We start from the raw sequence: 70,694 nt of genomic DNA, 5'->3' as shown, positions 1-70,694 counted from the left end.
AAGGCATTGTTGGAAGGCAAAGACTTATCTTGGGAGAAGTTCACTGAGATGTTTCTGGAAAAGTATTTGCCAAGTTATATGCAAGATCAGTTGTCAAACCATGAGGCGCAAATAGAGTGTAAAAGTAAGAAAGTGAAGTTAAGAACCAAGGATGGTGAGGAAGTGATATTTAAAGGAAAAAGGCAAGAGAAGAAATTTCTAACGGTTATTGAGGCAAAAAGATTAATACGTCAAGGATGCGAAGTTTATTTGGCTAATGTCGTAGACGTGGAAAAAGAATCTGTAAAGATCGACGATATTTCAGTAGTAAGAGATTTTCCGGATGTGTTTCCTGATGAATTGCCCGGACTACCTCCAGACAGAGTGATCGAGTTTACGATTGACTTGGCTCCTGGTACGGAACCAGTGTCGAAAGCTCCCTATCGCATGGTGCCGGTCGAAATGAAGGAATTGGCAGCTCAGTTGCAAGAATTGTTGGACAAAGGAGTGATCCGACCGAGTGTATCCCCGTGGGGCGCACCGGTGTTGTTTGTAAAGAAAAAGGATGGAAGTATGCGATTGTGTATTGATTACCGTGAGCTGAATAAGTTGACGATCAAGAATAAGTACCCTCTACCGCGGATCGATGACTTGTTTGACCAATTGAAAGGAGCTTCGTGTTTTTCAAAGATTGATTTAAGGTCTGGGTATCATCAGTTAAAGATCAAAGCGGAAGATATACCCAAGACAGCGTTCCGAACAAGATACGGACACTATGAGTTTTTGGTGATGGCATTTGGCTTGACGAATGCGCCAGCTGCATTTATGGATCTTATGAACAGAGTGTTCAAGCAGTATTTGGGCAAGTTCGTAACTGTGTTTATCGATGATATACTAATTTACTCCAAGACGGAAGAAGATCATAAGGAGCATTTGAGGATTTTCTTGGAAATTCTGCGAAAAGAGAAGTTGTTTGCGAAGTTTTCAAAGTGTGAATTTTGGCTAAAGGAAGTGCAATTTATTGGTCATGTAGTTAATAAAGAAGGAATTAAAGTGGACCCAGCCAAGATAGAAGCTGTAATGAATTGGGAAAGACCCAAGACTTCGACGGAAGTCAGAAGTTTTCTGGGATTAGCCGGATACTATAGAAGATTTGTGCAAGATTTCTCAAAGGTTGTCGTTCCATTGACAAAGTTGACGAGAAAGAACGAGAAGTTTATTTGGACAGAAAAGTGTGAGGAAAGTTTTCAAGAGTTAAAGAAGAGATTGGTAACCGCCCCAGTGTTGGTATTACCTGATGATAAAGGAGAATTTGTAATATTCAGTGATGCTTCATATAAAGGACTTGGATGCGTGTTAATGCAACACGGGAAGGTAATATCATATGCGTCAAGGCAACTCAAGCCGCATGAGCAAAAGTATCCAACGCACGATTTAGAATTGGCAGCAATTGTATTTGCCCTTGAGATTTGGAGGCATTATTTATACGGGGAAAAGTGCGAGATTTATACGGATCATAAGAGCTTAAAGTATATCTTTATTCAGAAAGAACTGAATATGCGACAAAGACGGTGGTTGGAATTGATCAAAGATTATGATTGTGCGATAAACTATCATCCTCGAAAGGCAATTGTGGTAGCTGATGCTTTAAGTCGAAAGGAAAGGTTGAATATGTTAACGTCATCAGAAGAATTAATCAAGGACTTTGACAAAATGGAAATAGAGGTGCAGACTCCAGAATGTGGAGATGAAGCTATTTACGCAATGCTGTTTCAACCTGAAATTTTGGAAAAGATTCGATGCTGTCAAGAGCAAGTGATGAATCGCGAAAAGAATAAGTTGACGGGAGAAGAAATTAAAGCTCAAAAGGATGGAAAAGGGATATACCGTGTTAACTCACGTATTTGGATACCTAATGTCGTGGAACTAAAGCACGAGATTTTGTAAGAAGCGCATAACTCGAGATTTTCAATTCACCCTGGGAGTACGAAGATGTACCAGGATTTGAAAGAAAATTATTGGTGTCCAAACATGAAAAAGGAAATTGCGGAATGGATAAGTAAATGTTATACGTGCCAAAGAGTTAAAGCGAAACATCAAAGGCCAAGCGGATTGCTTCAGCCACTGGACATACCCGAATGGAAATGGGAACATATAGCGATGGATTTCGTGGTAGGATTACCTAAAACCAAGTCAAATCATGATGCGATTTGGGTGGTAATCGATCGGTTGACAAAGTCAGCACACTTCTTGCCGATAAACGAAAGGTTTTCATTGGAAAAGTTGGTCAAATTGTATCTGGATGAGATCGTGATGCGTCATGGAGTTCATGTATCTATCGTGTCTGATAGAGATCCAAGGTTTAATTCGAGATTTTGGCGACAATTCCATGGTCATTTGGGAACGAAATTGAAAATGAGTACGGCATATCATCCGCAGACAGACGGACAAAGTGAAAGGACAATTCAGACAATTGAAGACATGATGCGAACCTGCGGAATAGATTTCAAAGGAAATTGGGACGATCATTTGCCCTTAATTGAGTTTTCCTACAACAACAGTTATCACGCGAGTACTGGGATGCCGCCTTATGAAGCGTTGTATGGAAGAAAGTGTAGATCCCCTACTTATTGGGACGAAGTTAGTGAGCGCAAGTCAATTGGCCCAGAGCTAGTTCAGCAAACGAAGGAAAAGGTTGAAATGATTCAAAGAAGATTAATTGCAGCTCAAGATCGACAGGCAAAGTACGCAAATCAAGAACGGAAAGATGTGCAATTCGAAACTGGAGACAAAGTCTTGTTAAAGATATCTTCTTGGAAAGGTTTAACTCATTTCGGAAAGAAAGGAAAGCTGAGTCCAAGGTACATTGGACCATTTGAAGTATTGCGACAAGTTGGGAAAGTGGCGTATGAATTAGCGATGCCGCCGCAAATGCAACATCTGTACAATGTGTTTCATGTATCTCTCCTGAAGAAGTATAATACTGATGCGAGCCATGTTATCGAGTTGGAACCAGTGGAAATCCAACCAGATTTGTCCTGTATAGAACAACCAGTGCGAATTTTGGATCGAAAAGAAAGGACGCTTAGAAATAAAGTTATACCTCTAGTTAGAGTGTTGTGGAGAAATCCGCTAGTCAAATAATCGACTTGGGAATTAGAAAGTGAAATGAAAGAAAAGTATCCCCATCTATTTTCTTAAATTAGATTCTGGGGACAGAATCCTTTTAAGGAGGGTAGATTGTGACTACTGAGAATTTTGCGACGTAATTAAGTGAATAAAGTATGTGTTATGTGATGTGATTATAATTATGTGACTAAGTGATGATTATTTGTCTTATCTGTATACTAGAGTTAAGGAGCGTGGATAAAAAGAAAAACAAACGTTCTAATTTAAAGAGTCAGCTTAGAAGTTAAGCTGTGGTGTCGGGCCATCAGGTAGAACGGAACCCGTCCTAATATGGAAATAAATAATAAAATGAGAATTATATGTGAATGAGTAAATAAAGTATTTCGTCCTAAGTGACGTGTTGATTTGGTAAAGATAATGAGAAGCGTAATCGAAACGCTGAGCGTCGGGCCGTCAAGCTGAACGTGACCCGGTACGCGTAAAAGAGGATAAAGATTCAAGAGGGATAAGTTCTATGATCAGACCTGAGTCGTTTTGTGACTGTATATGTGTGATTGCTTGACTGTATGCATGACTATGTGTTCTGTGTCAATTTTGCGAATTTTAAAGGAATTACGTGATTTAAGTAAAGGTTTAATTAACCTTCGCGCATTTTTATAAAATCATCCGAGAAGGATAAAAACATGGAATTTGTTCTGTTATCTTCGTAAAGATCCTAGAGACTTTTTAAAAATAATAAGTGAATTTAATTGTTGATCTTTGCATTTTTAAATCGATTTTATGTGGAAAATATATTTATTAAAGCAAGTTTGCGAAATTCATATAAAATCAACCGTTCGCTCAAATTCTTATTATGAGTAATGGATAAAAAGCTAATTTCGAGACCTATGTGTTAAAATTGTCATTTTCAATAATTCTCGACATTTTGAGAGAGAAATATTTTATATTTGAATTTTGTTGCATTCGAGTAAAAAGAGAAAGAATGTGTGAGTCAAAAAGGAGTTATTAGATTACCATTTTGCCCTTATTTTGGTGGAGTATAAATCACTCCTTCCTCCCCCATTTTCTTCTTCTTTTCCGTGCACTCACTCTTTTCTCTCCTTTTTTTCTCTCACTCTCACTCTCTCTCTCTCTCGGCAACTCTCTCTCTTTGATTTCTCTCGGTATATTGTCTCTCCCTCTCTAATTCTTTGAAACCCTCCATGAATCATCAACCTTATTCCATACAAGAGCTTTAATTCATGTGCATGTGTGTGTTTATGCTTGCATGCAAAGTGTGTGTGTATTTTTGGGTTCGGTTTTGAGCCGAGAATCGAGGGCTTGCTTGATTAGTTCGTGTTCCGTGATTATTGTGCTGAAATCAGATTGCATGTGGTGTTGCTACATTTCTTTTGTTAAGAAATCAGGGGTTTCATGGTTGGACACCCTCGAATGAGGGCACCACCGTGATGCCACCGCCACCGGTGATGAACTTCGGTGAACCGGTGGTGAGAAATGATGTTAAAAAAACTGAGCTCTAGAACCTTAAGACCATATATTTGAGTTTGCATGTGATGTTTTGATTAAAAAGGCCGAATGGCCATTATTATTTTAAGGAAATCAAGTTGATTGTATTGAAATGCATGGGTTATTGATTTGATGTTGAAAAATAGGATGATTTATGATTCAAGGATTAAGGATATCAAGTTGCATGTTTTGTTTTTGAAAAACCCGAATGGTGTTAATCTTTAAAGTTGTTTGATTTGAGTTAACTTGTTTAAAATAATGACGGATTGCTATTAGAGTAAAAAGGAATGAAATTGTTGTTGCATGCTAAGTTTAGGTTCGAATTTTTGTGTTAATAAGAAAGGAAATTGAATTTTTTTAGATAATCTTGGTAAACACTAAGTTTGTATGGTTTAAAAGTGATTGCATGCTAGTTATAAAGAGGATCAAGATGTGCATGTCATTGATTTGTCTTTGAGGTGCAAGTTTGAGTTTTGCCGAATGAAATTGAGTTAAAAGGGATTAATGTGATGAATAAATGGATGCATGTTGTGATTTAGGTGAAAATCGATTGTGTTAAGGAACTTAGTTGGCTTACTTGATAAAGATAAAGTGTTTGATATCATGATAAGTTGAAATTGAATTGCATGCGCCCAAGTATGTATGATTTGGTTCGAATTTTTATGATTAAAATAAAGAAGGATGATACTTTAATAGTTTATTTAATAATATTTTAGGTTTGTTAGTTATATTATATGATTGGTAGTTGTAATCTTGTCTCATACTTTATCCTGTTGATCCTATTAGTAGTTAATCGGGGTTTATGCATATTTAATTATTAGACTAGAGGTGTGTGAGTCCTCATTTCCTAACCCCGAGATTGAGGGCATCACAATATTGTTCATCCGTCGAGTAGTGATTGTATCCCGACGGATAAGCTTAACAGCAGTCATCCGTCGGATAGCAAAACTGTAATATCCCATATTTTCAAATATTATTATTATAATTATTTGGAATTATTTATGTGATTTTAGGTGAATTTTGGTGAATTATCTGATAAGTGGAATTGATGTTTGGGTGTTTATATGTGATATTATTTGAGTATTTGAATTTTTATATGTCTAGAATAAAATATAGATAATTGTGATATTTTTCTGGTAATTTTTGGACTGTTAGATGATTTTATATTAATTTATGAATTATTAATTATTTTCTGAATAATTACCAAAATTATTTTATAAAGCCGGGAATCGTCCGAATTCAACCGTTTTTGCGTTTTTACAACCCGAAACTTTTCCGAAAACTCCTTCCTAACCTAATCTGGTAATTCCGGACATTTTCCGTGTTTTGACTTTTTCGATCCGGATTACGGTTTGACCCGTGCGCGGCCCGGCGCAAGATTTTCGATACGATAGTTATTTCGGTAATCAATAAAACCCGTATTTTCGAGAGACGGGATATTTTTATATTATTCTCGTATATAATATTTTATAAAAAGCTCGGTTTTGATAATTATCCAATTTTGGTATTAAATCGGATCGTTATTGCAGTTACTTAGCGGCTAAGCAACTAATTTAATGATCCAAAATGATCCAAAACGATCCAGAACGATCCAATATTCCATAAATATAAATAGCCTATTTCTTATTTCGTTTATTCCGTTTATTCATTTGCAACCAGTTAAAACACCGTAAATACAGAGAAAAACTCGAGAAAACCGATACGTTCCCGAGAATCAAACACACGAACGAAGGCGTTATCGAACTCCGATTCGGGCGTGCAGCATATCAAAACGAAGCTCTCGGAATCCTCTATCTGAATCAATCATCAGTTTCCTTCCAGAAATCACAGTAATTTTCTTATTTAATTATTTATATTCGAATTATTTGATAATTAAATTACGAATTTTTGTTCTTGATGTTGTTGATGTGATTTGATGATTCCATGTTGTAGAGCATGTTTTTCTGGTCAATTTGGTATATTATATGTCAAAAATAGAGTTCAATATCATATAGAAATTAAGGTTTGATTTTCTGAAAATTTCTTGAATATGTGTTCTTGGTGTTCTTGAGAAATTCTGAAAATCAAAGTCAATTTTGAAGGCGTTATTGAACACCAAATCACAAGTATTTGTAACCGTTGTGAAGCCCTTGATGAGAGATATATGTTCGTACCCATATCATCAACAGAGGATGATTATTGTGAAAATTTCATTTTTTTCAATTTAGACCCGATTTTGATTCTTGATTTCTGGGTTGTTTTGATCGTTTTAGATGTTAGTAATAGATTGCATATAGTCTCAGCATCATTTTTCTATACAGCACGTCGAAAATGGTTTAGAAATCATCGAAATCGGTGTTAGCCGGAGTTGAAGCTCAATCGTCGGCTTCAATGGAGGTTTTGGCCGGCGATGAGGTTTCCGTTTTGTGTCATCGAAGTTGAGGCTGAATCTGTGTTTCTGGGAGTTAGTCGAGTGAGTTTGGTAAAGAATCAGGGCTGTTGCGTGTTGTTTACGGGCAAAACGGAGTCTCGCCGGAACCGGTGAACTCGACGGAATCTGCAGATGATCCGGCGTGTTCTTCGTGTTCTTGGCGACCCGATAACCCGGTTGCCTGACCCGATTTCGACCCACATTTGATTCTATTTTCCCCAATTACAAATCCAGAAATCTGTTTGTGCAGATTTTCTTTTAATAATAATTCAAAATTCTTTTATTAATTACAAAAATTCATTTGTTTAATTTTGAAATTCATTATTTATTATTCTGAAAATTTATTTTAATTCAAAAATAAATCCAAATTATTTAGTTAATTAATTTTAGTTGATAATTAATTATTTAATTAGTCAATTAATTTAAATATTAATTGATTAATTAATTGAATTAGTTATTAATTAATTTTAATGGATTATTTAATTAGATTTAATTATTTATCTTTGATTTAAAAATTTCTGAAAAATAGTTTTGAGTTTTAAAATATTATTTTAAATTATTTTCCAAGCTCGATAATTCTTATAAAATTATTTTAGGGTGTTCGAACCCTATTATTTTATTATTAAATGATTCGGAGATCGTTTTTGTTCCAAAAATGTTCAAAAATTCATATTAAATAAACCGTTCGTCCGTTTAATACGAAACGAACGCGTACAGACTCAGAAAAATATTCCGCTTTCATTAAAAATACTTTCGAGACCAAAATCCTTTTTGTTTCGAAAGGTCGTTTGTTTTACAAGTTATTCTGAGTCGATTATTGATCGAAAAATCATATTTTTGACCTGATTTCAGTTTTAAACATATCGAGTCGACCCTTTTGACGAACTGAGTCATATGTGATGTGAATTAAGTGATACATGAGTTATGTGCTTATGTGCTATGTGAATTATGTGTGTGTGTGGATTAAGAGTCCTGTGTTTGTCTGTTATATTTATATGTGGGCTATCGTATGGGTAGACGATAGGGTTTTGACGCGCCGTTCGTCAAGTGATTATCATTTAGACAATTAAAGCTATATCTTTTAATTATAGATGTGGATCTCTCGAGTTGATCAAGACAAGACGTTGGATAAAGAATGAAATGGAATGGTATTGGATATCTGGCTTCTAGCAATTGCATGAGCAGTATATCAGTAAAGTGTTGAAAAGAAGGACGGTGATGTTTTGAGACAGAATGTCAGAATAGATGTGGTTTTGCGAGTGTGACTAACTACTAAATCCCAAAGGCAAGTACCCTGACTTCACTTATTGTTCAAGTGACGTTTATTTCGAATCATATTATGCAAGTATCCCTATCATCACTTATTGTTCAAGTGATATTTATTTTGAATCGTATCATGCTAGTATTGCTTTCCCTATTCTCAATTTAGAATCGATAGATGTTTTACATATCGCTGAATTAAATAATTCTGTTTATGCAAATACTCATCTGCTATTATGTTTAGAATAGTCAAGTGATTTTACTTATCCAATTATCGGATTTTTAAATGTTTTGGATTTTGAGAAAGTGATTTGGTTGCGAATATTCCTGCCCAAGAATTGGGAGAATAAAATTATTTCGGGTGTCGATTATTATGACCCCATTTCAATAAAAGGTTTTAAGATTGGATCATAATTGCGTAAGTGACCGGGACGGACGGTCCAGCGGAGGGCTATTCTCAAGTGCCATATGAAATATTATGACACCATTTTGCCACAGGCTAGTTATGCCTTTTTGTTTGAGTACTCGTGTTTTTGGGGTCACGTTTCTATGAATCATGTCCTTGTGCTATCACACGGGCTGATCAGCATGTGATAGTACGTCCGTCGGAGGATGATCCCAGTCTAAATTATGATATTGTTTTGATATTCATAGAATAAATGATTTATTAACTGATTCTGTTTTGGATTAAAAGTACTGATTCTGTTTTGGATTAAAAATACTGATTCTGTTTTGGATTAAAGTGAATTGTGGTTTTGATTCAGTTTCTTATTTTTGCTGATACTTACGTTGTTGTTAAATATCAAAGGTGGTATTAGTATAGATGATTGATGTTGACTTCAGTATGGAATGTTGTGAGCATCAAAGTTCGTATTTATATCTAATTTGATATAACAACAAAATAAGTATTAATTTCAAGAGTTCGGTTTTGAGTAAAGTTTATGATTCATTCCATGATCATTGCTTCTTGTTGTTGTTGTTTACGATATTTCCGTAAACACTGTTTTACGAGCTTTGCTCTCGTCAAGATTCAAAATATTGCTGAAGCCTTTCGCTGGAAAGTATCAAAAAGAGTTTTATGATTCAGCAATTATGATTTGATTTTAAAAATGTTATGCGCTTATGCAGATGTCCATTTTATATCAAAACGACCCTATATATATACTATAATTAACTTGCTGAGCATTTCTTCCGCTCATACTTGCCTGTTTTCAAATTTAACCTCCAGTGAGGATTAGCTTACGCTGTTTAGCTGCGTAATTCGAGGAAGCAAAGAAGAAGCTTTTGGAAGGTGGTTGATCCAGGGTTTGCGGGCTAGTGTAAGTTTTATTGTGTAAAGTTGTTTATATTATATTATATATAGTTGTATATTTTATTTGGGCCTAGTATACTTCATTTCGAAGTTATACTAGTGGGTTTAGTTTTGAGTTGGAATTTATTGAAAAGAGTTTTAAAAGAAAGTGAAAAATTTATTTGTGGAATTTGGATTTCTTGTTTCTAGAACTGTAACCTTAAAAGATCTTGGATTAGTTTGGGGTCATTTATGCTAAATATCTTCCGCTGGCATTTAATTTTGATTAAACAGGTTATTTTGGATTGAGGTTTCATAGTGACGACCAAATCTTCTGACCCCGGATTTGGGGGCGTTACAGGTTGGTATCAGAGCTGAGGTTATAGTAAACTAGAAACGAGAGTGTGTAGGAGTGTGTATAGCTATGTGAGGACGTTTGAGCTCATATCGAGTTCCTATTGGACTATTGGATATAGTACCAACGAATAAGTTAAGATAAGGCGTATTCGTTTGAGATGGTTGTGCTGAGCTGGATGGAACTCCTGGCAGTTGCAAAACTTCTATTGTGGAACCTTTCGAGGCTACTACGTTTTGATGACGATGAAGATTATCGATACCTTTGGAACGTGAAGAAGTGTCTAGAATCGGACGACAAGTCAACAGAAGAATTCAAATAGAAGATAAGTATTAAGACTTTGGCAATACCTTTTCTTGCTATAATTTCTTTTGACCTCTCTCAAAAGAGGTATTTGTTAGAGGATATATTCCCTAACACTCGTTTAATCATTTTATTACAGAATCTTGTTTTCTTGATTTCATTTTCTTCAGAAATATCAGCTTTGAAATCTTTTCATTTTTATTCATTTGATTTTGGATTCCTTTGATATTTTTATTCTGACTGAGATGAACAACCTTAACTATAAGGGACACAAGGTATCCCTGTCTGTGTGATAGGAGTTGGATGGGACGCCATCACTTGTGTGTATTGTGAATACATGAAGGTTAACAACCTTTAGTAGTGTCTTAATTTGGACACGCAATACCAAGTTCGTTTGATCATATTGATCTCTCAGTTATTCTCTTATTTCAACAATACTTTTTCTCCAATTCAGATTCTATCCTGTTATGATATGAAATTCTTTTCTTTTCTATGATTTATCATTCCAAATATTCGAAGGTATGCCAATCAAGTTAAGTTGAGTATCCTGATCAAGTCAAAGTAAGGCGGTGTGACGGAAAGTTGGATAGAAAACCCTTAGTGCTTTCTTCTGCTGATTCCGAGGACGGAATCCTTATAAGGTGGGTAGATTGTAATATCCCATATTTTCAAATATTATTATTATAATTATTTGGAATTATTTATGTGATTTTAGGTGAATTTTGGTGAATTATCTGATAAGTGGAATTGATGTTTGGGTGTTTATATGTGATATTATTTGAGTATTTGAATTTTTATATGTCTAGAATAAAATATAGATAATTGTGATATTTTTCTGGTAATTTTTGGACTGTTAGATGATTTTATATTAATTTATGAATTATTAATTATTTTCTGAATAATTACCAAAATTATTTTATAAAGCCGGGAATCGTCCGAATTCAACCGTTTTTGCGTTTTTACAACCCGAAACTTTTCCGAAAACTCCTTCCTAACCTAATCTGGTAATTCCGGACATTTTCCGTGTTTTGACTTTTTCGATCCGGATTACGGTTTGACCCGTGCGCGGCCCGGCGCAAGATTTTCGATACGATAGTTATTTCGGTAATCAATAAAACCCGTATTTTCGAGAGACGGGATATTTTTATATTATTCTCGTATATAATATTTTATAAAAAGCTCGGTTTTGATAATTATCCAATTTTGGTATTAAATCGGATCGTTATTGCAGTTACTTAGCGGCTAAGCAACTAATTTAATGATCCTTAGACTTGAGGTCATAGGAATTTAATGATCGTTACTTGCAGTTACTCACGTGTCAGCAGTTGTTCACATAGTGATAGTTGTACAAGTATCCTTAGACTTGAGGTCATCATAGTCATCTTGTGTACATTGAACTATGCTTTGGATTAGATTTTAGTCTCCAGGGACAATTATAAGGGCTCTACTGGGTATAGGAATTTGTACACGAAGATAGTGTATGATCAATAAAGGATTTACCCCTTCCAGTGAAGGAAGAGAATGTTCAATACTGATCCATTTATGCTAATTCAGGAATCTTTGGCCAGAGTGAATGAAATTAGAAAGGAGTTTCTAATTTACATTAAATAGAACTAAGCATAGTGAATGGGAAAGCAAGTGATTAAATAAGATAGGCTTGACACAAGTTCCATGCCTTGTATTTAATCGTGATATTGCAGGGTAGAAGGAATTGATTGTACGGTAACTACTCACTGAATAGGTTCTTGGTATTCTAAGCAGTGAATTCGTATTATCCGGATAGTCGCGATATGCTGAGAAGTATCCCTCACGATGTAGAATAAATATGATTAATTAATTAATCATATTTAATGAATTAGAGAATTTATATAACTAATGATAAAATAGTTTTATTATTATTTATTTCTACTACCGGCTTAATATTGAACCTACAAGGTCACACCATAAAAGAGAATGATTTAATGGTGGAGGAATTAATTAATAATGGCTGATAATTATTTATTTATGAAATAAATAATTAATTGGCAAATTTAATAATTGATTAAATGAGATTTAATTGATTATAAATTAATTAAGAAAAGGTTCTTAATATTATTAATTAAGAATTTAATTTTTGGAAATTAAATCAAGTGAGAGAATTATTTCTAAAGAGTTTAGAAAAAGGATTAATAATTAAAAGGTGTTTTAATTATTAGTGAGAATAATAAAGGGTTAATAATAATAATATTTTATGGGAAAATTTTCAGCTGAAAATTTTTCCTATAAATATACTATTATAGACCCTATTTTTGCCTCAACCAAAAAGATTTACAAAACCCTAATTCTCTCCATCTCCTCCTCTTTCATTACATCGTTTTCTTGGTGGATACCGGTGCAGTGCTTCACACTTGAGGAGCAGCTGCTAAGGATCTTCGTTCATCATTTTTGGATCGCCATTAAAGACCTCCATCTTTCCATTAACGTAAAGCTTCTTAAGGTAAACATACTGAACTATGAATTAAATATTATTTTTCGCATGGATCCTGCGGAGGGTTTCGGTTTTTTTTAAGATTTAAATTTACGTTTTCGCTGCGTTTATGTGCTAAAAACCCTTCACATACCAATTCCTGACTTCTATTTGTCAATCCTTAACAAGCCAAAGAGAACAAAGTCAAGAGCAGTCAAGAAAGTGAAGCTGTCACCTCTCAAATCCAAATCAGTAGTCAAAGCTCAATCTAAAGTCAATAAGGGAGATTACATATACTTGTGTGACATCAAAGAATTTTCTGATCTAAACCTCTATCTAGATGAACTAGATGAAGTGAGAGGAATTGATGCATACAGAAACCTACCTGAAAGGTTAGTGTTCAAGTATAAAGGAGGAAAGGAGATTCAGTGGCCACTTCACAGGATCATTCAAGAAAGTCAAGCTGTACTGATTAAAGTTTATTCATCCTTCAAGAAGAACTTTGGGTTCAATATTACTGTAAGAAGATTGGTACTGAAGAAGATTGAAGAGCTAAGGAGTGTTAGTGCTAAAGATGCACTCCCAAAGACTCTAATCATCCCTTACACAGGGAGAAGAGTGCATCTAAGGCCCTACTGGCTGATGGAGTTCATGTATGACAAAGGAGTGAGAAGATTTTTCAGATTAGAAGACCAATTGAGCATCTCCAGCAATGAGACTCTTTTGGAAATGCAAGGAAAGTTAAATCTCTCAGAATCTGATGAACTGGAATTCCACAGGCAGCTCCAAAATCAGATTGAGGAAAATAACAGAAAGCTTGGAAAGAGATCTAGACCTTCAAGGAACTAGATAAATCTGCTCAGGCTAGAGGAGCATCTTGAAAATGACTGTGAGCAAAACTTTGTACATTTTGTTAATTAAAGCACTTTTCAGTATTATCTATTGTTTTTTAAAAGTTATATTTTTAGAGTGTTTTGTTATCATCAAGTATCTCTTAATTTATGGCTACAATTCCAGTAGACATAAATTGGGGGAGATTGTTGTGTATATGTTGTGTACTTGATGATTTCATAAACAAAACACCTTGATAGATTTTACTTAGTGAAAATATATGTAGCACTCGACGGATAAGGTTTATAGTCCCGACGGATGACTCAATATAGTCCCGACGGATGATGACTTATTTATCCATCGAGTGAGTAGCTTATGTAACAATAAGTCTGTAGCACATTTCTGCATACACATTGTTTAGAATCTGTAGTAGTACTTAAGTCATATTGACTTTAGTTAGATATGCAGAATAGGTTGATTAATTGTACATAGATGATATTTTGTAATCCTGCATAAGTGAAATGAAGTCAAGTGCCTGATTGCTAACCGACGGATAAACAACAATGAATTCGACGGATGATCAACAACCCGACGGATTATCAATAACTCGGCGGATGATCATGAACCCGACGGATAAAGAATTCAAATATCTGTTGACAGTGACAACACAGTCACATGCGTCGAGTGGATGCAAATGGAATGTGGTAGCCTATTCAACTGGGTTTTCGAGAACAAAGAAGCATTGTCATTTCCATGCTATTATGAAGATATTCAAAGATGCTGGAATAGAGTAATGAAGTAGCATTGTAATAGACTAGATAGTTTTTGTTTTATTATCCTGTCTCATTACTTTGTAATCTTGGTGATATATAAACCAAGAAGTAGCAACTAAGGAACTATCTGAGAAACAAGTAGAGAAACATTTGTAAGCAGAATTCTTAGCATTTCTCTGCATTCTTAGTTGTACAATATTTGTAAGCAGTTGTGAGCTTTTTGCACACAGAGTTCTCTCAATATATATTATATATCTCTGGTGGAATCATTCAAATCCACCAGAAAGTTTTAAAAAACTCTTGTTTTTAATTACTTGTGTTTTGATTCATTTAAGTAACTATTCTGTATTGTGCTAATCAATTCACACTTATATATATATTCGAGTTAGAACTTTTTTATTTCAAGAAAAAGTTTCAAGAATTTCATTCAACCCCCCTTCTGTAATTTTTGTCATATTATTAAGGGACTAACAGTTGGCTATGGCACAAGAAGCTGTCCCATCTAAACTTCAAGACCATGAATGAGCTTGTCAAGAAAGAACTAGTTAGAGGTGTTCTTCACGGGGAGTTTACTAAGGATGGATTGTGTGATGCCTACCAGAAAGGAAAGCAGATCAAAGCATCATTCATAAAGAAGCTTGATTCAATAATTGAAGAACCTCTATAATTGTTACACATGGATTTATTTGGACCAGTCAATGTGTTGTCCATCTCAAGAAAAAGATTTTGCCTAGTAATTGTGGATGATTTCTCAAAGTTCTCTTGGACATATTTTCTAAAGTCTAAAGATGAAGCTAGTGAAATCATCATCAATCACATAAGGCAAGTCAACAATCATCCTGATTTTAAAGTAAGGAGGATCAAGAGTGACAATGGAACTGAGTTTAAAAATTATGTGATGAGATTATTTTGTGGAGAGAGTGGGACTATGCATGAGTTTTCTGCAGCAAGAACTCCGCAACAAAATAGAGTAGTGAAAAGAAAGAACGGATCTCTTATTGAAGTTGCAAGGACAATGCTTGAAGAATCAAAGTTACCAACATATTTTTGGGCTGAAGCTTGAATACTGCCTGCTACACTCAGAATATTTCTTTGGTTAATCAAGCAAAGTGTATGACACCCTACCAATTGTTCAAGAACAAGAAGCCAACTCTAAATTTTCTTCATGACTTTGGCTGCAAATGTTATATCTTGAGAAATCAAGCTGATCAACATGGGAAGTTTGATGCTAAAGCAGATGAAGGAATTTTTGTTGGATATGCTGTGGGAAAGGCATATAGAGTCTACAATCTAAGAACCAACATTGTTATGAAATCAATACATGTTGTGTTTGATGACAAAAAGATTGAAGGACCGCAAGATGGAGATTTCCATGAAAGCCTCAAGTTTGATAATATGAAGATGGTTAGTGATGACAGTGATGATGAAAGTGATCAAGAAATGGTGTATAAGGATAATGCAGAAAAATCTACAACTAATGAAGCACATAATTCAACATCTGTCGAGTTGCAAAATGCTTCATCCGTCGGGAGACAATCTGCCTTATCCGTTGGGAGATAATCAGCTTCATCTGTCGGGACACAAAGTGCATCATCCGTCGGGTCATTAAGAGAAGCTGAAAGTCAGAATAGATCACTTACAGAAAGTTCCCCTTTCTCAAATCAAAGATTCACAAACGCAGGGGGAGTTTCTAATAATCAAAACTCAGTCACACATCAAGACAACAATGAGGCCTCTTCATCTAGATCTAATCTACCTCAACAAAGGAAATGGACTAAAGATCACCATTTTGAGCTCATCATTGGTGATGCATCTTCTAGAGTTCAAACAAGGATCAAACTAAATTTAAGATGAATGGACCAATTTAAGCATCAAACTAAATTTGAGTATTAAGTTAAAAATGTCAGATTAAATGAATACATGTGGACATAGAGATGACCTGCAATCCGAGTGGCCTGGTTCTCTTCTGATATGTTAGGAATAATACTGTTTACATTTTGATTGCGAATTATGCGCTTCAAACCTAATAAATAATATATATATATATATGTGTGTGTGTATGTTATGAACAGATCGACTATAACAATTAAGAATATAATACTATTTCACCTGATAGTGAAATCCGGTTTCCTGGATTAGGTAAGGGTGGATCGATATCCATGGTTTCTTCGTTTATGAAATCAGAAAAATTGTAAGACCATCATATGTAAAGCTTTGAAAAACACATACTTTGAATTTGAATAAGGATATTAGTTGCAGGAAATCATGAATTAATGTTAACTGATTCCATAACTGATACACGTCAAGTTGATTAGTTATGGGTGGATGATATAGATTATCCATCGATCAAGAAAAAGTAGTAGGAAAATAGAAGAAAAAGTTATATGTGGGTCAAAAAGTTTACCCCGTGGGTAAATTTGTATATGGGTAATAGTGCTCTTTAAGAATATGTTGATAATTTTAATAATTCATAATTATTATAATATATAATTTATACATATAATTTAATCATTATATAATCAATTAAATTACGAATTATAATCAGTCCGTACATCGCACGGGTTATACGCCATTATATATTATGTTACAATATTGCTTGGGAATTATTATATTTTGGGATGAGAGTACCTCGAATCATAATAAATAAATATTATTTTTAGCTAACACGAGATTATGGTCGGAGATACTCTAGTCTACTTAATTTTATTAAACACCAAACCACCCTAAAATTAGCCAGTTCGCATAATTCAGGCCTGACTTTGATCTTTAGGTTCACCAGGTCCAAACAGTGTGTTTGTTCACTTAGATAGTTTTGTCTTGAGGGGGGCTTTTGTCAAAGTGTGCTTAACCCAAGACAGACCACACCCTGTATCCCTGCCCTTCTCTTTTGCAAATCCCTAGACAGACTCATCTCACAACCTCCTCACACTCCAGATGTCTCAAACACTCAAACTAAACCCTAACATTTTACTATAATTTCTCCTCTTACAAAATCTTGGCTTTTTCTCTACTTGCTTGCTGTTCTTTCTTGCAAAAAGTTGAAGATTTTAGTTCTTGGGTCTCATTTTTGTGTTTAATATAAGGTGAGACCTGGGCTTCTCTTTGAATTCACTTTGATTAAGTACTCTTACTAAAGGTGAAATTTTTATGGTAAAGATTTATGCTTTTTGACTATTTTAGGAGTTTAAGGATGTTAACACTTCTTTTACTATTTTGGGATTTGGTTTTATGATGATTTATTTAAATGTTACTTATTTTGGTAGGTTAGTGTTTATGATGCTTTGATTCTAGTTGAAGTAGACTATTTAAGTGTATTGCCTTATTGTAGGTATACAGAAGGGAGTAGTTAGATATTGAAATAAAGTTTTGATTTTTGTCTGAATATCATTGCTTTGTTTGGTAAATTACTCTTGTGGAGTAACTTACTTGTTCTGGAGGTTTTTGGAGAATAGACAATAGGTTTCTGAGTAGATTGTTTGTTTTCGATTAACATCCTTACTGGTATACTTAAATGGACGACACTGAGGACCCATATGCTATGACTCGAGGTTTTGAGTCATCACATCGCATAAAGATTCCTGTCCGCGGTGCATCTTATCTTGGCAGTGTTGGTGATCAATACGTCGAAGGTGATGATGATACGGAAGTCGATGAAGAGGATGAAGAAGAAGAAGGTGATGGTAATGAAGAAAATATCATTCAGCTGAATGGTAAGGCCGAGGATGTGAATGATGAAGATGATATTGATGAAAATGGAGATGAGGATAGCTATGATGACAATCCTGATGATGATGATAGGAGGAGGATTGAAATTGATGATCAGCATAGACATCCAAAGAAAAGAAAGATGAAGAGCTTGTTATCAAGTTATGAATTCGCTCCTCGAGTTACAGCTCCTTTAGCTACTACGACTACTTCAGCTTCAAAACCGTCTCATGGTGGGCGGAATGCACTCTCGGACTGGACTGAACATGAGACATTTGTTCTACTAAATGCTTGGGGTGATAGGTTTATTCAGCGAAGGAGGAAGAGCCTTCGGTCTGAAGAGTGGCAAGAAGTTGCAGACAAGGTTTCTCAGAGGTCAAGACTCGAGAGGACAGACACTCAGTGTCGTAACCGTTTAGATACATTAAAAAAGAAGTACAAAAAGGAGAAGATGAAGCTACATGAAATGGGGGGTGCAACTAGTCAATGGGTGTACTTCAAGAAGATGGACATGTTATTGTCATTAACCCCTCAGCAACTAAGATTCTCACGTGGATTGAATTATGGGAACCCCAGAGCATCCGCTGTCGAAAACCCCAGGGTGTATTTAAATCGCGCCAGTAGAATAGATGAGATGAGTAATAGTCCAGAAAATTCGGAATCTGTTGAAGCTGAGGAATATAGTTCCAATTTACTTCCACAAAATCAAACAAACAGAGCAGTTGGAGCTTCTTTTAGATTGATTGCAGAATCTATAACAAAATTTAGTGAGATATATGTGAAAGTTGAGAATAATAAAAGGAAACAGATGTTAGAGTTGGAGAAGATGAGGATGGACTTCTATCGTGAATTGGAAATGCAAAAGAGGCAGATATTGCAGAAAGCAAGGACTGAGATTGCAAATATTTGGCGAGGAGATGACAGCCAGAATAATGACTCTGCCGATAATTGGAGTAGGTGGTATATCTGATTTTGAGGTTGTATTAGTATCCCATATATTATTCCGTATTGGATATCTTATTTTCAGAATCAATAAAATTGACTGCATTTGCATAAACGAATGTACTTGATATAAATAACAATGAAGTATGTGTTTTCCAGCATTGTTCCTGATTTATTTTAATAATTTTGGTGGTAAGAATGAACTCTCTCTGGTAAAAGATACTCCTGTATTTCAAGATTTACCTCGTTGATTTGTGATACCCAGTTTTAGGTGTCAGAGTATTTACTTCTTTTTCAAGTAAAAAGGACAAGTTCTTGATTTTATATCTTCGCCAAGTTCATAAAGTCAAAATTTTTATTTGCAAAATACAAACAGATGGTCCCGTAGCTCAGTTGGTTAGAGCGTTGGTCTTATGAGCCGAAGGTCGCGGGTTCGAGCCCCGCCGGGACCAACCCTTAAAAATATATAAAACCCTTTTTGGAACTGATTTTTTCAGCACTGTTCAAAGAAACCAACGCTTGTAAAATTAAAGCAACACCGAAGTAGACCCGCCGTATCGTGTACAAGGATTTTGATTCATGTACTAATTTGGTTACAGTAACCTAACACTAATATATTCGTGTTTAGCCGCTGTGGTACATTAAAATATACGGATTATATAAAAATAATAATAAATATTAAATAATGCAATAAATAATTAAATGGTCTTAAATAATGAACAGTAAAATAAAGTAAAGAGACAAAAGTTAAAACCTTAAATGCTCACATCTGCTCAAGTTGAAAAGTAAAGTGTATTTTAGACTTTTAGTATTTACAAATTACAATTATATATTCATATTTTATATGTAATATATATATATGTATATATTATTTTTTAAAAAATTAACTAGTTATTTATTCCGTGTACTTTCGTTCCGTGTCGTGTACCTATATCAGAAACCCAGACCCGGTACTAATTATATCCGTATTTTTCCGTGTTTGTGTACTTTCGTGTTTGTGTACCAAATTTTCGAACACTAATTATTCATGTCGTTTCGTTCCGCGTTCACGTGTCGTATACCAGTATTGCGAGGTCTAGATCGAAGTCATCAGTTCCTGAATAGAGAACTTTGAGCATTTCAATCAGCAAACAGGACAGAATATACCTCAACTTCTCTTTGGTTGAACTCTTGAAACATCGTGATGGACTTCTCATGCTAAACACACAAGCTATTTGTAATGTACCGGTGGTCTATGAAGTATCAAATTGGTTCTTATGTTAGAATTTATCACATTCAAGAATTATGACTGCTACGATCTCCATATTTTAAATGATATCCTTTGGTCTTTTTCAAGTAAATTTTGGACTGCCTCTTGTTTGAAAAGAGATGAACAAATGATAATTAGAGAGAGCAGTCAGTCGGATTGTGGTTAGCTCGGAGCAGCCCCCTTATGCACTGTTTTTAAGTTCGCAAATAGAGTTACGTTCTTCGCTGTTGATGTTGACACTTTGAGCCTCCTTGAGCCGCGTCTATTACCCATGCCCTTGCTAATGAAAAGAACACATTATATGTAATGTGTATGTCAGGAGAACACCTCATTAAACAGAGCTACAGCTTCACCCATAAACCCAGATTTACCAAAATGTTTTGTCATAACAGCAGCATATACCTGAGCTCTGGAAGATCCGCAATCCTCTTTCTATCCACTTTATTAGGTGAAGTCTGCCTGCATTCCAATATTCCATATCAAAATATGTAAACACATTGGCCTAGAAGATAATTTTCATACAAGTTAATTAATCCACTCACACACAAATCACAATATGGCTAAAGGGCAGACATATATGCACTAACTTTAACCACAAGACAAGTCTTTTTTTATGATTCAGGAAAGAAAATGAAGTTTCTACGCAAGATTTTAAAAAAAAAAATCTCAAAAAATGTTTCTGTAGGCCTGTATTACAACAAAGCTGAACCATATTACAAATTGAGATTCTTCTTGTACAGCATTGATCTTAACCTAAGGAACTCATTCTCTCTTTGTAAGTAAAGTAGAAACAGTGCAACGCGCAAATATTCTGTAGACTCTATTGAAAAACAGGGTCTCATCAAACCAAAAGCTATTAATGCCATGCATACAACAGGATTAAAGTCTAACCAACCTACATATATATTTCTATTAGTTTTATTAGTAACTAGTCAAATTAATTATTTTAGTGTCAAACTTAGAGAGTTAGTTATTTTTCCCGCCAAAAGTTAGTTAGAAGTTTCTTTATTATTTGCATTGTATATAAACTGTAGTAGCTTAATGAAACAATCAAGTTTTTCTCCCTTATTACTTTGACACAATCTGAAATCACTTTCCAGTCTTATATTTTACAGTTTTAGATCTTGATCTTTCATAAAGTTTTTATGGTATCAAAGCTATGGTGACTTGATTGATAATTCGTTCGCTGCTTTCTCCGGTTTGCAATGATCATCTTCTCCATTTTCTCCGGTTTGCAACGATCATTTTCTCCGAGCTGCTTGTCAAATTACATTCAGGTTCTGAAGTTACAGATTTCCTAGTTCTGAATTACTCGAAATAGATCATTTGATCAATTCTTTCTCTGAATCCTGTTGTTTTTCTAGAATTCGTGTTTATTTGTCGAAACACAGAAACTCCGAAGTTTTTTTTTCTTCTTTCATCGATAATCTGCTTCATAATCTGTTGAAATATTGATTGCATGACAATTGTTTGATAAAATTTCTCTGAGAATCTTTTGATAATCTTGATATAATTGTTCATAAAATATCTTCTACTTCTATTGAACAAAACATTGTTGTCAACAATCATGATCCGTCTAGCGTTTATTACATACATCCTTCTGATGCATCTTCAACTTAGTTAGTATCTGTTAAGTTTGATGGATCTGGTTTTAATAATTGGAAAAGATCAATGCTGCTAGTATTATCAGCAAAGAACAAAATAGGTTTCGTTGATGGAACTATTGAAATTCCTGACAAAACTTCGCCTGAATACAAGTTTTGGGCAAGATGCAATGATCTTGTGATTTCTTGGCTTATCTTCAATATTGATGTTACTATAGCAAAAAGTGTTATGTTTCTGCAAACTGCTAGAGAAATTTGGTCTGATTTAGAAGAGCGTTATGGATATGCTTCCATGACAGAGGTTTATTCTTTAGAACAGAAGTTATCAAAAATTGTACAAGGTTCTCAGAATATTTCATAATTTTTCACTGCAATTAAAACAGTGTGGGATGGAATTTCAGATGCTAATCCTCTTCCGGTGTGCACTTGCAAAAAGTGCACATGTAATTTGACACAGAGGATACAGGATAGACAGCAGGATCAGAAATTACTGCAGTTCATGATGAAGCTAAATGATGATTTTGTTGCAATAAGAGCAAATGTTTTGATGATGCAACCATTGCCAAATGTTTCAGCTGCTTTTAGACTATTTGCTCAGGAGGAAAGACACAAGGAGATTTCTCATGTTTCAAATCAAAATGAATCTATGGCATTTCTGGCTGATAGAATGAGAGGTTTTGATAACAACAGATCTGTTAACAGACAAGGATATTTCTCAGGAAACAACAACAGTAATGCTCAGTTCAGAACAAATCTCAATGGCAATAATAGTACTGGGAACAAGAGATCTCTTACGAAGCCTGGTTCTAACTACTATTGTACTCATTGTAAAGTACCAGGGCACAGTATTGACAGATGCTTCAAGATACATGGTTTTCCAGCAAACTTCAGAGGAAACAAAGACCAAAGAATTGCGGCATTGGCATCAAACTCTGATGCTCTTATTTCACTAGCTGAGCATAAGGATGATGATCATTTATCAACCACAAATACTCCTCAAACTAACAACATTTCTCAAGAACAATATAGTCAACTCATGGAAGTTTTGAACAGACAACATATTTCAGATACTCAATCTTCTGCATCTATTACTGATTCTCACAGTGCTCATCTAACTGGTAAGACTTGCTTACTTTCTTATTCTACATCAAAATGGTTACTTGATAGTGGAGCCACAGATCACATCACTAATACAATAGATGATTTTTGTCAGTATTCTATTGTTTCTGATATTGACAATACCATTACTATTCCTAATGGTAATAAAGTACCAGTGACTCATATTGGAAATGTTTTATTGCATGGTAATATCATGTTAAAAGATGTTTTACTAGTTCCCAGCTTTCAATTCAAACTCATATCTACTCACAAATTGTGTCTTGATCTTGGTTGTCAATTAATTTTCAACTCTGATTGCTGCCTTCTTCAGGACCATTCTCAGAAAGGTCCAACTCTTCTTGGTAAAATGAATAATGGCTTGTATAGTGTGGACAAAGCTGTGTTGAAGAATTCTTCTTCACCTATTCAAGCATGTCTCGGTTCATCTTCTTCTTCTATTCCAGACTCACATTCTGCTTCTCTCTGGCATGTGAGACTTGGACATTTACCATTTCATCAATTATCTTTAATTGTTCCCTCTTGTGATGTAAAGAATTTTAGTTCAGAACATCTATGTCAAATCTGTCAATTAGCTAAGCAAGCTAGAAACTCTTTTCCTACAAATAGCATTAAGACTACTGCTATCTTTCAACTCTTACACATAGATGTTTGGGGACCTTATAAGGTCAAAACTGCATCTGGCTGTAATTAATTTCTTACCATTGTTTATGATTTTAGTAGATATACTTGGATTCATCTTCTCAAACACAAATCTGATGTTGCTGCTGTGTTCCAAAATTTTATTTCATATGTTAAAAATCAGTTCAATACTTCTATACTTTGTGTCAGATCTGATAATGCATTAGAACTTACTGCTGGAAAAATGCAAGAACTGTATTTGAAAGAAGGAATTATTAATCAGACCACTTGTGCATACTCTCCACAACAAAATGGAGTTGTGGAAAGGAAGCATAGGCACCTTTTAGAAACAGCTAGAGCCATGTACATTCAGTCCAAAGTTCCTGATAAATACCGGGGTGAGTGTATTCTTTGTGCAACCTATCTGATTAATAGAATGCCCTTAAAAAGTATCAATTTTTCAACTCCTTTTTACAAGTTGTACAATTCTCATCCCATTCTCTCAGATCTTAAGTGTTTTGGGTGTCTGTGTTATGTTTCTACTATCAAAGTCAACAGATCTAAATTTGATAATAGAGCTTCACCAGCTGTATTTTTGGGGTATCCAGTCAATCAAAAAGGGTATAAAGTTCTGGATCTTTTGACTAACACCATCACAGTTAGTAGAGATGTCAAGTTTTATGAATCTCATTTTCCATTTCATTTGATTTCTGGTTCTACCATCACTAAATACACTGATTCTTTATTTCTTCCTATTACTACTCAATCTGAATTTGATTAAGATCATGTCTTACCATCCAATTCTAGTCTAAATACAAATTCACCAAATAATTCACAAAGTTATACATTCAACAACAATCATTATTCACAGAGTTATCAGGATTCTGTTCCCATAGATTTTTCTTCTTCTGAGTCTATACCACTCAGGCATTCCACTAGAATTAAGATTGTTCCTTCTTACTTAAAAGATTATCAGTGTCTATTGAGCTATAAAACTGAGAAACATTGGAGCAACCTTGTGTCCAAAGATGATGCCTGAGAGTCATTCACATTTTGTGTCTAATTCTGTAGACATTATTGAACCAACTTCTTATTTAGAGGCTTCTGGGGATCCACTTTGGACTGCTGCTATGCAGAAAGAAATACAGGCCTTACAAGACAATAATACTTGGACCCTAGTTGATTTACCAAAAGGAAAGAAACCAATAGGATGTAAATGGGTGTACAAAGTGAAGTTGAAGTCTGATGGATCTCTTGAGAGGTGTAAAGCCAGATTGGTGGCTAAGGGATTTACACAGAAATATGGCATATATTATCAAGAAACCTTTTCTCCGGTTGTTAAGATGAGCACTGTTAGATGTTTGATAGCATTAGCTGCTCATAACAATTGGAAATTATATCAACTAGATGTCAATAATGCCTTCTTGCATGGCACATTGAAAGAGGAGGTCTATATGAAGGTTCCAGAGGGGATATTACATACTCCTACTCAAGTCTGTAAACTTAATAAATCAATCTATGGTTTAAAACAGGCTTCTAGGGAATGGCATGAAACTTTAGTTGATGAGCTGATTAATCAGGGGTTTTATCAGTCTAAGCTGGATTATAGCTTGTTTATTTGCAAAGACAATACTGATATTACTATTGTAGTTGTGTATGTGGATGACATTCTTGTCACTGGTAGCAACCTTGCAAAGATTACAGCACTCAAACAGCATCTGCATGCCAAATTCACAATCAAAGATCTTGGTGTTTTACACTATTTCCTAGGAATTGAAGTGTCTTATCTTGCTGAGGGAACTGTACTTAGTCAGACTAAATATACAAAGGAGATTATGCAACTTATTGATGCTGATTTGTCTAAAAAAGCTCTTACTCCTCTACCTCTGGATATTAGATTAACAGCAGATGATGGTCCTCTCTTTGAAAATGCAGAACTCTACAGGTCTATAGTTGGAAAATTAAATTTCTTGACAAATACAAGACCTGATCTGAGCTATACAGTTCAAGTACTGAGTCAATTTCTGCAGAATCCAAGAAAATCTCATTATGATGCATTATTACACACTCTGAGGTACTTGAATGTCACTATAGGGCAAGGTATTTTGCTTAAAGCTTCCAATGCTATAACTCTCGAGGCCTTCTCTGATTCAGACTGGGCTTCATGTCCTGATTCTAGAAGGTCTGTAACTGGCTACATTTTGATGTTAGGCAATTCTCTTATAACATGGAAATCAAAGAAACAATCTACTGTTTCCAGGTCTTCTTCTGAGGCTGAATATAGAGCAATGGCTTCAGCTGCTTCTGAAGTTGTTTGGACAGTCAAGTTGTTGGAAGAATTAGGTGTTCAAGGTCTGCAACCAGTTCAGCTCAACTGTGATAATCAATCTGCTCTCCATATTGCTAGAAATCCAGTGTTTCATGAAAGAACTAAGCATATAGAAATTGATTGTCATTTTACAAGAGATAAAGGTCATGGAGGGTCTTCGACAACTAAGCTATCTTCCCACCAAGAATCAGTTGGCAGATGTCTTAAAAAAAATCGTTCCTTCACCTCAATTCAGAGATTTATTGTTCAATTAGGGATGGTTTCTCCTTGTTCACCTCCCAACTTGAGGGAGGGTATTAGTTATATTAGTAACTAGTCAGATTAATTATTTTAGTGTCAAACTTAGAGAGTTAGTTATTTTTCCCGCCAAAAGTTAGTTATAAGTTTCTTTGTCATTTGCATTGTATATAAACTGTAGTAGCTTAATGAAACAATCAAGTTTTTCTCCCTCATTACTTTGACACCATCTGAAATCACTTTTCAGTCTTATACTTTATAGTTTTAGATCTTGATCTTTCATAAAGCTTTTAATTTCACCGGACAACAAAAGATATTCTTGAATAGTTATGCTGTTAAGAGGACCCAGCTTCCTCGAAAAAATTGCCCTAGTGCAAAATTATGAGGGAACTCCTCACTAAAGAAGGAGAAGAAGAAATAATATTTGCAGGATCACAGAATTTTTCCAGAAGCTCGACCTCTTAACAGTTTAACTATTCTAGAATTAACTTTGTTGTCCAGTGATCTAAATTCTTTAGGCAAACGATCTGTGGCTCGTTTATTGGGCCTTAATCATGTGGAACATATAGCATTGCTCCGCAACAATATACTGTATAGCTTGTAGTCCAATGGAACTTGGTTTGTCATTGGACATAGAATTGAGAAGCAACGTTAAAGCTCTCTCTATTCTGTTTATTTTGGGTTGTCTTGGACACATCTCCAATCAATCCAACATCCTCAAGACAATGATACAGAGGCATATAAGTACTAGAATAATTGTTAAACCTTTTCCTCTTTCCAGCCCACTTAAAAACTGAATCTGGGCATGGATCTCGACATCTATGCTCAATGCCTCGCAAACCAGTTTATGATCAACTTCATGTAAAAATATTAGGTTTGTTAAACATTTGGACAAATCAGATTCTAAAACAATAAACAAGTTTCAGCAAAAATCAGGCTTTTTATCTTTATTTTCTCATTACTGAAACCAGCACAAATTTAATTAGTATTAGAAATTAAATATAGTGTAGTCGATAGAGCTTGGCAGTTGGCACAGAGCCACAGACCAATCTTTTAAGGGGTCGTTTCATTACTACACCTGAATTCGTTAACTTCACAATAATGCTGAGACAGCTTTGGCAATAACTATATCCAACCAAGAAAAAGAAATAAACAAATGAAGAAACATGAGGCTGAAAATTCAAAAAAGAAATGATGTCAGAAGTGGGATTTGAACCCACGCTCTCTTTCGAGAACCAGAACTTGAGTCTGGCGCCTTAGACCACTCGGCCATCCTGACTTGGTTATGTTAAAGAGTTACGGTTTAATGTACTTAATCTGATATACCAATAATATACTAATAGCACTATGTAAATATGCTCATTGATAATTTTACCGTTAACCACGTGGAGTGCCGTCTGGGAAATTTTAAAATAAATAACTTACGACTTAAAATGAATAAGTCACTTATAAGTGTTAAGTAGATAAATATCTATAAGTTGTATAAGTATTTGGATAATTTTACTTAAAAACTAGAATTTTTTTATTTAAATAATTTATAATAAATAATGTTTAAATACAATTAACTTAGTTTGTGGATTTGAAATTAGAAATACATTTAAAAACATATATTTTAAAATTAAAATTAATAAAAAGGTGAAAAAATCAAAATAAGTTGAGAAAAAATATATTATTACTAACATTTAACAAGTTTGGTCGACAAACACTCCTCACACACTCGTCGATAAGTACTTACGGGCTTATAAATACTTATGGGCTTATAAGTGAATAAATTACTTTTTAAGTAACTGCCAAACAGGGACGAAGAGTTCCTTTCTAAGTTCATCAATATGATTTCAAAAAAAAAAGTTCATCTATATGTGGGATTAATGATCTAAATTCATTAATTATTTAAATACATTTTTAAAGAAAACTGAAATTATACATTATTACTTTAAATGTAAAAATATATGGAATGATTGGACGGTTTATATCATTTACATTCACGTAATCTCTCTTGTCCAAAAAAATAATCACGTAATCACTGTTACTAGCATTCTGCATTCCCATTACACGAAAGATTTTGGATGTAATCCAGCAAAAAAAATAAAAATTGGAGGTGTATAAACAAATATTGTATAGCCAGAGTTCCGCACACAAGATCATGTGATAAAAGTGCCAAGTAATAAAATACTAAAATGTGCAATAAATAATTGTTAAGCACTAAGAGCAACTACAAGAGTTACTTGACAAACTCCTAAAGAAATTATTATAATATACCCTTTTTAGTCATTTAACATGACTCAAGTCCAACAATCCTCCTCAGCTTCTCTCTAATTAATTTTAAAATAGTTATTTACACTGTAGGCAAGTCTGGGACATCAAATAAGAGGGAACGGTGGCATCATATCAGAGGGATACAATAATATATCCAAGTGTAAAATTCTTTAGGAGGCCTTGCTTGCTCAATAAAGAGGAAGGGTTTGAAGATCTTAAATTTGCAAGGAGGGTTTAGGAGACTGTTGGAGCTGTTTTTTGTGTTGTTTTTGTCAAAATATGACTTAAGAGGAGGGGATAGAGAGGTCTTTGGAGTTACTCCACTTCATAAATACTTTTAATAATTCGGAACAAATAATTTTCAGTGTTCTCCCATGTAATATAAATCTCCATCAGATGCATAAAGTTGGAAGAAAACTTGGACATAAATTCATTATAAAATTCACTAGCAGTCGGTGCAATATCCGTTTTATCATAATCCATGGGGAAAAACATACAAAGGTTTGCTGAAAGATTAAAACAAAATTTCTTAAATAAAAAAATGTTTCCGTGCACCTATATTACAGTAAGTATATAGGAGTCGCAGACGCTAAACCATCCTACAAAAATGGACGGCTTTACAGACCAACATACCATATCATCGTAAAACCCACTCATTCCACAGAATCTTGGATTACTTTTACACAACAATGATCTAATCTTTTGAAAAAAGAGCAAAAACCACCAGATTATGCTCCATTCTCTGGTTTTTCAGTTTCCATCGGCTCCTCCGAGGCCAGCGGGACCTCATCTCCATGTGTACTCTCGCCGCTGTCCTTTGGACCATCAGTACTTTCAGCACCATGGGACTGATCGTCACTTGGGGATGAAACATCAGGTGTGGCTGGCTTGGCTGGCTTAGGTTTTGGCTTCGTCATTATTGGTCTGCAAAGCCTGTACAAGCAAAAGCGATTAATAAAATCCTTGATAAAAAGTAAACAGGAACGTGCTTTACAATTACATAACCCTTGCAGGCCTTTCATTCATTTGATAATGGTTGAACCAGAAAGGACTAAAGAATGTATGGCCAAGTACACTAACCGTCTAACAAATGCCTGGCTCAAACATTAAAACAGAATAAAGTAAAATTCAAATATATACCAGCTATACCAACACTGCTCACCAGGCCAACCAACCAATCAAAATACTATAACTTACGTTAGAAACCAGTTACTATAATAAAAACTTGAATGTGAAGGCTTTTCCATAAATAAAAGGACTTTACCTGTCGGCAGCTTCAGCTTTCCCCCTCACATCAGCTGTCAAAAGAATTGGATTTGAATGTTTTGGTAATGAATCCTGCTGCTGCTTCTTCTCTCTTAACCAAGCCTCGGCTTCTACACATTCATTCAAAACCTAAACATCCAGACAAGTATTAGCTATATGGGTATCATAACTTTTTTGACAACTAAAAAGGGGGGGGGGGCTAATATTAAATACCTTCTGCTTATCAGCAAGTTCAATATGATCAAACTTGGAATCATTCGACATTGCTGCTTCTCTGTAGCTATTAATACAGTAAACTAGTTGATCAATAACAGTTCCTCTTTCCGAGTGCTCCTTGTAGCGGAACTCAATGGGATCACCTCTCTGCAAGTACCATAAGTAAATTCAGGTACAGAACATAAATTACAAAATCAAAGGACTTGGTACAACAACGAACCTTCTTTAGCTCTTCAAGCTTGGCAATATAAACACCCTTTGTTTCATCCTCGCCATCTTCGTACAACCAATCTTCCACCTGCTGAAGGATGGCAGTAAACTCTTCTCTTTCCGGATCGGTAACAAAATCATGGTATTTGTCATGCAGCTGCAGGGAAAGCACAAAAATAAAGATTAAATTTACAATCATCCCTCACAATCGGTGAAAAGCAAGAGTGCAAGACTATAGCGTACCTTGTTTCTCATGTCATAAACATAAGACTCCACAGCATTCTTTTTGTCTTTTGTCTCTTCCATAACTCTATCTTGCAGCGCCATTTCAAACTCCTTTTCCACTGCTTTCTGTACATCTGCAGGTGGCATTCCTCCATAAACCAGCTCCTTCAATGGTATGTTGGTCTTTTTTACTTTTTTCTTTGGGAGCTCAACCTATATCAGAAAACATTAATCGATTACCCATGGGTTGACATCTCATCTACCTAATGAGAGATGATTTTGGAATGCCAACAGTGATACGTTACAAATGTAAAGAAGACAAAAGCAAAGGCTGCAACAAGTAAGATACATTGTCAAGTTACAACACAACACATCAAGGAAGAAAATACTTGTAACTTAGAAATAAATGCCAAAAAATAGAAGCGGAACTAATAATAATATGTCAGATAGATACTTCTTATAAATCAAAAGGTTTGATGGGGAACATCTCCCGGTTGAACGTAACACAGTGTACATGTTAATTTCAACTCCAACCCAATCTCGCATTGCCCCCACCCCACCCCACCCCACCCCACCCCACCCCACCCCACCCACTATTTCATCTTTGTTCTTTCTTCATAACTCAGTGAAAATGTTTACGCTGCTGAATAAGAAATATGCCAGCAGAAAACAAGTACAGATTTTTTATATTAAAGTTATTGGTTTAAAAGTCAATTATGGCCAAAACACAAGTACAATATACTTATCCAGAGGTGCAGAAGATTTGAACAGTCCCCATCAATAATATTAAACAGGTCACAATTATTTAAATGACTGTCAATATTATTTAGATTAATTATTATTTTACACCTCTTATTATCTCTTCTTTTATATTTTAACATATGTTCTTTAAGATTCACTTCAGTGTAAAGAACTTATTTTAAAAAAATAGTATTTTTAGTATTTAAAAATATTTTTGTAAAATTATTTCCAAAAGTACTAATAAGTGATTTTTTTAAAAAATTAATATTAAAAAAAATCTTAGATAGCTTTTGTTATGTAATATTAGATGTTAGTATTAAATATTATACATTGTTTAGAATATATTTAAATTAGCAAATTTTCTAGTGTGCCCAAGGGCACATGCTAAAAATATGTACTTGATGAGTTGTCAAAATTTGATTGGTGGAGAACTTATTAATGATGATGGTCATGGACTCCCTGCATGCACAAAAATCTCCACCAATAAAATTTTGACAATTCATCAAATACGGATTCTTAGCGTGTGCCCAAACACTAGAAAAACCATTAAATTAGTACTCCCTCTGTCCCATTAAATTCTATACATTACTTTTCGGCACGCTTTTCAATGCTCCTTCAAAGCATAACTCCCCAATATTTTTTAAATTTTTTTTCTGAATAAAAGTTTTATGTTTAAACTTTTATTAAAAAAAATAAAAAAAATTATTATGAAACTATACTTTATAGAAGCCTCGAAATACGTGCAAATAGTAAACGTATAGAACCCCATGGGACGGAGGTAGTAATATATTAAGCGTGTTAATAAATAAATATCTATATAACCCCACATCTTATAATATTCTTTCAACAACATTAATTTCTTGACCATTTGTATGAACAATTAATATATTTTGTTTATGTTTAAAAAAAATATATATATGCCAATAATTTCTAATAATACAACATCTATTAAATTAAATTATAGTATGTTATCTAATCAAACAACATACGGGCTCTAGTCTAAGTACTACAATAAACCAAATAAGAGAAATACGAGACACTCATATGTTTTCTTAATTCAATTAGTTGTACGTTGGTACAAAAAGAGCACTCAATCACAAAGAGCCTTCCGTAGCTCAAGTACAAAACCTACATTTTTAAAATTCTCAATTTTTTTGGAATGGTTGGCATTAACATTACTTACACAGAGCGCATACAAAGCATATTGTTTTAGTACACATTTTAAACATAGAATATCTGATATAAACATAGCCTTTAAATTTAGACTGGATAGACTTGCAAAAAAAGAGGGTAGCCAAGGCTGCTAAACAGGGAAGGAGAGGATAAAATCTGCAGGAAGTGGCCACCTTGTGAATGAGAGAGTTGAAGACATGGACTCAACTTATAGATATATAGATATATTAAATATACCAATCCTTTGTGTAAAAAATGAAGATTTTTCTTCACAAAGAAACCCTGACCGAAGATATAGCAATTGATGAGAATTTCAACAATTAGATTATGTCGCTAACTCACAGTGGAATCAAGTAATCAATCCTTGCATATTTTGATAGAAATATTATATGATAAAATTTTGACAGTAATGCATAAATTGTTCAAGTAAAAATTGATCAAAATATCCTCCTCATCTTAAAAACTACACTTCGCTTTTAAGAAACAAGACGCAAAAATTTATGCTCCACAGTGTTTTAAGCTGAGGCACGCTTCCGATACTATGGTACCATATAACTTTCAGTATATAAAATTATTATTAACAAACTCATTGCACATAAAGTTATTAATAACTTAAGCTTTACACGCTTCCGATACTATGGTACCATATACCTTTCAGTATAGAGAATTATTATTAACAAACTTATTGCACATAAAGTTATTAATAACTTAAGCTTAAGGGACTAAGATCCAAAGAGTTTAGTTACAAATGAGCAGCCAGTTTACTTGACAAACTAGATTAACTGAAGTAGAAAGCCAGTATAACTCGTGTATTTTGATTTTGTGAGGATCTTCGAGAATATTGAAAACAATTTATTCGTACCTTAGCATCTGTTTCCATTTGGGCAGGGAGATCTCCTTGAGCATCATTTTCAGACCCTGGAGCATTAGCAGCATTCTTGGCATCTTGCATATTGACGTCACTTTCGCTTGCAGGAGCAGCTGCAGATGGAGCCTCATCTGTATCCATCTTTGTTGACTGTTTAACAGGAATCTCAACTTCCTCTTCTTCCAGTAGCTGGAAATTTTTAAAGTAAAAATAAGCTGCTAAACGTGATCTTCTATTCAACAGATAATAGCAATCCACGCAAACAAAAGAGGAGCATCCTTGAAATAATGTTCAATGTTAAAGTTAACACCGTTGTTAGTTACTGAGTAGAACTTACTGTTGCTGACTCAACGGACACGACACCGTGCAAATTTAGGCGAACTTTAACCTTCACTTTTGCCCGTTCACTCTTTGTCGATTGAAATGGACCAATCTGGCCATAAGATAAGAATCATGAGAGGAAATATAAGTCGCGTACTAATTTTAACTTTTAAGGAAGATGATTGTCTGAACATCGGATGCAGTTAGCCTGAGAGAAAAGCAAAATATTCTTACCGTGTAGGTGCTGATCTTTGCTGGTGCTTGAAGTTCGCTTACATCAGCATAGTGTACATCTACGGCAAATGTCCCAGACCGGTAAAATGTTAGAGCCTTCACACTAGGTATTGAATTTCCTTTTGGGAAAACAATCGTACTCTGCTGATTATCAGCAATTCCATTTTGAGCATCTTGTGCGGCGCCTTTCCATGATAGCGAAATTGGGAATGGAAAGCTCTCATTAACCTATAAAACCAAAATCAAATTAGTGATCACGACAAATTAGCAACAAGAGACTGAATGTGGTCCAAGAAGAAGACTTTAACATATGTAGGTTTTGCATTAGATGCACTTGTCAAGCTCAATATTCAGGTTAATGCCCATTGAGAAATTGCGGGTGTTTGGGTTACCATTTTAAACTCTTATAAGAGGTAAAAATATCTAAAAAGGTACTTACCCTTCCTCTTATTAGAGATTCAAAACGGTAAAACAAACAAATGCAAAAATACTTGCCCAAATAACCAAATAAATACAGACTAGTAACAACTGCAATCATGAATAGTACTTTGTTTTGGAACTAAAACTTCGATACTAGCAGGTAATAGTGATAACACCTTCTAAACATGCCAGCGCAAACACAACCATACACCTTAAAGAATGCAAGAAAGCAACAAGAAACATAAAGGAAAGAAAAAAGATACACCTTGCAAAACTCAATATTCTACAGCTACGGGTCTTTCTTTCTTAGTTGTCCGGACAAAAAGAACTACTAGAAAGGCAAAACTCCTTCCACTTTTGTGTTAAATGAAATTCCAATGGCATGAATTAACATAAATAATTACCTGGAATTCTCTCACTTTAAAAGTAGGGCTAAGAATAGCGCATTCTAATGCACAGCCTTTAGCAACACACTCGCTAGCGTTCATTGTACGCCTGGGCTCCTTACCAAAGAATTCGGTCAAAATCTTCATGATTGCAGGTACACGGGAACCTGAACCAACCACCTCGACAGCATAGATATTATCTACCGTCAGGCCTGCCTCTGAAAGAGCTTTCTCCAATGGCTTCTTAACCCGCTCCAGTATTGGGATGCTAATTTGTTCAAACTCGTCCCTTTTAATAAAACTTCTCACATCTTTATCATCCATCAAGCACTCTATATTCAAAGGTGCCTCTGGATTTGCACTAAGAACCTTCTTAATCTTCTCACATCCAGCCTGAAGCCTCAGGCAAGCCCTTGCATTCTGATAAACATCAATCTTGTACTCTGTTTTAAATTTTTCAGCAAAGTGCTGAAAAAGTACCTCATCAAAGTCTCTCCCACCAAGGGATCGATCAAATGTGTGAGCTAATATTTTTAGCTGGCCTTTCTTCAAACTAGCAACACACACCTGCATACTAGCATGACCAATGTCCACAAATGCAACATTCAGTGGATCACTCTCTGGCAAATCTGTCTTGTAAATACCATATGCAAGAGCTGTAGCTGTCGTTTCATGAATAAGCCTAAGTGGGTGCAAACCCGCAATCGTAGCTGCATCCATAACAGCCCGTCTCTGAAGATCAGTAAAATAAACAGGAATCCCAATGCAGCAATCCACCACAGCCGCATTCAAATTTTTCTCAGCAATAATCTTCAGATCTGAGAACACCATTCCCAAAACCTGAGTAGGTGTAAAACTTCTCATTTCTCCAAGATACCTAGCATTAATCAATGGATACCCATCAGGACCTTCAGTAACAGAAAAAGGCAACGACTTAATATCCCTCTGCAGCTCAGGATCCGAATACAACCGTCCAATCAAACGCTTAACCTGAGAAATGGTGTTCTTGGGATTCATCATACTGGAAGCAGCACCGGCCGTTCCAAGAAACCGTTGCTTGTCACCAAAACAAACAAGAGCAGGTGTCTCCCTCTTGGATTCATCATTCAGTACAACATCAATCCCCCGTTGCCTCGCAACAGCAACAACACCACTCTCATTCCCAAAATCAAAACCCACAACACTCATGATTCCTAAAACACATCACAAATACCAACATTCAGAACAAATTTAATCCAACTCTAAACAAAATTACATCACATTTACACACTATTCACATTTAAATCTGCTTAAAATTAAAAGCTAGTAAAATGCCACAAATTAAACACAAAGAATTACACAAATTCAATCAATCAATGTAAAATCAAAATCAATTTACACAAGTTTACATATTAAAATGATCAATTAAAGAGTTAATTATAGTAAATAAATCGCAGATCTAAGAATTTACAACGCTAAGAAGAGTAAAGATCGTACCTTTCGATTAGCGAGATCGATTTGGCGGCTGCAGCCGAGAGAGAAAGAGGAAGCTGAAAAATCTCTCTCTGGAGCTAACGAGATTTACAACTAAGATTATTAGTGGTGTCGTGGGAAGGAAATATATAGGGTAGGAGAGAGATGAAGAGAAGAAATCAGGGTTTAATAAAAGTTTTTCTGGAAATTTGGAGTTTGAAATGGGGTAAAGACGAGATGGGTTAAGTTGAACTAGTCATACATAGATATTTTTTGTAGTGTTTTATAGATCGGATTCTAGAAGCGTCTAATAGGGCACGAGTCCTCGCCCCTCCTGTTAGGTTTCCAAAAATTACTGCCCCCCTAGCTTTGCAAACAAGTCTAGCATAGTTCCTCCGCCATTCGAACTCGGCTCACAAAATATTAAGATTTGATTTGAAAATAATCGAGATCATTTTAATGTAAATTGAATTTGAACTTCAAATTACTTATTATTGAGTCTTTATTATTTATTGAATTATATACACAAAAGTATTTAATTTTTTATTTATATTTTGTATATTTAATTGAACTTGTATCGATTATATTTCGAACTGGTGAATTCTATTCGACTTTTCGAATTAAAATCAAGTCTATCGAACTTTTTATGAGCCGGATTCCAACTTAAAATTAAAGATTCGGTCGAATTCGAGCTTGAGAATGAACTTTTTAATCAAGCTCGAGAGAAACCTGATAGTTTCGACTCGACTTGATTATCCGTCCCATGAGTAATATATGGGCACGGAGATTAAAAAAATTGGAAATTAGTGAAAAAGATAAGAAAAATGGTTAAAAATGTGTGGAAATCAATATTAATGTATAAAGCGAATATGAGGGAATAAAGTACTGGATGTAGATAATTTTAATATCATAAAACTTTATCATTTTTGGTAATCTTTGTAATGCAGAAAATTGAGTGTCGCATTCAAAAAAGAAAAAACGTATATAATTGAATTGCACAAATGGAGTATTAGATAATACACGTGAATATGATATTTATGAAATTTTAGTTTAATATTTAAACTTATTTTTTTTTAATGAAGATAATCTATTTTAAACTATAATAACAGGAATGAGATATATTTTGTTTCAACGATTATCCCCTTATTTTAGTCATTAAAAATAAAAAGAAATAATGTTATTTACCTACTAAATTGCCAAACTATTTGGCATAATATTCTTATCCTGCTAAACTACGACCATCGCTTCTTACTAATTATTTATTATTTTTAATATAGATTTTTAATGAATATATATATATAAATATAAATATATTAAAATTATTATATAATTAGGTAAATTAATTTTTAAAAAACTTAAATATTAACAAAAACTCGTGCATCGCACGGGGTTTAAGCTATCTATCTATTACTATTATATAAAAGACAAAATATTGAAAGTTTTGGTACGATACCTGTTTCTGGTACACGTTGAATTTACTGAATTACCCTTATTTTACTTAAAAGTTTTGTTAGTCTTAGTAATCGAGTTATAATAGAAAAAAAATAAAAATCGTTTTCAACTATAACACATTATTACTTTCAATTATTAGCAATCCATAAATTCTAAAATATTTTACAAGAATAACTTATCACCATCATCCTATTCCTCCTCGACAAAAATAACAATCGCATCTCGTCGTTTATGATAATGCAAAAATCATTTGTTCGTAAAACAATGCAAAAATCCAAATCATTTGCACCTCTAACCAGTAAAAAGTATTTATTTTAGGTTCACAGTAAAAAGTATTTATTTTATATAATTTTTACTATTTAAGATAAATATACTTAAAATAATTCAATTATACAAAAAAATAAAAAATATATATTTGATTTTTGAAGTCGAATTATTTATTTGTTTATATTATTACATTAAATACGAAACTTACGGTTCTTCCTTCAATTACATAATTGCCCTTTCTTAAAAAAATTATTTTTTTACTCAATTGCCCTTACTTAATTAATATTTAACCAATTAATTTTAGAAGTAAAATATGTTGTCTTTTTTTATTTTAACAAACTAAAACAACTATTTCTCTACAAATATTTTAGACAATTCTTTTTAATCTATACATTTTTAAGTAAAACATGTTTTCTTTATTATTTTCTCCAAATAAAACAAATATTTCGCTAAAAATATTATAGAAAATTTATTTATCTATCTATCAATCTATCTATCTTCTATATTATCTATCTATCTATCTATATTATTATATTAAAGACGAAATAATGAAAGTTTGGTAGGTAGTCGGTCTGGTCATCGTAATTATAGTAATATTTAAAATAAAACACTCTCACAAATCGATAACTATTCATAATAAAATTATAATATGTCTAATATTTTTTGTTAAAATAAAATAATATATAAAATTCACCCGGCCAAGCTAAACAAAATTATACTATTGACCCAATTTTAAATTTAAAAAAATTAAAAAACTACATATAGTTAATTAGATTTGAATAATTGGGCTAAAATAAAGTAATAAATATTATTGATCTCGCTAAAAAAATTATATTATTGGACCATACTATAACAAAATAAAAATTTGAAAGGAAATTCGTGGGGTCGATATAATGTCATCAAACTATCAGTCGGGTTTAACAAAATTATACTATTGATCCAATTTTGAATAAAATATTAAAAAAAAACTATATATAGTTAGTGGGATTTGAAGAATCGGGTTGAAATAAAATAATAAATATTACTGATCCGGATAAAAATATTATATTATTGAACCGGACTATTACAAAATAAAATTTTGAAAGGAAATACGTGGGGTCCATATGATGTCATCAAACTAAAATAAAATAATACATATTATCCATTCGGTCTAAAATAAAATAATAATCACCCCAGACTAAAAATAAAATTAAACAAAATAGTAAGTATAATTAGCTGGATTTGGTTGATATAAGGGGTCTCAAAGTAACATAATTATTTTGCCATTGACACATAAATTTTGTCATTGATTCGGGTTTATACATATTAAACTAACATAAATCTGAATATAGTTAGTTGGATTTGGTCGGTTAACAGACTAATTATAATTCATATACTATTGATCTCAGCCAAAATTTATCTTTTAATTAAATATAATAATCTTTCGTAAACACACCTATAAATATTAATAAAAATAAAAATTTCAATCATTACATTCTTTTTTAAAACTGTAGTATAACTAACTTATACACGGGAGAGAATTTATAATTATGCCTCCTGAATCAGAACATGTCGCTTAAGTGCGGTTTATCTAGGTTCACATGATTTGCAGGCTATAGTGTGAGCCCGTGAGATTTACCCAGTACGCACCCGAATAATGCGGCCGGGTTCCCTAAAAAAACTTATACACATATGTGTAAAGTAATACTATTATCAAATCATATTATTAAATTTAAAATAAATAAGTTTCATAACTTAAATTTTTTTACTTCAAATTGAATTCAAAAAAAAATATTAAAAATAATATGTGTATCGCACAAGTTTTAGGCTAGTATTATATATAACAACCGGAATGGGGTATAATTTGTTATGCCTTTTTTGGTTGGTTTGATTATCCACATTTATGACCGCCGAATCTTTTTAATCAAGTGATCAGGACCGTTAGATTCAAATACTAAAAGAATATACACTACTCAAGCTCCCAGATTCAAAATCCGTCAACAACAAATATTTATATTATTATTTATACACCACTAAAGCTCTTAAGTTCGAACCCCACCAACAACAAATATTTATATTATTATTTATACATTACCGAAGATTCAGGTTTGAATCCCGCCAACAACAAATATTTATATTATTAATTATAAATATACTAATTAGGTAATGATCCAAAAAGAAATTTATTATAATTTTAAATAATATAAAAATATTAATGAAAACCCATGCATCACGCGGGTTGTAAAGCTAGTAAACTATAATAATCGGAATGAGGTATAATTTGATTCAACGATTATCCCCTTATTTTGCCTATTAAAAAATACATAATATTATACACCTACTAAACTACTCAATTACTAAACTATTAGACAATCTCATTATTATTCCTAAATTACAACCATAACGTATTTTGAAAAAGTCCGGCTCGAGTTTGGTTGGATTTATAAATAAGTCGGACATGAACATAATTTAAAGGTTTGGTATATAAAAGAGGTGAACTTGAGCACATTATAGTTTGACTTGATAGTTCGCGAAAAAATTGATTACAATATCCATGAACCAATTCGTTAATATAATTTGTGAGTACTATTCGTGAATTATATATAATTTGGATAAATAAAATTTAAAAATATTTATATATTAACGGGAACTTGTGTATCGCACGACACTTAAACTAGTAAGTTTAATAATGCATTCAAACATTAATTTCAAACATTGTTTGGTTAGTAAGAATGAAATAGAATGAATAAAATAACGAAAAGTAATAAAATTGGAAGTGTGCAAATTGACTGTGATAGAAATTGTGAAATACACGAATGTTTTACTTCTATTTAACAAATGTTTTAAATTTGAAATAAATAAAAAATCAATTTAAAGTTCAACAAACAAAAAAATACTGAGTTTCGTCTGATTTATTTAAGCTCTGTCTTGTGTTCTATAAATAGGATTTTAACGATTTTACAGCCCAAGGGAAGCTCACGAAATAATGTTTAATTTAATGATGGTTTAAAAAATGTATCCAAAAAAAATTATCCAAAATTTGAAGAAAAAATCACGAATTTTACATTATTATTCTATTCATATTATGATACTTAATTCTTTTTAGTTTAAATCATAATTCTATTCAATTTAGAATACCTAATTATCGTTGGGTTATAAAATATTCATTTATTTTAGATTAACGATTATGATCAATTTGTTTAAAAATCTAACAGTCCATATTAAATTGGTAGTACATGAACCATAACTATAAAAAATTTGGATAAGATTCCCTTTATGCATATTATATAATATTAGTTTGAAACCCATGCGATGCATGAGTTTTAAAATATTATATAATATTTTAAATATAAATTGAATCTCCACTTTTAAGATGTGTAATTACCTTATTTAAAGTTTTTTATATGATATTATTTGATAATAATTACACACACACACACATATATATACAAAATATCTAATTGTCCATATTAAATTGGTCGTACGGGAATAATAACTATCAAACATTTGGATAAAATCTCCCTTATGCATATTATACAATAAAGATATATGTTAGGCCTTCAATCAACTGTAGAAAGGGTGCATACAGTTAAACAATCAAATCGAAATAGCAGACTCAATTGAAAGAACAATTTCTATTATTGATATATAAAAACTGATTACAATACTCTCTCAAAGGATGAACAGATATCCTTGAGAGCTGTTAGATTTTGTAAATAATATAACAATGTTAGAACATATCAAGTGTAAACCTAACGTGTGCTTATATACTGCATAACTACACAATCAATAAGGAATTCTAATAAAATACAATAAAGAATCCTAATACATATCCATCTATTGATTGCTACAATAACTAAAGTCCTACACCGACATATCTCTGCAAATATTTCTTCCATTGATATCTCCTGATTTTCAGCTTGACAATTACTGATGTGACTAAATGCCGATGTCAAATACTGATTAGTAAATACTGATGGTAAATGTTGATGACGTCACCTCTGCCAAACTATGATATCAAATGTTGATCGATAAACTCTGATAGTTTAAATGCTGATATCATCAATTTCTTCTAATAATCTCCCCCGAATTGTGCATTATGTAAATATGTACAAGTTTCTAATTAATGATGTCAAAACTATCTAAATACAGAAATACAAACAAATATACAATCTTACAGTTAGTGCTTTCAGACTTTAATTTCAGTCGTGAACTCTAGTAAAACCAGTAGCATCATCAAAGAATTTCTTGAGTAGATTTACTTCAAGAATATTTAAATACATCTCCATCATCTGTTTGACATCCTTTAGCTCTTTTGTAGATTCATCATTCTGATAGATAGCAGCTCTGAGGTCATGTAGATTAGATCTTCCTAGTGACAAGTCATACATTTCCAAGAAACCAACTTTCTTACCATCTGGGTTGAAAGTGAAATCTTTTACACCTATAGACATGATCACCTTGGCTCCTCCAATAGGCATATCAACAATGTTTCCAGATTCATCAAGATATTTTGGAGTGTATTTTGACTTGTAAGTCGTTCCTCTCTGCTTCTTGTATACTAGGTCCTTTAGATAAGTAGACCATCTAGCAGTAGTAGAGTTGATTACCTTTAGTAATGTTATGTCATATTCCAACTCTTGTCATGGTTTATCTCTCATCTGCTCCTGTGAAATCTTCAACCTTTTTCCAGATTCCAGAAAATACACTTTCTTCTCTTTACATATCAAGAACTATCTCAACATATATGATCTTTTGTAAATCCTCAAGCTTTACATTCTCTCCTATTGTTGTCAGATTTCCAGGCTCTCTTATAATTAAAGCATTACTTGTATAAGTATCAGCATTTGAAAGTCCCAAGACACCTCTTCTTTCAGTTCTTCTAGACTGCGAGTTACCACTATAGATATTATTAATAGTCCTAGAAGAATCTCTTTTAGGTGCAGGTGTCTTGCTTCCCCATAGCAGCTTTTTATTTTCTTCAAGAGTTAATTCTGGCTTATCAGAGTTTGAGCCTTCTGAATCGGAGTTTAAATTTTTGTCAGGATTCGATTGATCAGCTTTTGTTTATTGATTGTACTGTCAACAACTTGAGTAGTATTAGTGGTTGTGACTGGTTGAATTTCAGCAGTTATTTCTCCAACTTGAGCATTGTCAGTGGTTGGAATGATTTGCAATTTCTCGGCCCAATCAGATCCAGGAATTACCTTTCTCTTCTTGTGAACCTGATTGGCTTCTTCTTCAAGAATCTTCCTTTCATTAGCGTCATCATGAGCTTGACTTACTGAATATACTAGATTTATCAATATTTGAGTTTTGGTAGATGTTGATTTCTTCTTGGACTTTAGATTAGGCTTGGACCATGACTTCTCACCAACTTTATCATTTCTCTTATAATTCCTATCAGCATTTAATATTTTTTGAGGCCTTAGAACATGTCTTTCAGCTTCAGTTTGGATGATTTCTTTGATAACTACACCTTTAGTTGGTCTCTGTCCATGAATATCTTCATATGGTGAGACAGTATCAATGGTTACTGGTCTTAAAGATTTGATTTCATCTTCTATAATCCTCAGTTGCTCAAAATCAACTCCCGGATTTTCCCTTTCAAAAATCCTTCTACTCACCTCAGAATTAAAATCTTGTATTTTAGGATCCTTGTAGAACATAGTTGTCTTTTACTATTAACCTTCAATTTTTGTAAAAGCTGACTTGCTTCAGCACCAACTTCTATCTCCAAATACCTTGGTCTTCATCAGCATTTGTGACTGACAGTGTTTGCTTTGTAGTCACAGTAAATTTTTGTTGTCTTTCACTTCTCCTTTTCTCTCCACCTTTTCTAGATTGGCTAGTGGTTTTAGAAGTACCACTAGATCCAACTAGATATCCACCTTTTTTCCCAAGAATCTCATTTTATCCTTTCTTTTTGCTTCCACCATCAGGACCATCATTTTGTCATTAGCATATTTCAGCTGGAGCTGCTTACATTTAGAATTTAATACTTTCTCCCCCTTTTTGGTATCATCACCAAGCAAGAGTGAAACAATGAGCTCCATAGATTGTTGCACCTCATCCAATTGCCCATACATTTTCAGTTGAGTAGCTTACAGTTTATCCTGTTGGCTTCAATTTTGTCTTGTCTGGCAAGGATAGGCTTCAATTGCTTTTGCATCTCAAGTCCATATGTGAGTTTAGCTTCAAAGAAAGCATCATTGGGTTTATCCATTTGGGAGTTAGCATTAGTCTGAGTAGTCTGAATAGATTTGACCATTAATGTTGAAGCTTTAAGATTAGTAAGAATATCAGAATTTGAAATGTTCTTCTCAACTGTCTCCAAATGTTAAGAAACATGAGCAACATATATAGGATATTTAGAATCCTTTCATTTAGAAGTCTATTCCTCATAAAAAAAAATTATAGTATTTTTAACATCCAACTCAAATAACTTCATCTTCTTTTTCCTTTCTATCATGCTTTCAGAAAAGAATATTTCATCAAGAACCTCATCAGGATCTAAGGTCACATTGATATTAGATACATAAATATCTTTTCCATCATCAGGCTCGCAGCCATGAACAGATTCTTCATCATCAACTGGTTCCTTGACTATCTCACATAGACGGTTCAACTTAGTGGGACACGTGGGAAGTTGTTATTGATCAGAAAAACAATCATGGAACATGTATTAATGTGTAGTAAATACGTGTATAGTTACACAAGGTAATGTTGTGTAAACACTCAAACGTTTTTCCTAAACACAAGCCATCAGTTATACACCTATTATTAATTATATAAAATTACCCACTATTCTACATCTCTGTTTTTAAATTAAAATATTGTTTTAATGATATTTTCGAATAAATTCAAACAATCATCATAGTTTAATAGTCAATCATGGTTTGACCATTATTAGTATTTAATTAACTACTGTCAGGACTTATAAGTCAACACACGTTTAACTAATATTAGTACTTAACTAATCCGAGTTTATCATGCTACTACTATCAGAGTTTAAATATTAGGATTTAACACTCTACTTTAATTTCAAGTAACATATAGCATGAATACATGATATCAGTGTTTAACACAGTTATCAGACTTTAAGAAATACTGATACATAGAAAAAGATACCACATTCTGATCAAATTTTCCTGTTACAGATCACAACTTATTCATCAATGTTTGAGAATTGTCCTGAAATTATTCCCAAATCATTCACCAGTCTTGTAAAAATGGCCTCATAAAGTGGTTTGGTGAAGATATCTGCTAATTGTTGATCTGTATGCACAAAGTGCAATTCCGCCGTACCTTCCTGTTAGTCGCTAAACACGCGCTAATAATACACGCAAGTATACGAGTTCACAAGTAGTATAGAATCTTTTCTAGTTCGTTCCCACAGAGAATGTATTGGTTAACTATCTAATTTATGCACCTAAGCAACAATATATGGTTATTATCCAATGTTAAGATGATAACAAATTAAGATTGTTTATAACTAAGAATTACGCTAACAATCATAACTACGAGAATAAGATTGACTGAATTGATATATATGACAAACATGAGATTCTAACTTCATTAAATACTTCATTAAATAGCTTTATTATTCTTAACCTTAGCACGCAATGGTGATGACACTAATCAGACAACACGAAACTGATAAACACCAACTTTCGTTGCACGAGTACCATTCTACCAGACATCCACAAAAGAGATAGAAGCTGAATAGGCACCAATTATATTGAGAACGTATATGTCTATAGTATTTGATAACATGACGGTTTAAGCAGAAATTATCTATCTTGATTACATAGGGCAAGTAAGATGGTTAAAATTACCTACGAATCATGCATGACAAATACATGAACCTATGCTAGCATGGCAAGTTCTAAATCCTTAAATTCACTTTCGCTTCATTAAGAATTAACACACTATCTTATAAGTTCGCGACGCTCATAAGACGAATACGCACAACCAATACTAGGATATCATACAATCATCACATACTAAGACATCAAAAAATTTAACTAAAGAATTCCATAAATAAATCCGCTAGAACCCCACGATAATGATTAGCCCATAATCGGACTAATCATCAAAGTGGGTTTCGATGAAAACATGATATAGAAAATGTAGTCTTTATACGAATAAATAAAACCAAGTATAAACAAGAGTATAGGTTCAGCAAAACAAGAAACAAGCATCCAAATTACAACTTAAAACAAAGATTCACAAGAATAAACTAGATCGTCTTCGACTTTGTTGAATTGTACTAAAGGTCTCTTGTCGTCTTCTCCTTGCGCTCCGGTCCGTCTCTGACTTGTTTTTTCTATTAAAAACGACCTAAAGTTATTTATATAGCAGCCCTCAACAATTTGGAAGCCTTCCCTTTTAGAATTGTAGTAGAAATAGGATTCTGAAATTCGGCCTCGGCGCGGCCGCGCGCTATCACAGCGCGGGCGCACTGCATTTCTGGAACCCCGGCGCGGCTGCACGCTATCACAGCGCGGGCGCGCCGTCCTTCTGGGAAAAACTCAGATTTCTTCTTAAATCTTGTTGCTTCGAGCCGGCTTTCCACGAGCTTTTATTCCAACACCACCTAGACACCAAATTAGCACCAAAACAATGATAATTCACATGATTACCTAAACAATGCCTGAAATGCAAAAACACTAGAAAACACATTAAAACACATAATAACTTGAGTAAAATACACCAATTCAAAGCTTATTAGAGCATAATAAAGTGTCATAAATGCCACTCAACATACCCCCAAACTTGAATCGATATTTGTCCTCAAGCATAAACAGACTCAAAGAACGAGAAACAAAAATGCATGAATGCAACTATATGAATGCAACGATCCCCAATAGAATAACTCAACCAACCAACAAGCAACATATCAACAAGTACAGTTATTCGCATGAAGATCAATCAAATCATACAAATCAACTTACAAACTAGAGACGTGCGTGTGTGAAGATGCTTACATATATACTATCGCAACTAGATCAATAATCATGAGTCATTACTCATCAAGGCAATCGCAAGGTTATAAATAAAATAAAAAGCTAGACTCAAAATAACTTATAACACTTCAATTCTTATATTGGAGTTCTATACGGATTCATGTTTTTATTCACAAAAAAACAACACAAGTATGCTTATTTGATCATTCAATGAGTGAGGTCCATAAATAACTTATACTATAGCACCCATGTAGCGAGCGTTAGGTTAGCGGATCCCAGACCATAAAAGCCTTAGGTCACTAGGCACAAAGTCCCCTAAGAACTTAATAACTCGAGTACTAAAGAGCCCACTCGTGATCAATTATACATAACACTTCTTCTTCTTTTTTTCCTTTTCTTTTTTTTTTCTTTCTTTTTCTTTTTTTTTCTTTTTTTTTCACAATTTCTGAATGAGTGTGTTTCGCTCCATCTCATTCAACCCTATACCACTCATAAAAATATGAGCCGGCTACTAGCCATTTGACACCTAGCCACACAACTAACAATGAAATCCAATTTCTCCAATTTTTAAATATCCATGTCTTTTATTATTAAGAGAATACCCTAAATTCTAAATATAAACAAGCGATTAAACTTCGACAAATCAAATAAACCATGATCATGATCTAGTACTCTAGCAATCTATAAGACTTAGTGAAATACAAGTGTCTATAGCATGCAAATCAATCCAATAAGACTCAACATCATTAAATACGACATCACTACACTAGCATAAATATCACAAGTCAATCGGAAAAATTATCTAAGGGATCATGTTATAATGCAAATGCATGAAACTACATGAACAAGATATCATAAAACTACTAAAATAAAATAAAAACTACATGGAAAAATATGCAAATTATATGAACTAAACTATTATGAACATGCAAACTATATATGACTCACACAAACATATTCCTTCAACAACTACCCCCAAACTTAAAATATTCGCTGTCCTCAGTGAAGGTAATAGTAAGGAATCAGGCATACCTACTCTGAATCAGAATCCTCAGTGTCAGGAGGCGGATACACGGAATCCTCACCAAATACCGTCCACTGAATGTCAACTCCGGTGGCTCTAAATGCAGTCCCAAGTGCCTGGGTGAGATCATGTGTAAAACGACTATGGATGTCGTGCATCGCATCCATCCTCCTTGCAAGACACCTATACTGCGTCGAACTCAAACCAACTCCCATGTCCGCTCCTGCTGCCTCCTGCTGCTGCTGCGATGGTCCTCTTTCATCTCCTAACTGAGATCTCCATGCAGTCCTGCTCGTCTGACCAGCAGCTGGCCTCCCACCAGGTAGGTGGTGAAAAGAATACCCAAGCCCCTTCAGATCGGGATTGCCTTCATCCCATTCCTGCATCTTAGCCAAAGTAGTGCTATCGATCGGAGCACTCAGAATCTGCAACTGCTCATGTGCGGGCCAATGCACACCAACTGCCACGCACAGCTTTGTCACCACGGACGCATACGGAATAGACCCTGTAGTGCTCCCCCTCAAGAACCTCAAAATCCCCTAATATATCACCATCCCCAAATCTATATAATCCCCCTGCAGAATGCCCCATAGCAGACGTGCACGCTCCACAGTAGCCTCATGCACATGCGAAGATGGCATGATATTAGCACATATAAAAGCGTTCCATGCACGGGCAAATCTGTTCATGCCGGACTCCGGGAACATAGAATACTCGGCGACTGTGCCCCTCTTGATCTTCCAATGTGTGTCGGGACGTCACAGAGTAGCAACAATAAGATCTAGATCAAAGTCCTCTGGAATCTTATTGTTCCAAGTATCCTGCCCCACCTTCCTCATGGGCTACTCAATCACAGTCCTGATAGCCTCTGCACTATAATCCAACATCCTCCCTTGCACCACAGTGAAGCCATTCTTCTCGGCCTTGTGTTCGCATAGAAACCACACTCATAGGCACAGCAGCTGCTGCTTCATAAAAAGGAACCCAACCTATCTCCAAGATCATCTCCAAAAGCTTACCATCATTCCCAGATGGCAGGAAACCTCTCTCCTTAGCAATAGGCTTCGCGAGAAGCCTCGTGTACTCCTCCTCAGCCTCGGGAGTAGAAAACCTGGGCCTCACACCACTCGAAGTTGAAGAATCGGTGGCGCTGCTATCAACTTGAGTTCTTTGTCACTTGGGTGCTATGGAAATTGATTAGAGAGAATAAGAGTTGTATTTGAGAGAGAATTGTGTTTGAGAGTTTGCAAATTGGTGAAGAAGTTTATGTATGAGGTGTATGTATACATAGGTGGTGAAAAGAGAATTAGATATGGAATAGAAGTGAGATTTGATTATGGGAATAATGGGAGTAATGGGTTTGATTTGGAGAGGGAATTATGGGATATGGGGGAGTAAAATTCGGTTAGGAATTGATTTTGGGACAAAATTCCCCTTTTCCGCCCTTAAACTGCCTTTTATTTTTTTTGCAGAGTCGGGACACGGCGCGGGCGCGCGCTACTTCTTCCAAACCGACGCGGGCGCGCGATGTTTCTCTACTTACTAATGTACAACAAACTTGGGTTGCCTCCCCAAAAGCGCTTCTTTTACGTCGCTATCTTGACGTAGAATCTTGAGATCATGTGGACAATAAAATGGCACGAACCACCTCGCGGTTTACCGTGTCACCATAATAATGCTTCAACCATTGACCATTTACCTTGAATGCTTGGCCCAGATCGTTCTAAAAAATTTCCACCGCTCCATGTGGAAACACAGTTTTGATTATGAAGGGCCCTGACCATCTTGACTTCAACTTTCCAGGAAAAAGACGGAGACGAGAGTTGAATAAAAGAACTTGTTGTCCTGGTACAAATTTCTTGAGCACTAGACCCCGATCGTGCCACCTCTTGACTTTCTCCTTATACATCATATTGTTTTCATAAGCTTGAAGTCGAAACTTGTCAAGTTCATTTAACTGAAGCATCCTCTTTTTTCCAGCTGCATCCAAGTCCAGATTCAATTTTCTTCAAAGCCTAATATGCTTTATGCTCGAGCTCCACAGGCAAATGACACCCCTTACCTAAACCAACTGAAACGGCGACTTTCCCAATGGAGTCTTATATACTGTTCTATACGTCCAAACAGCTTCACAAGCTTCAAAGACCAATCCTTCCTTGATGGACATACCACTTTCTCCAAAATGCGCTTGATCTCTCTGTTAGATACCTCAGCTTGACCATTTGTCTGAGGATGATAAGCTGTAGCGATGCGATGATTCACATAATACCTTTTCATCATAGCAGTGAACTTGCGATTGCAAAAATGCGACCCCTCATCACTGATTATGACTCTTGGAGTTCCAAACCTTGTGAATATTTGCTTGTGCAAAAAATTAAGCACCACTTTTGCATCGTTTGTTGGCAACGCCTTAACTTCAACCCATTTCGACATATAATCAACTGCCAACAAGATATACTGATTGTTACAAGATGAGACAAATGACCCCATAAAGTCAATTCCCCAAACATCAAAGACCTCAACCTCGAGAAGCACATTAAGAGGCATCTCATCCCTTTTAGACATATTACCCACACGTTGACATTGATCACATTTCAAAATAAACTGATGAGCATCTTTAAACAATGTTGGCCAAAAGAAACCTGCTTGAAGAACACGAGCTGCTGTCTTTTCTCCACCATAATGTCCTCCATAAGCCGTTGAGTGGCAATCTCGCAAGATCCCCCCCCCCCGTTTCGCTATAAGGAATACATCTCCTGATGATTTGTTCAGCTCCTTGGCGAAAAGGAAACGGCTCATCCCACATATACCACTTCACTTCATGAAGAAACTTCTTCTTTTGAGCATAAGATAAGTCGGGAGGCATGATATTACTCACAGGATAGTTCACAATATCTGCAAACCACGGTTCTTCTTCTTGCACTCCAAACAACTGCTCGTCGGGAAAAGACTCATTTATCAATGTCTTGTCCAATGAAGTAGCATTAGGATTCTCTAAACGCGAGAGATGATCAACAACTTGATTTTTATTTCCTTTTATGTCCTTGATCTCTAGTTCAAATTCTTGAAGCAAAAGAACCCATTAAATCAATCTAGGCTTCGAGTCCTTCTTTGAGACGATATATCGAATGGCGGCGTGATCAGTGAAAACTGTCACCTTAGTCCCAAGTAGATAAGATCGAAATTTCTTAAAACCATAGAAAATAGCCAACAGTTCTTTCTCCGTAGTAGTGTAATTCAGTTGAGCACCATTTAGAGTCTTACTAGTGTAGTAGACTACATGAAATATATTGTTCTTTCTCTGCCCAAGAACTGCTCCAACTGCATAGTCACTTGCATCACGCATCATCTCAAAAGGTTCATTCCAATCAGGTGCAGTTATGACAGGTGCCGTGGTTAAACTCCTCTTCAATATCTCAAAAGCTGCAAGGCACTCGTCATCAAATTTAAAAGGAACATCTTTCACTAACAGACCGCACAAAGGCTTTGAAATTTTCGAGAAGTCCTTGATGAAATGCCTGTAGAAACCCGCATGACCAAGAAAACTACGAATTCCCTTAACAGAAATTGGTGGAGGAAGATTCTTAATGACCCCCACCTTGGCCTTGTCCACCTCTAGGCATTTATTAGAAACCTTGTGCTCGAGAATAATGCCCTGATGCACCATAAAATGACATTTCTCCCAATTGAGAACCAGATTGGTCTTAACACACCTCTTGAGAACGTGTCCCAGATTCTGCAAGCATTCATCAAAAGAATCGCCAAAGACTGAGAAGTCGTCCATGAACACCTCCACATTCTGGCCAATCATGTCAGAAAAGATGGCCATCATACATCTCTAAATTGTGGCTGGTGCATCACACAGACCAAAAAAAACTCATCTGGAGGCGAAAGTACCAAATGGACAAGTAAAGGTAGTCTTCTCCTGATCTTCTGGAGCGATACAAATCTGATTGTAACCCGAATAGCAATCCAGAAGACAATAATACTCATGACCGGCCAACCTGTCAAACATCTGATCAATGAAGGGCAATGGAAAGTGGTCCTTCCTACTGGCCTTGTTCAGCTTCCGATAGTCCATGCAGACCCTCCACCCCGTGACTGTCCGTGTAGGAATAAGCTCATTCTTCTCATTTACCACCACAGTAATTCCAGCTTTCTTTGGCACATATTGAACCGGGCTTACCCATGAACTGTCAGAGATAGGATAGATGATCCCCGCATCTAGCCACTTCAGAATTTTCTTCTTCACTACTTCCTTCATGATAGGATTAAGTCTTCTTTTCTACTCGACTATAGGCTTGCTACCTTCCTCTAGCAGAATTTTATGCATACAGTAAGAAGGGCTGATACCCTTGATATCTGCTATAGTCCATCCAATTGTCGACTTGAACTCTCTCAGAATCCTCAATTACTTTTCCTCATCACTACCTGAAAGGTCAGATGTAATAATAACAGGCAGAGTAGATGCATCACCTAAAAACGCATACCTCAAATGCTTAGGTAAAGGCTTAAGCTCAAGAGATAGAGCTTCCTCAATAGAAGGCTTGAGGTTTTTAGGAGCTTTGTTCAATTATTCCATTCCAAGAGATTCAAAAGGCATATCAATCTTCCTCTTCCAGGGAGAAGTATTCAAATATTGCAATTGTTCTTCACCTTCGTCATATTCACTATCTGAATTCCCCAATAAGGCTTTTTTAAAGGCATCAGACCTTAGCAATTGATCAAGTTCCGATGTGACCACCGAATCGACCAACTCCCCTTTTAAGCACTCCTCATTATCAGTAGGAAATTTTATAGCATTGAACACATTAAAGGTAACATCCTGATCCAGCACTCGCATTGCAAGCTCACCCTTCTGCACATCAATCAAGGTTCGGCCGGTTGCCAAGAAAGGTCTTCCCAAGATTATGGGAATCTTCTTATCCTCTTCGAAATCAAGAATTACAAAATCAACAGGAAATATGAGTTTATCAACCTTGACCAAAACATCCTCTACTATACCTCGCGGATATGTAATAGAACGATCGGCCAACTGTAAAGTCATATACGTCGGTTTAGGATCAGGTAGATCCAACTGCTAGAAAATTGACAAAGGCATCAGATTGATGCTAGCTCCCAAATCACATAAGCATCTGTCAAAAGACACTTTTCCAATAGTACATGGAATAGTGAAGCTTCCTGGATCTTTAAGCTTTGGAGGCAACTTCTGCTACAGCACAACACTGTATTCCACTGTGAGAGCGACAGTCTCTAAATCATCTAGCTTCACTTTCCGAGAGAGAATACCTTTCATAAACTTTGCATAGCTAGGAATCTGCTCGAGAGCCTCAGCAAAAGGTATGTTGATATGAAGTTTCTTGAACACCTTCAGAAACTTCTCAAATTGCTTGTCCATCTTTTTCTTTTGCAGCCTCTTAAGAAAATACGGTGGAGGATAGATCTGTTTCTCCCCTGTATTACCCTCAGGCGGAGTGTGCTCAACAGTAGTCTTCCTTGGTTCCACTTCTCCATTATGATGCTTTGCTTCTTTCTCAGCCCCAGCTTCTTCAGTCAACTCTTGAGTTTGTTCGGGATTCACAACTTTCCCAGACCATTGCCTTTACCTGCTCCTTAGCTTCCCTCTTTCCTAGCACTTCAGTGTCACTAGGCCATGTACTAGGTTGACGATTTAGCAAGGCATTGGCAATTTTCCCAATCTGATTTTCCAAGGTCTTGATAGAAACAACTTGACTCTTGCACATAAGCTTCAACTCCTTTAATTCAGATTTTTCATTAGCTTGTTGCAGCTGGAGTTATTGTCTTGGTGCATACTGCGGTTGCTGAAAACCAGGGGGGTTGTACTGTTTAGCTGGATACTGCTGATAAGGCTGTTGAACCGCATTCTAGGCGTTGCTCCAACTGAAATTAGGATGATTGCGGTTGTTAGGATGATAGGTGGCTGGAACAGGCTGCTGCGATTGCTGGAAGTTGCTCACGAACTGAGCTGATTCACTAGAAATTGCGCACTGATCAGTCTCATGGGCACCAGCACAAAGCTCACAGACACTAGTAATTTGATTAACTCCATAATTAGCCAAAGTATCCACCTTCATTGTCAAAGCCTAAAGTTGGGCAGCGATAACAGTTGCTGCATCCAACTCCAGAATTCCTGCTACTTTTCCCTGAGTCAGTCTCTGGGAAGGATTCTGGTACTCATTAGCAGCCATCATTTCAATAAGATCATAAGCTTTATCGTAGCTCTTAGCCCACAAGGCTCCTCCTAATGCTGCATCAAGCATGGGCCTAGAAGTAGGACCCAATCCATTGTAGAAATAGTTGATAATCATCCAATCAGGCATGCCATGGTGTGGGCACTTCCTTAGCATCTCCTTATATCGATCCCAAGCCTCACACAGAGATTCTCCAGTTTGTTGCGCGAGCTGGGTAAGAGCATTCCTGATTATAGCAGTCTTCGCCATGGGGAAGAATTTAGTGAGAAACTTTTGAGCAAGATCTTCCCAAGTGGTGATAGAGTCTGCTGGTAGAGAATGTAACCAGCACTTAGCTTTGCCCCTAAGAGAGAATGGGAAGAGTCGTAGCTTAATTGCATCCCCAGTCACATCATTGAATTAGAAAGTGTCGCAGATCTCGATGAAATCCCTGATGTGCATGTTGGGGTCTTCAGTAGGAGAACCCCCAAACTGAACTGAGTTCTGTATCATCTGAATCGTGCTCGACTTCATCTCAAAAGTGTTAGCCCTGATGGTTGGTCTGATGATACTAGATTGAATGTCATTAATCTTAGGCTTAGAATGGTCCATCAAAGCCTTCAGATTTTCTGCTTGATCACCCACAGCTACTACAATTGGCTCTTCAACTTTCTCTTCTTCCTCTAACTTCTTTTCTTCCTCGGAAACTTCCCTATAAACTACCAAAAGTTCTTCCTCAGCTTTATCCAGTGTTCTCTTACGAGTACGCGAACGCGTATGCATACACCCTCGCTAGAGTACCTGAAACCAGACAAAGAACAAATAAGTAACAATGTCCAAGTCAATGAACTTTAACGACCACTGATGGAAAGCACATAAAATATAAATTAACACTGTAGTCCCCGGCAGTGGCGCCAAAAACTTGTTAGTCTCTAAACACGTGCTAATAATATACGCAAGTATACAAGTTCGCAAGTAGTATAGAATCTTTTCTAGTTCGTTCCCATAGAGACTGCATTGGTTAACTATCTAATTTATGCACCTAAGCAACAATGTATGGTTATTATCCAATGCTAAGATGATAACAAATTGAGATTTTTTATAACTAAGAATTGTGCTAACAATTATAACTACGAGAATAAGATTGACTGAATTGATATATAACAAACATGGGATTCTAACTTCATTAAATACTTCATTCAATAGCTTTATTATTCTTAACCTTAGCACGCAATGGTGATGACACTAATCAGACAACACGAAACTGATAAACGCTAACTTTCGTTGCACGAGTACCATTCTACCAGACATCCACAAAAGAGATAGAAGATGAATATGCACCAATTATATTGAGACCCTATATGTCTATAGAATTTGACAACATAACGGTTTAAGCACAAGTTATCTATCTTGATTACATAGGGCAAGTAAGATGGTTAAAATTACCTACGAATCATGCATGACAAATACATGAACCTATGCTAGCATGGCAAGTTCTAAATCCTTAAATTCACTTTCCCTTCATTAAGAATTACCACACTATCTTATAAGTTCGCGACGCTCATAAGACGAATACGCACAACCAATACTAGGATATCATAGAATCACCACATACTAAGGCATCAAACAATTTAACTAAAGAATTCCATAAATAAATCCTCTAGAACCCCACGATAACGATTAACCCATAATCAGACTCATCATCAACGTGGGTTCCCATGAAAACATGATATAGCAAATGTAGTATTTATACGAATAAATAAAACCACATATAAACAAGAGTATAGGTCTATCAAAATAAGAAACAAGCATCGAAATTACAACTTAAAACAAAAATTCACAAGAATAAACTAGATCGTCTTCGCCTTTGTTGAATTATACTAAAGGTCTCTTGTCGTCTTCTCCTTGCGCTCTGGTCCGTCTCTGACTTGTTTTTTCTATTAAAAATGACCTAAAGTTATTTATATAGCAGCCCTCAACAATCTGGAAGCCTTCCCTATAACACCCCCAAATCCGGGGTCGGGGATCCGGGTTGTCACGAGTTCCATTTCCCTTAATAACACTTAATCTTAATAAACAACCAACTACTGTGTACTGTGACCCCACAATATACACACAAACACCACAAGTTATAGTCTCAGAGATGAATACCAAAAATAACACAAGTCATTTTATTCCACAATTATAAGTCATTACACCTCAAAAGGGTTTCTGAATAAATTTACATATTCTTTGCCATTATTATAATTCATAAATATACATAAGTCTGGTACATCAACAGTTGAAACCCTAGCCTATTGGTAGATCCTACCTCAGCTACAGCGACATCAACGCCTACAGGAAACTGCAGAACATTTCCTATCCGCTTGCGAATTGGGAGCTTGGTCTCGTGATGAAAGAAGAAAGCAATGGTGAGCAACAAGCCCGCCAAAATAATATGTATAATAATTAACAATATATGGGCATTCTCATAGTACTCATGAAAGTCTTGGTCAAAAAGAAATGAACCAAGTTTGATATCTTAACGCGACCACGTCGTAAAATATTCAGTATATATGTATATATACTTTTCAAAATCTTGGAAGTCCTCTTCCATGCATAATATACACAGTGTTCCAGTTTATAACTATAAAAAAATATCGTTGCAAGGTGATCTCATATATCTAACTTTGTCTCAACGCTTTTCTGAAAATCTTTGTCATGCATAAGATAATCATTAACTAGATATAAGTTGAAAAGATGAAGTTACAAGATACTCCAATATACTTATATCTTTTCCGAATACTACTTGAACCACCACCGTTCAAGATATAATCAGTTTCAAAAGTTCATCACATAGATGAGACTACAAGATAAGACTTGAATAGATTCAATCTTTGAAATATCATTATAAAGAATGAAGTTACGAGATACTTCATTAAGTCTCGATATATATATATACACCTATATATATACACATTTCATACACTCTTCTGTTATGGAAGTATAAGCAGAGTTGTCATTCCCAAGAATTTTGGAAAGAAGAAACTTTGGTATAAACCTGATATCTTGCTAATCAGGCAAAGATACCAATTAAGTCATCTTTTCTACTAGTAGATGGATGAATCTCCCACTGGTCATCACCCTGACTGCATTAGGACCTTATGCTGGACTGCCACTCACCCACTTACGCATTGATGGACTCCCACTGAGCCACTTACATTTTCATGGACCCCCCACTGAGCCCATGTTGCTTATGCCGACGCATTCCGATTGGGCTTACTTCTCTAATATTGGGCAAGTAATCAAACTCTTTTATCAAGTTAGCAACTTCATTGCTCCAAAAATAAACCACTGAGCCAGATCCCTTAGGTTTTGAGCGAGTATTTAAATCCCCTTCGAAAGGAAGATCTGAAATCTGAAAATGAGTTTTGGGATCCACTCTAACTTTTAAAATCATTTTGAAGACTCGAAAACATTTTAAAGAATGTTTAGAGTAATGATGATTTAATAAAATAATTCAGTCCCGATATGTTAGAAAATATCTGAATATTATTATTTGAATAATATTCCCATAAAGGATAATATTTATAAAAATAATTGAAGTAGAAGTTTTAAAACTCATACTTGAAATGAATAATAAATAACAAAAGATATACTTATACGAAAGTACGATCTTTATTTGAATAATCGAAAATAAGTTTGATTATTATTCAAAACTATCGAATATACCTTATTCGATTAATAGTTATAGAAAACTATATATATATATATATATATATATATTATACTCGGGAACATCGACTCCCGATTTAGAAAAATGTTCACCTTCGGGTCCCCTATACTAAGGGTATATGCAACTACTGCTTATCTCTAGCATAGGTATTATGCAACTTATAAGCATTTGAATTAACAATGAGATATCAAGATTACGAAACATGCATGCATATATATCATATCAACATGCTCCAATATATCGCAAGATTTGCTAATAACAATCATGCACTTATCACAAGATAATGCATATACACATATACATCACAACAACAGTATAACGGGTAAAAAACTTGCCTGAGCATTCCGGGGTAGACTTAAGCTTAGAGTGGGTCCGATAAACTATGAACAAAAACATAAGCCGGAATTAGATCAGGTCGCTTAAGAAACTAGTCAACACTCACTCATACCCTAACGGTCGCTTATACGCTTAACGATTTGCGTTAATCGTTTGCGTACCCTCGGCTCCACCAATTTTAAGAAATTAACCGTTACGAATTTTAAGGCGACTTTTTCGCAAGTACTTTACCCACTTCCTAACCCACCTTACATAATTGTTTCGTAATCCAATTAGTTTTTCAAGGACCTTAAACAAGGTTTCAAAGTTAAGAGAGGGGTAAAGGTTCGTTCGCGAAACACCGTAACTTAAAACGGTCGTTTCTCCTAAACCGTACATCGGATCTAAGCGAACCACATATAAAAACGAAGCTTGAATCATAAACTATCTAAGAATGGTAATGGTCAGTTCATGACAGTGAGTGTTCGCGTGCAAAAGTTATGCACAAAACAGTGTAAGGAAAATTGGGCATTACGACGGCTATAACTTAGCGATTCCCAAATTTTATTACAAAACCACAACCATACCAAACCAACCCAACAATCAACATACTACATTATAACATTCCGAAAAGCCCCTCAACTTCATCATACACCAAAAAAAGTTCCTCACAATCATCCATTTACATAATAACTCATAACTTCCATTTAAAGTTCATAACTACTCTAAAATCATACAAACATCCAAGAACTCTTAAAGAACAAGTTTAAAACTCATGGTATGGCTTAAACACAAAGAGGGGAAGAGGTTATACCTTCCTTGGAGAGTGGGTAATGCTTAACAAACCTTAGATGATCCTTAACTAGCCTTATAATGATTAAAACCTCAAAACAAAATCAAGAACACAAAGTTAATTCTTGAAACACTATTCCCTGAACTGTAAAACGTAAAAAACGGGTATGGAAATCAAGAATGTGAGGATAGTGGTTACCCTAATTGTATAGAGCTTCTCGATGGCTTCAATTTGATAGGTAGAATGCGCAAAACGGCCAAGGGAAACTCAAGATACAAGCTTTTCTTTCTCCTCCATTTTTACTCTCTTTTCCTCTCGGGTTTTTTCATGAAAAAAGGGATGAAGTAGTCTTTGACTTGCTTGGTTGATTTTGAATAATGTGTCCAAATGTGTGGTTTGATAATATCTATACTAATCCACTTCTTTAAAGTGATTACATCATCTTAGTGACATCATTCCCTTGCCAAGTGTTGGCTAATTGTAGTGGATGATATCTTAAGCTCTTATGCACTTGTTTTAGCTTCTCTTGGAAGCTTTTTCCCCATACTACTTGCATGCATTCGTCCTTGATCGTTAAATTATTTTACGGCTCGTTTATCGCTCAATATCGTTGATCGTTTGAGGGAATATATCCGTGATTTTATTACTTGGGTTCCCCTAACCTTTCTCAATATTTTATATTCCTTTTATGATCCTCTCTTATAATCCTTGAATTTAAATCCTTTTAATCATGTTACCTTATACTCAATACCTTCGGTATCTGGTGGATTTTCGGGAAAAATCAAATTGTTCGAATTTGGATTCTGACGATCTTTACATACACTTATATACCATATGGAGTACTAATAAGATCTCAGAATTTCAATAAAAGAACTCCTACATAGTGTGGCATGAAAAGTTTTCTTAATCAGCATAATCAGCAAAATCACTATTCATAAGGATTACAAAAAATCTAAAATTATTGGGGTTATTACATTCCCTTTTAGAATTGTAGTAGAAACAGATTTCTGAAATTCGGCCTCGGCGCGGCCGCGCGCTATCACAGCGCTGGCGCGCTGCATTTCTGGAACCCCGGCGCGCTATCGCAGCGCGGGCGCGCCGTCCTTCTGAGAAAAACTCAGATTTCTTCTTAAATCTCGCTGCTTCGAGCCGGCTTTCATGAGCTTTTATTCCAACACCACCTGGACACCAAATTAGCACCAAAATAATGCTAATTCACCTGATTACCTGAATAGTGTCTGAAATGCAAAAACACTAGAAAACACATTAAAATACATAACAACTTGAGTACAAATACACCAATTTAAAACTTATTAGAGCATAATAAAGTGTCATAAATGCCACTCAATCACAATATATAGGAATTTTAGAATATTCTAACCTATAATCCAGTAATTGATTCTTCATCCAAAGAATTTAAGCATAACAACTTCATGTGGCAATATACTCAGTCTGCAGTTGAAGTGGAAATTGACTTTTGTTTCTTACTAAACCAAGAAACCAATCTACTACCAAGAAATTGGTAGCTTCCTGAAGTGCTTTTTCTGTCTATTTTGCATCCTGCAAAATTAGCATATGAATATCCAATTAGCTTAAAATATGAATATCTAAGATACCATAATCCAATATTCATGGTGCCTTTGAGATATTTAAAAATTATTTTCACAGCTAACAGACGTGGTTCCATTGGATCAGCTTAGAACCTTGCACACAGACAGGTAACATACATGATATCAGGTCTACTAGCAGTCAAATATAGAAGTGAGCCAATCATACCTCTGTAGTTAGTTATATCTACTGATGAGCCAATATTTAAATTTAACTTGGTTGTCGTGGCCATAAAAGTTGTTGTAGTTGAAGTGTCTTGCATTTCAAACCTTTTGAGCAAATTTCTGGTATATTTTGCTTGATTGATAAAGATTCCTTCTTCAGTCTGCTTGACTTGTAATCCTGGATAATAACTCAATTCTCCCATCACACTCATCTGATATCTTGACTACATTAGTTTGGCAAATCACTTACAGAGTTTATCATTAGTAGAACCAAAAATGACATCATCAACATATATCTGAACTAACAATAATTCCTTTCCATGGTACTTATAAAATTAAGTTTTATCAATTGTACCTCTTTTGAAACCACTTTCGAATATGGATTGAACAATTGTTTCATACCATGCTCTTGGAGCTTAATTTAGTCCATAGAGTGCCTTATCCAACTTATAAACATGATCTGGATATTTTGGATCAATGAACCTAGAGGTTGTTCAACATAAACTTCCCCATCAAGTTCACCATTTAAAAATGCACTCTTCATATCCATTTGGAACACCTTGAACTTCATGTAAGCAACATAGGCTAGAAAAATTTTGATTGCCTCAATCCTTGCAACTGGCAGCAAAAGTCTCATCATAATATATGCCTTCTTGCTATGAATAACCCTTTGCAAGCAGCCTTGCTTTATTCCATGTAATAATACCCTCACTGTCAATCTTGTTTTTGAACACCCGCTTGTACCAACTACTGATCTATTCTTTAGTCTTGATGTTCAGACTTTGCTCTTTTCAAATTTATTTAGCTCCTCTTGCATTGCTGTGATCCAATCAACATCTTGAAGAGCTTCTTCCACTTTCTTGGGTTCAGTTTGAGAAGAGATATTCATTTTGAGTGGCTTTTCTGGTATTGACACCACTATCAGGATTTTCAATGATTAAGTCAGGTGTGTGTGACTTAGTCCATTTTCTTGCAGAAGGAAGTTGACTTCTTGAAGTAGAACCTCCTCTTGATCCATGAAGTCTCTACTTTCACTTTGTCTTGTACCATCATTATTATTTCCTGAAGCTCCCCCTGAATCAGTGCTTCCAGTATTATCGGTATTTGTTTCATCAGTATTTGAGAAATCAGAATTTGATGAAGTATCTACTGATGTTTCTTGATTTGAATCACTTAAATCTTGGTGTGAATCATGTTGCTCCCCCTCAACATGTGCTTCAGTATTTATGGTATTTCCACTAACATGTGACTCATTAGAGTTTAGAGTGACATCGGGATTTGCAGTATCAGGATTTGTCAGATCATCAGGATTTAACTGTTCAGCATATGGTACTTCATTTTCAAATATCAACGCTTCATGGTCATCTACGTCTTCTAGACTTGTAATCTTCTTGTCATCAAAAGACACATGAATAGATTTCATGACTACTCTTGTTTTCAGATTATAAACTTTGAAAGCTTTTTTGACAGTGGATATCCAACAAAAATGCCTTCATCAGCTTTTAGATCAAATTATGTAAGCTGTTCAGGATGAGTTTTGAGAAAAAAACATTTGCAGCCAAATATGTGAAAATAATTCAAATTTGGCTTCTTTCCCTTCACCATCTCAAATGGTGTTTTGCCATGCTTATTTATCAATGTTGCATTTTGTGTGAAGCATGCAGTTTGCACAGCCTCAGCTCAGAAGTAGGTTGGCAATTTTTCTTCTTCAAACATGGTCATTGCAGCTTCTATGAGACATCTGTTCTTTCTTTCAACAACTCCATTTTACTGTGGAGTTCCAGGGGCAGAAAATTCATGATTAATTCCCTTGTACTTGCAGAATTTCTCCATAGTGTTGTTCTTGAATTCAGTTCCATTGTCAATTCTAATGACTTTACTTTGTGTGTTGATCCTTTTTCCAGTTTCCTTACATGATCAAGAAGAATGGATGAAGTCTCATCCTTGGTGTGCAGAAAATACACCCATATGTACCTTATACTTATCAACAATTACAAGTGCATACCTCTTCTTTGCAATAGACATTACATTTACGGGACCAAAAGGATCAATATGAGGCAAGTGATATGGTTCAAGAATTGAGGATTCACTTTTACTCTTGAAAGATGATTTCATTAATTTGACTTTCTGGAATGAGTCACATAAGCCATCAGGAATAAATACTAAATTGGATAATCCACTCATAAGATCTTTCTTCACAAGTTCATTGATGTTGTTAAAATTGAGATGAGAAAGTCTTTTATGCCAATTCCAGCTGTCTTCCACAGAGGCTCTACTAAGTAGACATATTTCAGAACTATCAGAATTTGTGGAGACCCTGGCTTTATATAAGTTACCATGTCTATAACCAGTCATTGCAACCTTGTTATCTGATTTACTGATAATTTCATAATGTTCTTCATAAAAAGTCACATGATAACCTCTGTCACAGTTTTGACTCACACTGATCAGATTATGCTTGAGTCCTGCAACTAGAGCTACATCTTCAATGATGACATTTCCAAGTTTGATTTTGCCATATCCCAAAGTTTCTTAAGTTTCCATCTCCATAAGAAACATTTGGGTCAGCTTCCTCCTTAAACTCTGATAGCATGGATTTATTTCCAGTCATGTATCCTGAACATCCATTGTCCAAGACTAAAGAATTTTTCATGTTACCCTGCAATCAGATAAACAATTAATTAGTATTTTAAGGACCCAGACTTGCTTGGATCCTTTGGCCTTTTTAAGTTTGTTAACATTTGCAGCAGAAGACTTTAAATCAGAGTTTATGCTAACAATCTTAATATTAGAGTTTACACATGCAAAAACAACTTTTGTTTTATTTAAAGAGTGTTTCGGTTCATAAAAAAATAGTACAAACCGTGATACTCTTTACACGTGTAAATTGAATGTCAAACACTGCCACAATGAAAATATGGATTTTGTGGTTTATATTAACTTGTTAATTTCTAAACTCTGACTTAGAAAGAACAATGTTTATCCCTTTATTCTTCCAGCAAGAAACAACAAGATGATTAGTACTAGAACAGTTCAAAAATGCCTTTCTAGATGCATTAGTGATGGATTTGTATCTGTTCTCCTTATTGACACTTATTTTCCCATTTCTGTTCTTTCTAGTCTATTTCTCCTTATTTTTCATTTTTACTTCCTTCAGCTTTTGCTTAAGCTGTTTTTAAGTCATTAAACCAACATTTACTGACTTGGTGTGAACTTGTTCACACTTATCAGTTTTTAAGTTTGACTTACATGCTGATGTTGACCCTTTTTCTACTACTAACTTAACAATATTAGCTCTTAAATTAAACTTAATAGGTCTAAACTGAGACATGTTCAGTTTTACCTTTTTATCAGTATTTATTAGTTTAATTTTCTCAGTCTGTTTTTCATTTAACTTATCAGAATTAGTTTTATCAGTATATCCTAATCCTGATCATCAATAGCCATTTTCTATCAAACCCTGAGTTATTTTTCCTGAATTAGTCCAAAGCTTAATAATCTCTCTTTCTTTAGCTAATTCTTTTTCAAGATATGCATGCTTTTATAATAGTTTTTCTTTAATATACAAAGCATCATCTCTTTCCTTTTGAGTTTCTAGCATCAAAATCAACTCAACTTATAGGTGATCCTTTCTTTTCTTTAGATCAGAATTTTCAGTTCTAATTCTAGCATTTTAAAGTGTTTGATCCCTATAACTAACATGCAGTGATTTAAGAAATAGCCTTAGTTCACAGATTTCATCGGTATTAAAAGCAAGTGTAGTTGGAAGTACCTTCTGTTAGTGTTTGTGCCCTAGAGGCAACACTATTATGTTTATATTATGAAACATTTGAATTATTAATTATGATTCTATGGATTATTCTTTAGTAATTTATTATATCTTTATTTTCTGTGATAAAATGTTAGATTAATAAATGTCCTTGGAATATTATATGTAAATCTATATCTCTAAGTACGTGACTTAGAAATGAGATTATGAAAATAGTATTGATATTCTTAAAGGTCCCTAGTCAAGTATTATTGTTAAGGGACGATAATAAATACGACTAGTGTGTTGGTTGGCTGATGATTACATCTCATTGATCATAGGTATGGTGATATTAAAAGTCAAAACACAGGCACATGTAGTAAATACATGGTGTTGGATTGACCCGTTGTGAGATACAACATGTTTAAAGTGTCATAAGTTAATCTCACAGTGATAATGATGTATTGGTCCTTTGACCTGAAATCATTATATTTATATACAAGAATTAATATACTTTGATACTATTGAAAGTTATCCTTGACCAGGTAATAATAAAAGTAGACATTGGGTATATTATGAATCGTATGAGAAATATGAATGATCTAGATGAGATTTAGCCCTCCTTTATTAAATGAGTGATATTATTGGCCTCTTGATTGAGTAAGACTATAAAATGCATGGCCGTGCTCAAATACTGATTTGTTTAATAATTTACTCATTGATCAAGGAAAGAAGGATTAAACGTTAACAAAGGATGACACAATGCATGCCTCGAGTTTGATCTATAATATAAAGCTAAAGGGATTATATTACATTGTACATTATTCACGTAAGGTTTAATTGAATCAACAATTATTATTATTACTTGGGGAACAATGATGTATTACTAGATGCCACTCATTGTTTATAATTTTATTATTAGAAAATAAAATTATTGCCAACGTAATAATAACCTAAAGGGTCACACACAAAGAACGTTTAAAAAGGAGTGTTATTTAAATTATGAATTTAAATATTTTATTATTAGAATTTGAATTTAATAATTATTTAAACCCAAATCAAAATGGGTCCTTTTAGAAGCCCATCAAGATTAGGGTTAGGCCCTAATCCTCTGTTAGTCCCTAACAATGCAACAAGAATTACAGAAGGGGGGTTGAATGGAATTCTTGAAACTTTTTCTGAATTATAAAATGTTCTAACTCAAAATATATATGTAAGTGTTTTGATTTGCAAAGCGCGAAATGACAAGTTAAAATGAATCAAAACACAAAGTAATAAAAACACAAGTCTTTAAAACTTTTTGGCGGATTTGAATGTATCCACCAGATATATATATATATATATATATATCAAGAGAACCCTGTGTAGCTTGAATAGCTCACAGCTGCTAACAAATATGAACAACTAAACTTACAGAGAAATGCTAAGGATACAGCTTACAATTGTTTCTCTGAGAATGAATTTGCTTAGTCTTGTTTTTGTTTTATTTGCTACTGTTGGTTTATATATCACCAAGATTACATAGTAATAAGACAAGATAATAAAACAAAACCTATTAAGTCTAATACTATGCTGCTTCACTACTCTATTCCAGCATCTTTGAATATCTTCATAATAGCATGGAAATGGTAATGCTTCTTTGTTCTAAAAGACCCAGTTAAATAGGCTGCCACATTCCTTTTGCAAACACTCGACACATGTGATTGTGTTGTCACTGTCAATAGATGTTTGAATTGATCATCAGTCGGGTACATGATCATCCGTCGGGTTGCCTTGTTGATCATCCGTCGGGTAGCTTTGTTAATCATTCGTTGGGTAGCTTCGTTAATCATCCGTCGGGTAGCCATTTATCACTTGACTCCATTTTATTTGTTCAGAATTACAAGACATCATCTATTTACATTTAATCAACCTATTCTGCACATCTACTAGTAGCCTACATGATTCATAAGCTACTACAGAATCTATAAAAAGGTGTTTTGCAGAAATGTGCTACATGACTTATAGTTACATAAGCTACTCACTCGATTGATATCAAATCATCATCCGTCGGGACTATATTGAGTCATCCATCGGGACTATATCTGATCATCCGTCGAGTGCTACATAATTCACTAAGTTGAATCTACTAATATGTTTTGTTAATGAAATCATCAAGTTCACAACATATTCCCAACAATCTCCCCCAATTTATGTCTACTATAATTGTAGCCATAAATTAAGAGAAACTTGATGATAACAAAACACCCTAAAAATACAAATTTAAATGGAAGTAGATAAAACTGTAAAGTGCTGCAAATAACAAAATGTACAAAAATTTGCTCACAGTCATTTTCAAGGTGCTCCTCTAGCCTGAGCAGATTGATCTATTTCCTTGATGATCTGGATCTCTTTCCAAGCTTTCTGTTATTTTCTTCTATCTGATTTTGGAGCTGTCTGTGGAATTCCAGTTCATCAGATTATGAGAGATTTAACATTCCTTGCATTTCCAAAAGATTCTCATTGCTAGAGATGCTCAACTGGTCTTCTAATCTGAAGAATCTTCTAACTCCCTTATCATCCATGAATTTCATCAGCCAGTAGGGCCTTAGATGCACTCTACTCCCTGTATAAGGAATAGTTAAAGTCTTTGGGAGTGCATCTTTGGCTCTAATAATCCTCAGTTCTTCAATCTTCTTTAGAACCAGTCTTCTAGCTGTCACATTGAATCCAAAGTTCTTCTTGAATGATGAATAAACCTTTATCAGCACATATTGGCTTTCTTGAAGGATCCTGTGAAGTGGTCATTGTATCTCTTTTCCTCCCTTGTACTTGAATACTAACCTTTCAGGTAGATTCCTGTAAGCATCAATCCCTTTAACTTCTTCCAGTTCATCTAGATAGAGGTTTAGATCTGAGAATTCCTTGATATCACAGATGTACATAATATCTCCCTTGTTGACTTTGGTTTGAGCTTTGGTTAGGGACTTGGATCTGAGAGTTGAGGGTTTCACTGTCTTGACTGCTCTTTTCTTTGTCTTCTTTGGCTTCATGAAATGAGGTAGATTGAGTTCAGGAATTGGTAGACTATCCCGGTCTATTGGCTCATCCTTTTGAATGATAGGTTCACCATGAAAATTCTTGGATGGATCTATCTTGAATTCTTCATGTGCCACAGAGGGCATGGATGTTTGAGTTGTTGCAGATGTAGACTTTTTGGAAAACTGATCTTCCAAATCCTTTTCATCAAAGTTCACTTTCCGCTTGCATGAAGTTTGTATCTAAACCTTTTTCTCTGCTGTGATTCTTCTTGTATTTTCAGCTCCTTAGATTCAGTGGTTTCATATAATTGTTCAGGAATTTGTTGTGTAGGTTCCACAGGTTGCAGCTTGGCCAAGATGGCAGCTTGCTCCTTCTTTTGTTTGACCTTTTTAGCATCTAGAGCAGCTTGCTTCTTTTCTTGCTTCAATCTTGCCTTTTCTTCTCTTTTTACTTCAGCAAATTGAAGGTGTCCAACCATCACACAAATTTCCTTTCCATTCCTGAAAACCTTAGCAATTCTTCTTTTCAATGCTGAATCAGCTGAATTCTTGTAGAATACAATAGATCTTGACAACAGTTTCTTCTCATCAGGCTTTGGTGTCTCATACACTGTGTCCAAAGGATTCTTTAGAGAAGATTTTGGATAGTTCACTTTTGGCTTCAAGATTAGTTCAGCCTTTGGAGATTTGATGCAGGATGGCTGGCCTTTTTCCAGATTATACATGCTAATATCATTCACAGAGATTTTCCTGACTTGAGAGTGATGAATGGCTGATTTTTCTGGCTTCTTTGTTAGACCAAACCTCTTTTGAATATCCTCATCAATCTTCTCCCAATTGATTGGACTCAACTGCTTCTTTTCAGCTGCTCTCAATGTGGCTGCTGCTTCATTAATCAGATTAATGTTGTCTTTAGTTGGTGGCTTAGTGAAAGCAATTGTAGGCATAATTACTTTGCTAACTTAAATATTAAGTTGTTTCTCCCTCTCACTTGAGCCTTTCTCCCCCTTTTTGTTATCATCAAGTTGTGTGGGAGGGAGTTGAGCAGCCACCAACTGTTGGAGTAGTGTAGTCTGAGTTTCTTGATTGTTAAGTATCTTGGCCATTGACTTCTCTACAGCAGATAATCCTGAGTCCATGGTCTCAACTTTCCTATTGAGATCAGCCTTCTTCCTTAGCTTTTGAACAATTTCAGTCATGGTGGTTGCAGGAAGTCTAGCATCCAACCTTTCTATGACATCATGCTTTACTTCAGAAATTTCTTGTTTGATTGTATCCACACTCTGACTGTGTTGGAGGGCTTGAATTTTATGCAGCTGGAGTGCTTCAAGATGTGCTGTGAGTAGCTTCTTTGTGCTGGCATTGGAAGATGTCTGAATGGCTATTTGGGTGTCATGAATTAGCTTGAATAGTGTTGATTGGAGATGTGAGTAGGAACATTCTTTTGTTAGCATCCAGGAAGGAACATCCGCATCTCCCCCTATGTCCATGCTATCTTCCTCATCATCCTTCTCAATATCCCCAAAAGAAGCTTCATCCAGTTCAAAATCACTGCCAATATTTGAAGGCATAGCAGTGATTGCATCCTTTGCTCTTTATAAAGATTGTGTAGTATGCACCAAGTTCAGCAATCTTTCAGCCTCCTCATTGCCCTGCACAGCTAGAGTTTGGTAAGCTGTAACAGGGTGAGTAAATGTCTCAGCATCTAGGGAAATATAATCTATAACAACTTGATATTCTTGCTGAAATAGCCTTTTCCTTTCTGCATCATTGACATTCATTGACTCACTTGTAATGGTTTCCATCCTTATCACTCATGTACCTGCATTTCTCTCATGATCTCTCTTTTGTTGCATCAAGGTCTCACCTTGGCTCCCCACCCTCACACCCTTACCTTCACCATCTAAGGTGCGACTCCTCGCACTCATTTTTTCCAGTCCTGAAGAAATGGACTGCATTGGATCACTTTTTTCCTCTCCTTTCTCCTGGGAGCAACCCAGACTCTCACTCATTTCACTCCCTTCCCTCAATCTTAGGAGTGATTGCACTACTACTAAGTCTTCTGCACTTGTAATAATTGATGAAATTTGAAGCTGTGCAGAGATACTCGACGGATAAGGGATATCCTTCGGGTTAGCAGTTTGACTATCCGACGGATAACTGCTGTTAAGCTTATCCGTCGGGATGCAATCACTACTCGACGGATGAACAATATCCATCGAGTAGAAATGAATGAGTTTTGAGTGGAAACTATTATGGACTCTGTGCAGAATGATGAAAATTTTGGCACAAATGTCTCAACAGTTTCAGAAAGAAATGGCAAGTGTGCCAAAAAATCATCTAGAAGATGATGCTCACTTGCTTGGATTTTTGGCTTCTCCAAGAGAGTTAAAGATGGAGAATTTGGAAGTGATGTGTTTATCATGTCAACATCCAAAGAGTGTGTGGGGGAATTTGGTGTTTCAAGTGCTTCAATTATTAGAGATTTTGGCTGTGACTCCATATTTATTTGAGCCACATCAACCTGACTTTGAGAAGGTGCAGTGACTGTGTCTTTAGCACCAGTTTGCACAGTGTGTGAACCCTGTGCATCCCCAAGGGTCTTTGATTTATTCTTTCTAGTGTAAGTTTGGGGTGAGCTTGTGTCCCTTACCCTTTTGGTCTGTGCTCTTGGCTGAGAGCTTGTTTCAATGGTAACATCCTTTTGGGAGGATGAAATCAGTAATGAGCTAATGTCCTTATTAAGCACTGCAGTTTGTTGGGAAACTGCAGTGTGGCTAGGTTGGGAAACACTCACCTCTCCAACCTTATCCTTAGGGTTTCCTTGATGTTCACCATTTCCCTCACCTTTCTTACCCACCTTCACACTCCCCTCTTTAGGTTTGGTGGATTTTACAACTGGCATCTTTTGAGAGACACCAGAGGAGGCTTTCTTTGTCTTTGTTTTTGAAATTTTGGATTTGTTAGCTTGGGTAGGCATATGTCTGGTCATAGACACAGATGCCACTGCTACACTAGAGGGCAAATAAATAGTTGAGGTTGGAAGAGTAGAGACAGTTGAAATTACCTCACTTAACTGAGGTGCCTCCATAACTGGAAAATAGAAGAGTGACACCTCTTTGTGATGGTTTGCCCTGTTCAAATCCACAATGATTCTCCTTTCTTGAACCCAACAATCTAATTTGTTGGTTGGCTTCTCAAACATAATATACTCAGAGAGGTGGTTAGCAAGCTTTATTAAAAATCTAGCATAGTAAACATTTTTGCCCCTCTTATTTAGCTCACCTAATTTAAATCCCAACTCAAATATGACTAGATCACTAAAGTTGAAAAAATTATCAGTTACTAGCATGTAAAGCATGTTGAGCATAGAGATATTAACTGAATCAAAATTGCTAATTTTACCGGAAAATACTTTAGTGACTATATCACACGGATAACTCCATTCCTTCCTAAGACCCAATCTCCTAATTTCACTTAATTTAGAAGTAGGGAGTGCATAACCCACAAAAGTAAGCATATTAATAATATCAGTGTCTGTGTGTGGAGTAGTGACAGTATTATCAGGAAACTTGAAGCATGCTTTAACAATATC

The 70,694-nt window shown here is 35.0% G+C and overlaps 3 protein-coding genes and 3 non-coding genes across 6 annotated transcripts; 4 read left to right on the top strand and 2 right to left on the bottom strand.

The window, feature by feature from the left end:
- The first annotated feature begins 17,033 nt into the window (after positions 1-17,033).
- Positions 17,034-19,112, top strand: LOC141668501 (trihelix transcription factor ENAP2-like). The gene has a single exon (XM_074475387.1). The coding sequence runs from the start codon at positions 17,795-17,797 to the stop codon at positions 18,956-18,958; it is 1,164 nt and encodes a 387-aa protein (XP_074331488.1). The 5' UTR covers positions 17,034-17,794; the 3' UTR covers positions 18,959-19,112.
- A 196-nt stretch (positions 19,113-19,308) lies between these two features.
- Positions 19,309-19,382, top strand: TRNAI-UAU (transfer RNA isoleucine (anticodon UAU)). The gene has a single exon. It is a non-coding gene; the product is annotated as a tRNA-Ile (tRNA).
- Positions 19,383-21,850: 2,468 nt separating this feature from the next.
- LOC141665234 (uncharacterized) lies at positions 21,851-26,165 on the top strand. The gene is made up of 4 exons (XM_074471209.1): positions 21,851-22,124; positions 22,167-23,371; positions 23,705-23,918; positions 24,592-26,165. Exons 1-4 carry the CDS (start codon positions 21,851-21,853, stop codon positions 26,163-26,165), a joined length of 3,267 nt encoding a protein of 1,088 aa, XP_074327310.1.
- A 1,116-nt stretch (positions 26,166-27,281) lies between these two features.
- On the bottom strand, positions 27,282-27,365 carry TRNAL-CAA (transfer RNA leucine (anticodon CAA)). The gene has a single exon. It is a non-coding gene; the product is annotated as a tRNA-Leu (tRNA).
- A 1,395-nt stretch (positions 27,366-28,760) lies between these two features.
- Positions 28,761-36,120, bottom strand: LOC141668512 (heat shock 70 kDa protein 14-like). Its single transcript, XM_074475406.1, has 10 exons — positions 35,879-36,120; positions 34,421-35,595; positions 33,597-33,824; positions 33,379-33,474; positions 33,036-33,230; positions 30,278-30,472; positions 30,045-30,191; positions 29,822-29,971; positions 29,607-29,737; positions 28,761-29,275 (listed from the first exon to the last, which is right to left on the bottom strand). The coding sequence occupies exons 2-10, from the start codon at positions 35,588-35,590 to the stop codon at positions 29,071-29,073; spliced, it is 2,517 nt and encodes an 838-aa protein (XP_074331507.1). The 5' UTR covers positions 35,591-35,595; positions 35,879-36,120; the 3' UTR covers positions 28,761-29,070.
- Positions 36,121-53,884: 17,764 nt separating this feature from the next.
- Positions 53,885-53,991, top strand: LOC141670228 (small nucleolar RNA R71). The gene has a single exon (XR_012554468.1). It is a non-coding gene; the product is annotated as a small nucleolar RNA R71 (small nucleolar RNA).
- The last annotated feature ends 16,703 nt before the right edge of the window (positions 53,992-70,694 follow it).

Source organism: Apium graveolens, chromosome 6 (assembly GCF_009905375.1).
Source record: "Apium graveolens cultivar Ventura chromosome 6, ASM990537v1, whole genome shotgun sequence".
Lineage (NCBI taxonomy): Eukaryota > Viridiplantae > Streptophyta > Magnoliopsida > Apiales > Apiaceae > Apium > Apium graveolens.
The sequence above is the reverse complement of the archived record's forward strand: the minus strand, read 5'-3'. Positions and strand labels throughout refer to the sequence as shown.

Coding starts and splice junctions, on each gene's coding strand:
- LOC141668501 (XM_074475387.1), top strand. CDS start 17,795: ATGGACGACACTGAGGACCCATATGCTATGACTCGAGGTTTTGAGTCA.
- LOC141665234 (XM_074471209.1), top strand. CDS start 21,851: ATGCTGCTAGTATTATCAGCAAAGAACAAAATAGGTTTCGTTGATGGA. Junction 22,125..22,166: donor GTTATCAAAAATTGTACAAG/GTTCTCAGAATA, acceptor CAATTAAAACAG/TGTGGGATGGAATTTCAGAT. Junction 23,372..23,704: donor ATTCTGCTTCTCTCTGGCAT/GTGAGACTTGGA, acceptor GTTAAAAATCAG/TTCAATACTTCTATACTTTG.
- LOC141668512 (XM_074475406.1), bottom strand. CDS start 35,590: ATGAGTGTTGTGGGTTTTGATTTTGGGAATGAGAGTGGTGTTGTTGCT. Junction 30,473..33,035: donor AAATGGAAACAGATGCTAAG/GTACGAATAAAT, acceptor TTTCTGATATAG/GTTGAGCTCCCAAAGAAAAA. Junction 29,276..29,606: donor AAAGCTGAAGCTGCCGACAG/GTAAAGTCCTTT, acceptor TTGCTTGTACAG/GCTTTGCAGACCAATAATGA.